The sequence below is a fragment of the Capricornis sumatraensis genome, chromosome 3, assembly GCF_032405125.1.
Source record: "Capricornis sumatraensis isolate serow.1 chromosome 3, serow.2, whole genome shotgun sequence".
NCBI classification, from domain to species: Eukaryota; Metazoa; Chordata; class Mammalia; order Artiodactyla; family Bovidae; genus Capricornis; species Capricornis sumatraensis.
Window position 1 is genome coordinate 103,855,814 of NC_091071.1, and position 72,089 is coordinate 103,927,902.

The following is a 72,089-nucleotide window of genomic DNA, read 5'->3' on the forward strand; positions in this document are numbered from 1 at the left end:
AAAAGCAGTGGCAAATTTAAATTCCACATATATGAAAATACTGCCTCAAGTCAAAGGCAGTATCCAAATAAGGTATCTTTATCAATTTGGTACTTCTTTAACACAAGAGAGCAACACGTTAAGGGAATTTCCAAGTCTAACCTGAGTACTTCTTGGGGGGACAATTGGTTCCTTCCTCCTGGATCTGGCTACGCGACACTGGAGTGGCTATGAGGAGATACCCCATGCCCAAGGGCAAAGGAAAGGCCCAAGCAAGACAGTAGGCGGGGAGAATTCACATTTAGAATCAAACCCGATTCCCGTCAAACAAACCTTGTGCACACCAGAACCCAGCCACCCCACAGAGGCTGAGACAGAACTGTGTTGGAGTGACTCCTGTGTTGGTACGGGTCAGCAGTGGACTGGCACAGAGACAGGGGCTCTGGATGCAGCAGACTTGGGTATGGCATAAACCCTCTTGGAGGAGGTCGCCATTAACCCCACCATGGAGCTGCCAGAACTTACAAAGGACTGGGAAATAGACTCTTGGAGGGCACAAACGGAACCTTGTATGCACCAGGACCCAGGAGAAAGGCACAGTGGCCCCACAAGAGACTGACCCAGACTTGCCTGGGAGTGTCCAGGAATCTCTGGCGGAGGCATACGTCAGTGTTGGCCTGCTGCGGGGTTGGGGGCAGTGAGTGTAGCAGTACACGCATGGGATCATTTGAAGGATGCCATCATCTTCATTACCTCCACCATAGTTTGGCCCCAGGTAAATAGCAGGGAGGGAACATAGCCCCACTCATCAACAGACAATTGCATTAAAGATTTGCATGCAAAGATGGGCTCCATAAAGGACAGAAATGGTATGAACCTAACAGAAGTAGAAGATATTAAGAAAAGGTGTCAAGAATACACAGAAGAACTGTACAAAAAAGATCTTCACAACCCGGATAATCACGATGGTGTGATCACTCATCTAGAGCCAGACATCCTGGAATGTGGAGTCAAGTGGGCCTTAGAAAACATCACTATGAACAAAGCTAGTGGAGGTGATGGAATTCCAGTAGAACTATTTCAAATCCTGAAAGATGATGCTGTGAAAGTGCTACACTCAATATGCCAGCAAATTTGGAAAACTCAGCAGTGGCCACAGGACTGGAAAAGGTCAGAATTCATTCCAATCCCAAAGAAAGGCAATGCCAAAGAATGCTCTGACTACTGCACAATTGCACTCATCTCACATGCTAGTAAAGTAATGCTCAAAATTCTCCAAGCCTGGCTTCAGCAATACGTGAATCGTGAACTTCCTGATGTTCAAGCTGGTTTTAGAAAAGGCAGAGGAACCAGAGATCAAATTGCCAACATCTGCTGGATCATGGAAAAAGCAAGAGAGTTCCAGAAAAACATCTATTTCTGCTTTATTGACTATGCCAAAGCCTTTGACTGTGTGGATCAAAATAAACTATGGAAAATTCTGAGAGAGATGGGAACACCAGACCACCTGACCTGCCTCTTGAGAAATGTGTATGCAGGTCAGGAAGCAACAGTTAGAACTGGATATGGAACAACAGACTGGTTCCAAATAGGAAAAGGAGTACTTCAAGGCTGTATATTGTCACCCTGCTTATTTAACTTCTATGCAGAGTACATCATGAGAAACACTGGACTGGAAGAAACACAAGCTGGAATCAAGATTGCCAGGAGAAATATCAATAACCTCAGATATGCAGATGATATCATCCTTATGGCAGAAAGTGAAGAGGAGCTAAAAAGCCTCTTGATGAAAGTGAAAGAGGAGAGTGAAAAAGTTGGCTTAAAGCTCAACATTCAGAAAACAAAGATCATGGCATCCGGTCCCAATACTTCATGGGAAATAGATGGGGAAACAGTGTCAAACTTTATTTTGGGGGGCTCCAAAATCACTGCAGATGATGACTGCAGCCATGAAATTAAAAGATGCTTACTCGTTGAAAGAAAAGTTATGGCCAACCTAGATAGCATATTGAAAAGCAGAGACATTACTTTGCCAACAAAGGTCCATCTAGTCAAGGCTATGGTTTTTCCAGTGGTCATGTATGGATGTGAAAGTTGGACTGTGAAGAAAGCTGAGCGCCAAAGAATTGATGCTTTTGAACTGTGGTTTTGGAGAAGACTCTTGGGAGTCCCTTGGACTTCAAGGAGATCCAACCAGTCCATTCTGAAGGAGATCAGCCCTGGGATTTCTTTGGAAGGACTGAAGCTAGGGTTAAACTGCAGTACTTTGGCCACCTCATGCGAAGAGTTGACTCATTGGAAAAGTCTTTGATGCCGGGAGGCATTGGGGGCAGGAGGAGAAGGGGACGACAGAGGACGCGATGGCAGGATGGCATCACGGACTTGATGGACGTGAATCTGAGTGAACTTTGGGAGTTGGTGATGGACAGGGAGGCCTGGAGTGCTGTGATTCATGAGATCGCAAAGAGTTGGACACGACTGAGCAACTGAACTGAACTGAACTGAACTGAGCATGGTCTGCCCATCATAATAAGACCCAGTTTCCTGCTCAGTCAGTCACTCCCATAGGAAGCTTCCATAAGCCTCTTATCCTTCTCAATCAGAGGGCAGACAGATGGAAAACCACAATCACAGAAAATAACCAATCTGATCACCTGGACCATAGCCTTGTCTAACTCAATGAAACTATGAGGCATGCCTAAAAGGACTCCCAAGAGGGATGGTTCATGGTATGGTGGAGAGTTCTGATAAAATGTGGTCCACCAGAGAAGGGAATAGCAAACCACTTCAATATTCTTGCCATGAGAACCCCATGAACAATATGAAAAAACAAAATGGTAGGACACTGAAAATTGAACTGTTCAAGACGATAGGTGCCCAATATGCTACTGGAGATCAGTGGAAAATAATTCCAGAAAGAATGAAGTGACAGAGCCAAGGCAAAAACAGCACCCAGTTGTGGATGTGACTGGTGAGAGAAGCAAAGTCTGATGCTGTAAACACCAATATTGCATAGGAATCTAGAATGTTAGGTCCATGAATCAAGGCAAATTCAGTTCAGTTCAGTCGCTCAGTCATGTCTGACTCTTTGTGACCTCATGAACCGCAACATGCCAGTCCTCCCTGTCCATCACCAACTCCCAGAGTTTACCGAAACTCATGTCCATTGAGTCGGTGATGCCATCCAACCATCTCATCCTCTGTTGCCCTTTTCCTTCTGCCCTCAATCTTTCCCAGCATCAAGATCTTTTCAAATGAGTCACCTCTTCGCATGAGGTGGCCAAAGTATTGGAGTTTCAGCTTCCATATCAATCCTTCCAATGAACCCCCATGACTGATCTCCTTTATGATGGACTGGTTGGATCTCCTTGCTGTCCAAGGGACTCTCAAGAATTTTCTCCAGCACAACAGTTCAAAAGCATCAATTTTCAGCACTCACCTTTCTTTACAGTCCAACTCTCACATCCATACATGACTGCTGGTAAAATCATAGCCTTGACTAGACGAAACTTTGTTGACAAAGTAATGTCTCTACTTGGAAGTGGTCAAACAGGAGATGGAAAGATATTTTAGGAATCAACGAACTAAAATGGGCTGGAATGGATGAATTTAACTCAGATGACCATTACATCTGCTACCGTGGGCAGGAATCCATTAGAAGAAATGGAGTAGCCATCATAGTAAACAAGAGTCCAAAATGCAGTATTTAGATGCAATCTCAAAAATGACAGAATGATCTCTGTTTGTTTCCAAGGCAAACCATTCAATATCATGGTAATCCAAGTCTATCCTCTGACCAGTAATGCTGAAGAAGCTGAAGTTGAACAGTTCTATGAAGACCTAGAAGACCTTATAGAATTAACACCCCCAAAAGATGTCCTTTTCATTATAGGGGACTGGAATGCAAAAGTAGGAAGTCAAGAAACACCTGGAGTAACAGGCAAATTTGGCCTTGGAGTATAGAATGAAGCAGGGCAAAGGCCAAGAGAAAGCACTGGTCATAGAAAACACCCTCTTCCAACAACACAGAAGAAGACTCTTGTGTCTTCTCTTGGATATCATGGACATCATAGACGTTCAACACCAAAATCAGATTGATTATATTCTTTGCAGCCAAAGATGGAGATGCTCTATACAGCCAGCAAAAACAAGACCTGGAGCTGACTGTGGCTCAGATCATGAACTCCTTATTGCCAAATTCAGACTTAAATTGAAGAAAGTAGGGAAAACCCCTAGACCATTCAGTTATGGCATAAATCAAATCCCTTATGATTATACACTGGACATGAGAAATAGATTCAAGGGACTAGATCTGATAGACTGCCTGATGAACTATGGTGGAGGTTCATGACATTATATACAGGAGAGAGGGATCAAGATCATCCCCAAGAAAAAGAAATGCACAAAAGAAAAATGGCTGTCTGAGGAGGCCGTAGAAATAGTTGTGAAAAGAAGAGAAGTGAAAAGCAAAGGAGAAAAGGAAAGATATACCCATTTGAATGCAGTCTTCCAAAGAATAGCAAAGAGAGATAAGAAAGTTTTCCTCAGTGATCAGTGCAAAGAAATAGAGGAAAACAATAGAATGGGAAAGACTAGAGACTTCTTCAAGAAAATTAGAGATACCAAGGGAACATTTCATGCAGAGATAGGCTCAATAAAGGACAGAAAAGGTATGGACCTAACAGAAGCAGAAGATATTAAGAAGACGTGGCAAGAATACACAGAAGAACTGTACAAAAAAGATCTTCACGACCAAGATAATCACGATGGTGTGATCACTCACCTAGAGCCAGACATCCTGAAATGTGAAGTCAAGTGGGCCTTAAGAAGCCCCTTTAGAGGTGATGAAATTCCACCGTTAATAAAGATGGTACTGTTAAAGTGCTGGACTCAATATGCCAACAAATTTGGAAAACTTTGCAGTGGCCACAGGACTGGAAAAGCTCAATTTTCATTCCAATGCTAAAGAATGCTCAAACTACTGCACAATTGCACTCATCTCACACACTAGTAAAGTAATGCTCAAAATTCTCCAAGCCAGTATTTGAACCAAGAACTTCCAGATGTTCAAGATGGTTTTAGAAATGGCAGAGGAACCAGAGATCAAATTCTCAACATCCATTGGATCATCCAAAAACAAGAGAGTTCCAGAAAAACCTCCTTTTTGCTTTACTGACTATCTAAAAGCCTTTGACAATTTGGATCACAATAAACTGTAGAAAATTCTGAAAGAGATAGGAATACCAGATTACTTGACCTGCCTCTTGAGAAACCTGTATGCAGTTCAGGAAGCAACAGTTAGAACTGGACATGGAACAAGAAACTGGTTCCAAATAGGAAAAGGAGTACGTCAAGGCTGTGTATTGTCACCCTGTTTATTTAACTTATATGTAGAGTACATCATGAGAAATGCTGGGATGGATGAAGCACAAGCTGGAATCAAGATTGCTGGGAGAAATATCAATAAGCTCAGATATGCAGATGACACCACCCTTATGGCAGAAAGTGAAGAAGAACTAAAGAGCCTCTTGGTGAAAGTGAAAGTGGAGAGTGAAAAAGTTGGCTTAAAGCTCAACATTCAGAAAACTAATATCATGGCATCCTGTCCCATCACTTCATGGAAAACAGATGGAGAAACAGGGGAAACAGTGGCTGACTTTATTTTTGGGGGCTGTAAAATCACTGCAGATGGTGACTGCAGCCATGAAATTGAAAGAGGCTTGCTCCTTGAAAGAAAGGTTATGACCAACTTAGATAGTATATTAAAAAGCAGAGACATTACTTTGCCAACAAAAGTCCATTTAGTCATGGCTGTGGTTTTCCCAGTAGTCATGTATGGATGTGAGAGTTGGACTATAAAGAAAGCTGAGCGCCAAAGAATTGATGCTTTTGAACTGTGGTGTTGGTGAAGACTCTTGAGAGTCCCTTGGACTGCAAGGAGATCCAATCAGTCCATTCTAACGGAAATCAGTCCTGGGTGTTCATTGGCAGGACTAATGCTGAAGCTGAAACTCCAATACTTTGGCCACCTGATGTGAAGAGCTGACTCATTTGAAAAGACCCTGATGTTGGGAAAGATTGAAGGCTGGAGGAGAAGGGGATGACAGAGGATGAGATGGTTGGATGGCATCACCTACTCAACGGACATGAGTTTGAGTAAACTAAAGGAGTTGGTGATGGACATGGAGGCCTAGCATACTGTAGTTCATGAGGTCGCAAAGAGTCGGACACGACTGAGCGACTGAACTGAACTTCTGCATCCTTCTCCAGTCACATCAGGATATCAGGAAAGCTGCAGCTCCATTTTGGTATATAACTATACAATTAATAACAATTAAGATTCTAGCTTCTTATTAGGGGTAAAACGTGGGCCATTTGACTTGGATACAATCTGGTAGGGAATTATTGGGCACTGGTTCAGTGCAAAAATAGTTTTCATAATTCCCTAATAACAGGCCAATTAGCTAAGAGCAGTGGGCCAGCAAGTTATTTGAATTACCCTGTTAATTGATTGAATTTAACAGCCTGTTTTGCTAAAATAAGTAACCTGGAAATATCAAATTAATCAAGTGGGATCGCATCTAGTATGTTAGAAACTACTAGCAATGTCTACGGCCTACCTGGATGGATTGTTATAGCATTTTCTAGATTTGATGAGACAACCAGTGAGAGAGGAAATGGAGTGATTTTATCATTAATCTTGCTCTTGTATCCTCCTTCCCATCTCCAGAGTGATTTCAGAAGCCCGCACTAAGTCCAGAGAGACTACTATAAGCTGTGAATGTCAGGTAGTTTTGTTTTGCCAAGTTTTAATTTTATTTCATGGACTAAATTCCTGGAGGGTGTGGAAGGGTACAGGGTTGCAGCATCAGACTGCCTTCGGGTCTTAGGTGGAAAAAGCGTTTTGATGCAAGATTTCTAGGGAAGAGAAAGGAAAGCATCGTGGATGCTTATGTGGGTGATAAGAACAGATGTAGAATGCAAAAAACTCAATGACCTGGGGTGACTGGGCAACACCCAAGTCACCCCCAAAATTGAAACCACTGGACTGGTTGGGAGAGATGAGAGGACCTGCATGGGCTAGGGTGGCAAAGTGAAGTACCTATTTAATAATCAGATCAGTAGCTGCCTGTGCACTGTGATAAGGAAATGCAAATGTGACGGGGTTAAGGGGGTGGATAATGCACCATGTCTTCAGCTGACAAGTTCTAATTGTCCTGTAGGGCTGGGAGAGGATCAGGCTTCTAAGGCTTACACTTCTAAAAATACCAGGCAGAAACCTTGGGCCTTTCAGGCTGCTTAGAAATCTGCATGCCCTTTCAGTATCTCTCATTTAAAAAAGAACTCTGCTTCTAGTGTTCAGCTGGTGTGGAAGGGACCAAGGAGGAGGAGCTGAACAAATGGGCTTATCCTAAGGCTGAATATCTAGGTCAAAATTTTGGAGTCCAGAGTTAAACCTTTTTGTTGGTTTGTTTCTTAAAGCAATATTGGTGACAGTTCAGAAGAAAGTTCTGGAGTCATATAGATTCACCTTCTAATTCTGCCACCTGTTCCATGACCTTGAGTCATTTACTTTTCTCCCTTGGTTTACTCATCCTGTAATATGAGGGGACTAATGCTGTTGGGAGGATAAAAGGGGTGGTGGGTATGGAGGCTTTCGATGAGCCTGTCATAGAAGAATTGATCAACAAATGTTTGCTGTGATTTATCTTGGAGCCCACATCCTCTATGTGTCTGGGCTAAAAGAAAGCCTTTAGAATTCTATGCTTTCTCTTGACAATGAGAGTGTGCATGGTGCCATGGTCCCTTTCTGTTTGCCTGCTTAGGGGGAGCCCAGGCTCCCACACAGACAGGATTAGGGGATTATTGCTGTTTTTGTTGTCTCTTCTTTTCATATTTAAAGGAAGCAACAAAGCTTCTTAAAGTCCATTCTTGGCATTTTCATCACATGCTTTTAGCTCTTCCCAGGTTTCACACTGGGGTAGCTTGGAAATGCTATTTCCAAAACTCTGCTGGAAAATAGCTTTTTGAAGGAGAGAGGCCAAGCACCTTATTGAGGCATTGTGAGGGGTCAGAACCTTTTGCTCAGTTAATGAAGTAACAGTCTTTCACCTACGACTTACATCACCTTGTCAGTTCAATTTCCTTTCTTGCCCATTTTCCCTTCAGAATGCAGGCTGTAGGATCTGAACTTCATTTCTTTTTGTGGAGGCATCTTTTTATATTCATTTAGTTACTGTGTGGCGTTTTTATGTCAGGAAAACCACCTTTGCTGTCATGAAATGACCCTAAGGTAATAAACCATGAATTATCTTTAAAACCTGGCAAAGGATTTCGAAGTTATAAACAAATAATAAAAGCATTTGCAGACACTGTTATTTCCCCATCAGATTTACCTAAAGAGTCTATTTTGTGGCAAGATCAATTTATTACACAAATCATTGTAAAGCTGGTGAATGGCTATTCTGATTTTCATTTACTTTACTTTCACTTTGGGAGAGAGCTATGGGTGGAAGGTGTGGAGCAAAGTTCCATTATCAAGTTCACTGACAAATTAGAATTTTAGACTGAGCACTTTCAAGCACTTTCAAGATCTCACATCATGTTTAATCTAAGTATAAGAAATGCGGAGATTTGCTTTTAATCTGGTATGGAATAAAATTGTAAACATTCATGTTCATGCATGCACATTGACATTTTATGCCAACAAGTGGTATGCCACACTATGAAAATTACTAGGATTTAAGATGTACCAACAGGACTTCTATTTTATTATTTTTTTTTAATAAAATTTGTTCTTATCCTTTTATAACAAAAGCTCTGTCCAAAAAACACTGACCAAGTATAAATACACATTAAGTGTGTGTGTGTGTGTGTGTGTGTGTGTGTGTGTGGGTGGGTGGGTGTGTAGCCAGTTCAGTAACAGTGTTAGTCATAGTGTTTGCCTGCTAAATTGCCTCCTATTTTTATTTTCCAAAATTGCAGTACCTCAGTATGAAAGTATGAGAGAGAATGAATCAAAAATTAACTGATTTTTCAGAGTTGTAATATATATTTTAAAATTCATAAAATGGAAAAATAGATTAAAGAAGAAAGAAGAAATGAAGGTTAAGATAAGAGAAAAAAGCAAAGGAGAATGGTAGAACAAGAAGGAAAGTAATGGGATGCTGAAGAAAAAGAATTGGAAATTAGGGAAAGGAAGTACAAAAGAATGAGGAGACAAGTCTCTCAATTATCTACAAGTAAGAGGCTTAGAAATAGTTCCCTGAGGGAAGGATGTCTTTGTTAAAGAATGGGAAGCAAAGACAAGAAGGAAATGACTCCTGCCTCTCTCATGATTGAAGAGATAATGGGAAAAGGAAGTCTTGCCAACCCATCAAGTAAAAGGACAGAAAGCAGGCTTGAAAATAGCTTTGAAAGATCATCTTCTATTTCACCTCCTCAAATATACATAATTTGCTTCCTTTTTATTTATTTTCCCTGAGCCCTGTAACTATTAGGCGTTGAATTTGCCTGTCTGACTTTGGATTTACAGTCCACTCACACGGGAGAATTCTGAAGGCAGGTACTTGCAGGCATTGGTGCTGCTACTAACAGGTATCCATGTCCAGGTTTCTGCAGCTCTCTTGGCTTTTCATTAATGATTTTAATGACTGTTCCAGTGTCAGTTCTCGTCATAGCACCAGGAAGGAGGAAAGGCAGTGGCGAAGGGTAAAAAGGAATGAATCTGCTGGGACTATTCTCTTTAAAGAAGCTTTTAAGGAAGATAGGTTAATTAGTTGTACTTAGATCTAGTTGGTCAGAATTGCATCACTTGGCCTTCACTGTTTAAGAGGGGGGACAAGCTAATGCAGGGGCATTTGTTTGTTTGTTTAAGCTTGACCTGTTGTTGCTGCCCTTAAATTGGGATATCAGTAAGAAAGGAAGAAATGAATACTAGGTAGAGAGCTCTTTTAGAATTACAGAAATTAGATATACTGATATCAAAATAATAAACGGGACTGGCCCTACCATGTTGTTGGTTTTTGGTTTTTTCTGATGATGTAAAAATATTGCATTTGTCAGTGATTACTTATGTCTTAGAAAAAATAGTTGGTTGTGGTCCATGTGTGGGTTGGAAAAGAATTTCCAGACATGAGGCAAAATGAGAAAAGAATAAAGTTTATTAGAGTGGAAGAGGCTGTCAGAACAGCAGGCCGAATCAAGGTAGAGCTGACCACTTTCACAGAATTGCAGCCAATTTTTATAGCCTCAAGACAGAGAAAATTCCTACTGGAATGGTGGCATTAGGATGTTATAGGGTGTATAGTAGGGTGGGTATTTTACATAATCTGGGGTCAGGGGGTCTGGTGTAGATCAGGAGGCTCATGGCAAAAGTTGCTATGGGGCTTGGTCAGTTCCAGTGATTTTTGTCCTGTGACCTTGGTACAGGGCTCCACACCTGTAACCTTAGTAGGGGGGCTAATTGAGAGCTAAATGTTTACTAGTGCCCGCCTTTTCTTTCCTTTTAAGTATACTCCAAATAATCACTGGGTAAAAGCTGAAAAATGCACTTAAATAAAAGTGAAGAAATAAACTGTCTACATGAATGAAATCAACAGGAATAAAAACTATAAAAGTTCCTGTGTCTGATATGGACATCCACAAATCTCTGCAAACACTTGGCAATTGTTTGTAAGCAAGATTCCTTATTTTAAATCACAATCACATTTGACAGTTTCTAGTGGGGTTTCATGATAAAATAAGTTGGGATTAGCTTGGCTGCATGAAAGAACACCAAAATAACAAGGAGATAAAAGCACATAGAAGGTAGCTAGTCCAGCCTCATGTGGTGATTTGGTGAATGGCTCAGTCATCTAGTTCCTTCAGTTTTCTATTCAAATACCTTTGGGGTTTTATTTTCAAATGTGCTTCTTGGAGACAGAGGACTTCTGGGGTTAAGCCATTTTATCTCCAGTGCAGACAATACACAAGCAGAAGAAAGGACAGAGAGGCCAAGGAACTGAGTCAGCTCTTGAGTAGCTTTCCTGGACGTCCCATACCACACACCGGTATACATCTTACGTGCTGTAATGTAGTCGCTCACACATACCTTGTTGAAAACAAGGCTGGAAAAAGTAGAAGGTCAATTACACTGTCAGTCTAAATAAAAATTGAGTTCTGTTTTTATGGAAGAAGTAAGGAATGGATATTGTGTGGCAACTAGCGGCATCTCTACTTCTAGGAGCTAGCAGGGTTCTTGATACGCTGTGTACATCAATAAATAGGTCAGCGGCCACCCAGCCCAATTCAAGCTTTAGAGATAGCAACCTCAGGGCATATATAATGCAACAACCAAGTAAAAAGTTTTGGGTTGATGATTGTAACATGTGTACCTTTGCAGCCTCTGCCCTGTCTTACGCTCATGTTCAGGTTGGGCCTAGCTTTTGATCACCAAACCCTCAAATCCCAAATATTCAACCTTGGAAGATTTGCTAGCTAATAACTTATATGCAGAGTACATCATGAGAAACGCTGGGCTGGAAGAAGCACAAGCTGGAATCAAGATTGCCAGGAGAAATATCAATAACCTCAGATATGCAGATGACACCACCCTTATGGCAGAAAGTGAAGAGAAACTAAAAAGCCTCTTGATGAAAGTGAAAGAAGAGAGTGAAAAAGTTGGCTTAAAGCTCAACAGTCAGAAAATGAAGATCATGGCATCTGGTCCCATCACTTCATGGGAAATAGATGGGGAAACAGTGGAAACAGTGTCAGACTGTATTTTGGGGGGCTCCAAAATCACTGCAGATGGTGACTGCAGCCATGAAATTAAAAGACGCTTACTCCTTGGAAGGAAAGTTATGACCAACCTAGATAGCATATTGAAAAGCAGAGACATTACTTTGCCAACAAAGGTCCATCTAGTTAAGGCTATGGTTTTTCCTGTGGTCATGTATGGATGTGAGAGTTGGACTGTGAAGAAAGCTGAGCACCAAAGAATTGATACTTTTGAACTGTGGTGTTGGAGAAGACTCTTGAGAGTCCCTTGGACTAAAAGGAGATCCAACCAGTCCATTCTGAAGGAGATCAACCCTGGGATTTCTTTGGACAGAATGATGCTGAAGCTGAAACTCCAGTACTTTGGCCACCTCATGGGAAGAGTTGACTGATTGGAAAAGACTCTGATACTGGAAGGGATTGGGGGCAGGAGGAGAAGGGGACGACAGAGGATGAGATGGCTGGATGGCATCACTGACTTGATGGACTTGAGTTTGAGTGAACTCTGGGAGTTGGTGATGGACAGGGAGGCCTGGCGTGCTGCGATTCATGGAGTTGCAAAGAGTCGGACAAGACTGAGCGACTGAACTGAACTGAACTGAACTGAATGATGTCAAGGAAGATTCATGTGGATAAAGAGGATGATCGCATCATTCAGGGAATATCCCCGGATGCTATTTTAAACCACTTGCTCTTCCTTCACAGGTGTTTGCCTCTGGTAACCACATCGCCCCTCTCTTCCAATACTTTCTGCTTTGCAAGCTTCTCTTACCTTCTCTTTGGGTCATACTCTTACTTAGAATCCCAAAGCCTGCATATCTCATCATGGGAACACCAACAAAAAGCCCCAAATTCCTTAGTGATAAAGAGCCCGCCTGCCAATGCAGGAGATATAAGAGACTCAGGTTTGATACCTGGATCAGGAAGATCTCCTAGAGGAGGGGATGGCGACTCACTTCAGTATTCTTGCCTGCAGAATCCCATGGACAGAAGAGCTTGGTGGGCTACAGTCCATGGGTCACAAAGAGCCGGACACAACTGAAGCAGCTTAACACACATCCCTTATTTAATCTCATTACTTGTTGAACAGGGCTTCCCAACTGGTGCTAGAGGTAAAGAGCTTGCATGCCAGTGGAGGAGATCCAGAAGACCCAGGTTTGATCCCTGGATTGGGAGGATCCCCTGGAGAAGGGAATGGCAACCCACTCCAATATTCTTGCCTGGGAAATCTCATGGGCAGAGGAGCCTGGGGGGCTATAGCCCATGGGGTCTCAAAGAGTCGAACATGACTGGCAACCCACTCTAGTATTCCTGCCTGGGAAATCTCATGAACAGAGGAGCCCGGCAGGCTATAGTCCATGGGGCTGCAAAGAGTCAAACATGATTGAGCAACTAACACACACACACACACACACATACACATTTAGTGAACAATTATTTGCTAATAGATATTACAAGGTTCTGGATTCTTAGCAGAATACAAATGCATATAAATGTACAAATGTAGTCATGGGGCCCCAGAAGTTTGAACTTCAGTGTTTTCCATGAGGACAAAGACTTGTTCTTTGTGGTTCCCAGAGAGTGCTGTGAACATCAGTGAGAAAAATCATGAACAAGCCTTACCTTTATTTCTAATGGGACCCAACAGAGCTTTCTGCAGCTAAGTCTTCTGTCTTTGGGGCTTCGTTCAACAAATGTTGTTCTGGAGTCTTTTGCTCACATTTTTCTGGTTGCTTTTGTAATTAACATTAAGGAAGAGAAATTTGATTTTTTTTTTTTTTTTTTGCGATAGTAGCAGAAGGTGTGTTCCCCACAAGGTTAATAAACATAGCTACATTTATTACGACTTTTATGTATGCCAAGCACCATGCTAGGTGTCTTAAAGGTATCATTTCATTTCACTCTCTAAATAGTACTTTGAGCTAAGTATTTTAAGCAGAGCATAACTAAAATATTTGAGGGAGACAGGGGTCTTTGACTGAAATTTTGTGATATTTTCACCAATATAGAAAAAAAAAAAACCACCTAAATTATGTTTCATTATTTATATGAATGTTTTTCTACTTCTGGCAGTTTTATTATAGCCTTGATGATTAAGATATTTCCTACCCAGAAGTCCAGGTCTGCATTTTAGAGGTTGAGAACACAACCTCTGTTGTGAGAACACCTGCCTCTGTTCTCTGTACCTGGACCACATAAACTTATCTAAGATAATTAACATATCTGTGAAGTATAGGTGAAGAAGCTGAAGCTTAGAGACGTTGAATAACTTCCACAAGGTTATGTAACTAATAGCAGGACAGGGATTGAAAACAAGAACTGATTAACCAGAAAGTTCATTCTCTCTCTTGTTAAAAAATAACTTTTACTGGAGTATAGTTTAGGCTTCCCCAGAGACACGAGTTCAATCCCTGGTTTAGGAAGATCCCCTGAAGGAGGGCATGGCAACCCACTCCAGTATTCTTGCCTGGAGAATCCCATGGACAGAGGAGCCGGGTGGACTTCTGTCCATGGTGTCACAGTTTGGACATGACTGAGTGACCTAAACTTCCACTTTCATGTTGTAAAAGCAATACCGTAAAAGCCAGATCTGACAGATCAGGTATCAGTGTGAGACTTCTGAATGAATGAGTGGAGGGTTTGGGTGAGAGAAAAAGTAGAGAAAGGAGCCTGAACCAAGCAGAGAGGCAGGGATGATGAAGGGAGGGGCATATTAATGCTTCAGGTAGAGTAGGGAACCTACCTGTGCTGGAGAGAAGCACCCTTGCATAAACAAGCTTGGACAAGTACCATTGGGGAAATTGAGCACAGTCTATCTAGAATTCCAAGAAATAGGGGTTTCTTCTGCTAAGAATATGGAGAATCTTTTTATGTCATGGAAAGTGATATAACTAATCTGAGAGTCTGAGAGTAGGTGGAGATGGATTCAAGGATGCGAATCAGAGCATGCGTTTTCAGGGTCTCTTCTTTGGTGCCAAGCTGCCAGGGTTTATATCTGGCTTACCATTTTATAGTTTGTTACTAACTGGGAAGACACTCTATCCCTCTGGGTCTCATGGTTAATAAAAGCATTGTGAAGATTAAATGAATTGCTGATTATGAAGTGTTAAGGCAATGCCCAGCAGAGAGGAAACATTCAAAACAAACTTAGCTGTTATTATCAGTGTTCAAATAAGGGAAGTGAGAAGCAGGAACATTATTTAAGAGGTTGCTATAAATTGCAGGTATAAATTGTTCAGTGAAAGGCATTTGATGGCTATAGAAAGAGGAGGAAAGTGTAGAAGTGAAGACTGAGTAGTTTTTTTTTTTTTTCACTTTTTACAAAAACATTGTTAATAAGAAAAACAACCTACCCCGAAAAACATAAGGACTTGTAAATGAGGAATCTTACAATCATGGGAAGGTGAGTTCAACCTGAGATGCAACAAGTCGAATTTGGGAGAAAATATAATGTGCTAACAGCAGTTGAAGATGTAGGGTAAGAAGTAGATTGCACTTTAAATATGACCTGTTTACTGAACTGGGAATGATGTGCAGCACCTTGTGCTCAGTGCTTTAGAGAAAAACCAAATATATGAAATGCCATCTCTGCCCTTCATCAAATGATATGCAAATGAGACAAGGAAACTCATGGCCATTCCACCAGGATGGCCTTAAACAATGGTGGCCACAAGTGCTCTGGGTGTTCACAGGGGAGAAAAAGTTGGAGATGGAAGAGTGTGGGGACTATGTCTTCCTATGAAATGTGCAACAATGTGGTGCAGTTTGGTGGGAAAGGTACATGGAGAATATACATACAGGTGTATTTGGGATCAAGAAGCAGGTTGGTTTGACTGGAAGGTTGAGTTTCTTTGGGTGAAAACATTGTTGAATTAAAAAAGATTGATTCAGGGCATATTAGAGAAGGTCTTCCTGTCAGGATGAGGATTTTTTCCATATACACAGTGAAGAGTTTGCACTGTACATTTTGGCAATGCAGTCATATATTGAATCTCTACTTTCGAAATGAGGCCATTTGTATATGAGACTGAGTAGCTGGATGAGGCAAGTACATGAGGTACAACCAGCATGATTTTGTACTGAGTGAAGGTACGTAAAGGAGGAGCTGAGACATGACTTTAAGAAAAGCAGCAAAATTATGCAAAGCAGCTGGTGCCCAGGAAAACATCTGTAATTCAGAAAAGAGAATGGGATTTAAATTACAGATTTAATAATCACCTAGAAATGACTGTTGAAAGCAGAAAGTAAATGAGATTTTCAAAAGAGCATCCTCGGGCAGAGAGGAGGGGGAAAGAGCTTCTGTGTTAGAGCCTTGAGTGATACCCACATGGAAATAATGGGAAGAAGAGGAGAATTTAGTGAAAAGGACAGAGAAAAGGGTTGTTGAGGTGGAGGAAAAGCTGAGATAGGGCCCTGTTATGGAAAACAAAGATGCCAGAGTGCTGGGAAGCAGAAGGTCAAATTTATGCTTGAGAACGAGTTCTTGGGGGCACGTTCACACTTTCTTCCAAGAAAAGAGGCTCTGTGGGAAAAGGATGAGAGACCCCTGGGCTCAGCCAACACTGGAGAAGGCCTTGCGCTGTAGGGTACAGAATGGTTACAGCCAGAAAGAATTCAAAAGTCCATAGTATTTCAGATGATAACTAAAAATGCAGTTGGATTTATTGGAAATATATTTATGTGATATATGCCTATATAAATTAACTTCTTTAGATTTTGTAAAGGTGCTTACTTATAATAGAAGTGTCTGGTTCTAGGTAGGCATATCTTAATAATGAAACCCATAGTGCTAAGGAAAGAAGTCTGAAATTCAAGATTTACCAACGTTGGCACTATTGACATTTTGGACTGGATATTTTTTTGTGTATGACTGTCCTGTGTCTTTGGGTTGTTTGGCAGTATCCCCAGTCTCTGCATCCCTCAAAAGCTGTGACAACCCCAAATTTCTTCAGTCATCAAAAGTATCCTTCAGAGGGCAAGATTGTCCTCATGCCCTTCATCAAGAAGTACTTCTAGAGTTTAACAGCAGCCAAGGAAGGTTTTTTTTTTCTTTCCTTTCCTCTGCAAGGGGAAAGAAAACATACCTAACCAATAAAGACCATGGAGTAATAAACTTATAATTACCGTATTTGTGAAATAAAGGTGTTTATGTATATGATCTATACATATATAGAAACATATACATATATTTGCAAAGAGAAAGTTCAGCTTTCAACTATGGGAGAGAAGCTGAAGTTATAAAACCACAAAATAAATTAACCATTATATCTAAACAGATATGCCAGAGGGTAGTATTTTCATTTAGTGGCAAATACAATTAAACAGACATTCAGTTTGAAGCAAATAAAATCCTCCATATATCTGGTGGCATCTTTATACTGATATAGATTGCAGTGAGAAGCAATTTGTATAAATCACTATTATTCCAGGGAGAGATATATAGACCAAACAAATCTAATGTGACAGATGTTATAAATGTCATCATTATGGTTTTTCATTTCAATTCAAACAGTTCATAGACTTCTGATTATATTAAATAGAGGATTGGAGCTTCTATTGATACTTTCAGTAAAGACAGTAGCCTTGTCACAGAGAAAATTTGTTCAGGTTGATTTTTTTTTATCTTCTTATGGATAAAATGGGCTCTCTTATATGTTTATTATATATTTAATCTATTATATATTTAAAATAAATATCTTCCATCAGGAATAGGCTGAGAGTCTATCTGAAATAACAAATTAAGACAAAGCAAGAAAGAAAATAATTCTACTCAGTATGTAAATAATTTTTGGTGTCTGTATAAAACAATAATGGATTTTATATTTTTCATATTGATAAATATTAAAATGTACAATACATGGCCATATCAACAGTTCACAAAAGTCTCAATTCTCATATGCAAAGAACATAAAAGCTGTCTTGTGTCTATTTCTTTTTAATCCCTCAAGTGCACTGGATGATGTAGAGCAGAATTTATGTGTCTGTAAATGTAAAGTCTATTTCAAGAGAAACATTAATGCCCCCTAAGATCTTTCCTAAAATAGATTAAACTACTATCTATTGGCTAGAGAGTCTACCTTCCATATCTGTGGGTTTCTCATCTGCAGATTCAAACAAAGACAGATCTAAATGTGGTTAACTGAATTTGTGAATGCAAACCCAGGGGATACAGAGGGCTGAAGGTCAAGTGTATTCCTTGCATTAACCCATCTTATGTAAGGGATTTAAGGATTTGGAGATTTTGGTATCTAGAGGGACTCCTGGAACCCATCCTTTATGAATACTGAGAGAGGACTATATATATATATACACATATATATATATATATTTTGGTGGGGATGTGAGGAGTTTATTTTAGGTAAAAGCAAATTGGGGCTTCCCCGGTGACTCAGATGGTAAAGAATCTACCTGCAATGCAGGAGGCCAGGTTGAATCCTTGAGTCAGGAAGATCCCCTGGAGAAGAGACTGGCTACCCACTCCAGTATTCTTGCCTGGAGAATCCCATGGACAGAGCAGCCTGCCAGGCTACAGTCCATGGGGTTGCAAAAAGTTGGACACGACTGAGTGACTAACACACCCAATTTAAAATATGTGACAACATAATTTACTGTTCTTTCTTTTAATGAAGTATATTTGACTTACAATATTATATTAGTTTTAGATGTATCACTTTGTGATTTGATATTTCTATACATTACAAAATAATCACTAGTGATTTAGTTACTTTGAGTCTAGGCACCATTTACCAGCAAAGTTATTACATTATTATTGACTACGTGCGCTTATGCTGTACATTATATCAGGATGGCTTATTTATTTTGTAACTGGAGGTTTGTACTTCTTAATCTCCTTGACCTATTTCACTTATCCCTCTGTCCCTCTTCCCTTTGGCAGCCACTAGTTTGTTCTCTGTATTTACAAGCCTGTTTGTTTTATTATGTTTGTTCAATTGTTTCATAGATTCCACATATAAGTGGTATATGTCATATGGTATTTGTCTTACTCTGTCTTATTTCACTTGACGTAATGCCCTCTAAGTTCATTCATCCCTTATTGGACATATCATTTACAAATGTCTTTTCCCAGTTTGTAGATGGCCTTTTCATTTTGTTTATGGTTTCCTTTACTGTGTAAAACTTTTGTTTTTGGTTTAGTCACTCAGTCATGTCTGACTCTTTGCAACCCCATGGATTGCAGAATGTCAGGCTTCCCCATCCTTCATTATCTCCCAAAGTTTGCTCAAACCCATGTCCGCTGAGTTGATGATGGCATCCAACCATCTCATCCTCTGTTGCCCTCTTCTCCTCCTGTCCTCAATCTTTCACAGCATCAGGGTCTTTTCCAGTGAGTTGGCTCTTTATATCAGGTGGCCAAAGTGTTGAAGTTTCAGCTTCAGCATCAGTCCTTCCAGTGAATATTCAGGGTTGATTTCCTTTAGGATTGACTGGTTTGATCTCCTTGGGACTCTACAAGGGACTCTCAAGAGTCTTTTCCAGCACCACAGCTTTACAGCATCAATTCTTCGGCATTCAGCCTTCTTTATGGTCCAACTCTCACATCCATAATGACTACTGGAAAAACCATAGCTTTTACTATATGGACCTTTGTTGACAAAGTGATGTCTCTGCTTTTAAATATGCTATTTAGGTTCATCATAGCTTTTCTTCCAAGAAGCCAGCATCTTTTAATTTCATGGCTGCTGTCACCATCTGCAGTGATTTTGGAGCCCAAGAAAATAGTCTGTTACTGTCTCTGTTTTCCCCCTATTTGCCTTGAAGTGATGAGACCAGATGCCATGATTTTAGTTTTCTGAACATTGAGTTTTAAGCCAGCTTTTTCACTCTCCTCTTCACCTTCATAAAACTTTTAGTTTAATGTAGTTCTGTTTGTCTATTTTTGCTTTTGTCACCCCTGTCTGAGGAGACAGATCCAGAAATTATTGCGAAGAATGATATCAGAGAACATACTGCCTATGTTTCCTTTAGGAATTTTATGGTTTCAGATCTTCTGTTTGAGTCTTTAATCCATTTAAGTTTATTTTTGCATACAGTATAGAAAAACTGTTTCTTTTTTTTACATGTAGCTGTCCAGTTTTCCCAAAGTTGTTTATTAAAGGGACTGTCTTTTCCTCATGGTATATTCTTGCCTACTTTTCCATCAAGAATTGACTGTATAAGCCTGGGTTTCTTTCTGGGCTCTCTGTTCTCTTTCATTGATCTATGTCTCTTTTTCTGCCAGTACCATAAAGCTTTGATTACTATATCTTGGTAGTATAGTTTGAAATACTGTTCTTCTTTCTCAAGATTGTATTAACTTTTCAGTCTTTTGTAGGTCAACATAAATTTTAAGACTATCTGGTTTTCATTCTGTGAAAGATAGCATATACTTTGATAGAAGTTGCATTGAAACAGTGCATTGCTTCAGCTAGTATGGCCATTTCATCTAATCCATGAGCACATTATATCTTTCTATTTATCTGTGTAACCTTTAATATCTTTAATATCTTATAATTTTCAAAGTTCACATCTTTCACCTACCTGGTTATATTCATTCTTATGTATTTCATTCTTTTTCATGCAATTGTAAATGGGATAGATTTTTTAATTTATCATTCTGATAGTTCATTTTTAGTGTATAGAAATACAACAAATTCCTTCATATTTATTTTGTATCCTGCAACCTCACTGAATTCATTTATTCTTATAGTTTTGGGGTTTTCTATATATATAGTATCATGTCATTTGAAAATTGTTGACACTTTTACTTCTTCCCCTTCAATTTAAATGCCTTTTATTTCTTTTTCTTGTTTGATTGCTATTACTGGACTTCTAATACTATGATGAATAAAAGTGATAAGTGGGCAGTCTTGTTTTGTTCCTGATATTAGAGGTAAAACTTTCAATTTTTACCTCTGAATATGATGTTAACTGTTGTTTGCCATATATAGCCTTTATTATTTTGAAGTATGTTGCCTCTATGACCACTTTGTTTTGAGAGGCTTTGTTTGTTTGTTTGTTTTATCATAAATGAGTGTTGAATTTTGTTATGTTTATCCTTCATTTTGTTGATGTGGTATATCATGTTGATTTCTGGATATTGAATCATCCTTATATACCTGGATTCAGTTTGCTAATATTTTGTTGAGAATTATTGCATCCATGTTTATCTGAGATATTAGACTAAGTTTTCTTATTTTATAGTGTCCTTGTTTGGTTCTGGTACTACATTAAGACTTATCTTGTAGAATACATTCAGAAGCTCCCGTTCCTCTTCAATTTTTTGAAATAATTTGAGGAAAATAGGTATTAACTTTTCTTCAAATATTTGGTAGAATTCACCAGTGAAGCTTTCTGATCATGGCTTATTTGTTGGGAGTTTCCTGGTCACTGAATCAATTTTATTATTGATGATTAGTCTATTTAGATTTTCTATTTCTTCTCAGTTCAGTCTTAGAAGAGCGTATGTTTCCAGGAATTTACCAATTTCTTCTAGAAGGGCTATCCAATTTTTTTATTATAATTGAATGAATGTTTGTATTTTTGTGATGTTGATTGTAAATTCTTTTATTTCTGATTTCATTTATTTAAACTCTGTCTTTTTTCTTGAGTCTGATTAAAGATTTGTCTATTTTGTCTCTACAAAGAACAAGCTCTTAGTTTCACTGATCTTTTCTACTATTTTTTAGACTTGATTTCATTTTTTTCTGTTCTGATCATTTTTCTTTCTTTTCTATTTTAAGCTTTGTTTTTTCTTCTTTTTTTAGTACCTTTAGATTAAAAGTTTGGTTATTTATTTGAGATTTATCTTGTTTCTTGAGATAGGCCTGTGTTACTATAAACTTCCCTGTTAGAACTGCTGTCCCTGCATCTCATTGATTTTGGAATGTTGGGTTTTCGTTTTCACTTGTTTCCAGCTATTTTTTGAGTTTTCTCTTTATTTATTGACACATTGGTTTTCAATGTATGTTGTTTAATCTCCACATATTTATATTTTTTCAGTTAATTTTTCCTATAATTCACTTCTGGCATACTGCTGTAGTCAGAAAAGATGACTAGTATAACTTCAGTAGTCGTCTTAAAATTTACTAAGATTTGTTTTGTGGACTAGCACATGATCATTCCTGCAGAATGTTCTATGTGCACTTGATGAAAATGTGTATTCTGCCATTTTGGGGTAGAATGTTTTATAGATATCTAATAGGTAATCTAGTTTAATGGTGTAATTTAAGCCCAGTATTTCCTTATTGATCTTCTCTCTGGATTACTTATCCATGTATTAAAGCCCCCAACTACTCTTGCATTGGTGTCTATTCTTCTCTTTAGGTGTGTTAATATTTGCCTTATATATGTAGGTGCTCCTATGTTGGATATATTATGTATATATACATATAAACACACACTTACAAATATGTTTTCTTCTTGGATTGGCTCTTTTATCATATGTAATGCTCTTTGTTCTAGTCTTTGTTTTAAAGTCTAATTTGTCTGATAAAAGTATTGCTATCCCAGTTTTATCTTTGTTTCTATTTGCATTAAATATCTTTTTCCGTCCTTTCATTTTTAATCTTGGTGTGGTCTTAGAACTGAAGTGAGTCCCTTCTAAGAGACCTATACATGAGTCTCATTTTTAAAATACATTCAGCCACAATGTGTGTGTGTGTGTGTGTATACAGTTGATTTACAATGTGTTAATTTCTGCAGGCCTTCCCTGATAGCTCAGTTGGTAAAGAATCCACCTGCAGTACAGGAGACCTCAGTTTGATTCCTGGATCAAAAAAGATCTGCTGGAGAAGGGATAGACTACCCACTCCAGTATTCTTCGGCTTCCCTTGTGGCTCAGCTGGTAAAGAATCCACCTGCAATGTGAGAGACCTGGGTTTGATCCCAGGGTTGGGAAGATGCCCTGGAGAAAGGAAAGGCTACCCACTCCAGTCTTCTGACCTGGAGAATATACATGGACTATATGGTCCTTGAGGTTGCAGAGTGGGACACGACTGAGCAACTTAATTTCACTTTCAATTTCTGCCATACAACAAAGTGATTCAGTTATATGTATATTCTTTCTATGTTCTCTCCATTACAGTTTATCTCAGGATATTGAAAATAGTTCCTTGTTCTATAAAGTAGGATCTTATTGTTTATCTGTTCTCTATATAATAGTTTGCATCTACTAACCCCTAACTCTCAGTTAGCCACTCCCCACCCCCACCACTTGGCAACCACAAGTCTGGGCTCTGTGTCTGGAAGTCTCTTTCTATTTCATAGATAGGCTCATTTGTTCATATTTTAGATTCCGCATATAAGTGACACCATATGGTATTTGTCTTTCTCTTTCAGGCTGATCTTACTTAGTATGATCTCTAGTTGCATCCATGTTGCAACTACTGCATATGGTATTATTTCATTCTTTTTTGTGGCTGTGAGTAGTATTCCATATGTACCATGTCTTCTTTATCCTTTCATCTGTTGATGGATATTTAGGTTGTTTCCATGCAATGGATAGTGTGAATGGTGTTGCTATGAATACTATGGTGTGCATATTTTTTTGAATTTTAGTTTAGTTCAGATATCTGCCCAGGAACTGCCGTACTGTCTTCCACAGTGACTGCACCAACTTGCATTCCCACCAAACAATGTAGGAGGGTTCTCTTTTCTCCACACCCTCTCCAGCATTTGTTCTTTGTAGGCCTTTTAATGATGGCCATTCTAACTGGTGTGAGATGGTACTTCATTGTAATTTCTTTTAACTTTTTACTTTGCTTTGGGGTATAGACGATTAACAATGTGCTAGTTTCAGGTGAGCAGCAAAGGGACTCAGCCATACATCTACATATATACATTCTCCCCCAAACTTCCCTCCCATCTGGGCTGTTACATAATATTGAGCAGAGTTCCATGTGCCGTACAGGAGGTCCTTCTTGGTTACCCATTTTCAGTGTAGCAGTGTGTACTTGTCCATCCCAAACTCCCCAACTTTCCCTTTCCCCCATCCTTCCCATGGCCAAGCTTGAGTTTGTTCTATAAGTCTGTGAGTCTGTTTCTGTTTTGTGCTGTGCTTAGTCGCTCAGTCATGTCCAACTCTTTGGGATCCCATGAACTGGACAGCAGCCTGCCAGGCTCCTCTCTCCATGGAGTCTCTCCAGGCTCAAGAATACTGGAATGGGTTGCCATGCCCTCCTTCAAGGGATCTTCCCGACCCAGGGATCCAACCCAGGTCTCCTGCATTGCAGTCGGATTCTTTACTGTTTGAGCCACCACAAAAGCCCAAGAATACTAGAATCTATTCCTTCTCCAGGGATCTTCCCAACCCAGGAATCGAACCAGAGTCTCCACATTGCAGGTGGATTATTTACTAGCTGAGCTACTAGGAAACCTGTTTCTGTTCTGTAAGTAAAATCATTTGTATGTCATCCCTTATATGTGGCATCTAAAAAGAAATGATACTAATGAACCACATTGTAGTTTTGATTTACATTTCTACAATAATTAGAGATGTTGGGCATCTTTTCATGTGCCTATTGACCATCTCTATTTCTTCTCTGAAGAAATGTCTAGTTAGGTCTTCTGCTCATTTTTGAGTTGTATTGTTTTTTTTTTCCAGTTGTTTCTGTACCAGGACTTGGAGTGAGTTTAACGGGCTCTTTAAGAGAAGACTCCAATATAGAACAGCTCTCTGGCTCTCCTAGACTGCAGTTTCATTGTATTTCAAAGCCAGTTACGGGGACTTATCTTCCTGGTGCCTATCCTCAGACCTCGAGCATTTGATGTGAGGGCTCAAACTCCTTGCTTCTTAGGGAAGACCCCCATAGTTATGATATCCCTTCCTGTTTGTAGGTAACCACACTGGGGTTTGATCCTGACAGGATGTTGTCTCTGCTTTCCCTGTCTATCTCAATGTACTTTTTCGCCTTTGTATCCTTAATTGTAGAAGAGATGTCCTGCTACTCTTTTGGTTGTTCTCGGAGTGCATTGCTCTATATATTGCTGTGATTTTTGTGTTTATGGGAGGAGGTGATCTTAGGATCTTCCTACTTCACCATCTTTAAAAAAATATTGTATATTGGAGTATAGTTGATTTACAATATTGTTATTAGTTTCAAGTGTACAGAAAACTGGTTAGTTATACATGGTGGTGATGATGGTTTGGTCACTAAATTGTGTCCTACTCTTGCAACCTCATGGACTGTAGCCCACCAGGTTCCACCCAGGTATCAAACCTGCATCCCCTGCATTGCAGGCAGGTTCCTTATTGCTGAGCCACCAGGGAAGCCCCTCAGTTTTTCAGATACATGTATCAATTCCTTTTCAGATTCTTTTCCCATATATATTATTATAGAATATTGAGTAGAGTTCCCTGTGCTACACAGTAGGTCATTGTTGATTATTTTATATACAGCAGTGTGTATATGTTAACCCCAAACTCCTGCTAATTTATCTTTCCCCGACAACACCTTTCCTCTTTGGTAACCATAAGTTTGTTGGGATAACCATAAGTTTGTTTTTGAAGTCTGTGAGTATGTTTCTGTTTTATAAATAAGTTCATTTGTATCATTTTTTAAAGTCCCACATATAAGGGATATCATATGATATTAGTCTTTCTCTGACTTCACTTAGTATGATAATTTCTAGGTCCATCCATGTTGATGCAAATGGTGTTATTTGTTTTGGTGGCTAAGTAATATTCCATTTATATGTGTACTACATCTTCTTTATCCAGTCCTCTGTTGATTGACATTTAAGCTGCTTCCATGTCTTAGGTATTATAAATAGTGCTTCAGTGAATACTGGAGTGCATGTTTCTTTCAAATTTTTCTCTGGATATATGCCCAGGAGTGGGATTGTTGGGTCACTTTGGTAGCTCTATTTTTAGCTTGTTAAGTAATCTCCATCCTATTCTCCATAGTAGTTGTGCTAGTTTACACAAACTGTTGATTGTCCCACCAACAGTGTAGGAGGATTCCTTTTTCTCCATATCCTCTTCAGTATTTATTGTTTATAGACTTTTTGATGATGACCATTCTGACCATTCTAGTCACTGTAGTTTTGATTTGCGTTTCTCTAATAATTAGTGCTGTTGAGCATCTTTTCATGCTATCTCATCATCTTGATCCCATCTCTTGACCATGTAATCTTAACAGCAAAATGCAAACTTTAAGATTCTTTTCTGAAAGTGAAAGAGAAGAGTGAAAAAGTTGGCTTAAAGCTTAACATTCAGGAAACTAAGATCATGGCATCTGGTCCCATCACTTCATGGGAAATAGATGGAGAAACAGTGGAAACAGTGTCAGACTTTGTTTTTGGGCTCCAAAATCACTGCAGATGGTGACTGCAGCCATGAAATTAAAAGATACTTACTCCTTGGAAGGAAAGTTAAGACCAACCTAGACAGCATATTGAAAAGCAGAGACATTACTTTGCCAACAAAGGTCCATCTAGTCAAGGCTATGGTTTTTCCAGTGGTTATGTATAGATGTGAGAGTTGGACTGTGAAGAAAGCTGAGCACCAAACAATTTGTGCTTTTGAACTGTGATGTTGGAGAAGACTCTTGAGAATCCCTTGGACTGCAAGGAGATCAGTCCTGGGTGTTCTTTGGAAGGAATGATGCTAAAGCTGAAACTCCAGTATTTTGGCCACCTCATGCAAAGAGTTGACTTATTGGAAAAAACTCTGCTGCTGGGAGGGATTGGGGGTAGGAGGAGAAGGAGACAACAGAGGATGAGATGGCTGGATGGCATCACGGACTCGATGGACATGAGTTTGAGTGAACTCCGGGAGTTGGTGATGGACAGGGAGGACTGGCGTGCTGCAGTTCATGGGGTCACAAAGAGTCGGACACGACTGAGCAACTGAACTGAATAGTCTTTGTATGATTTATTTCATGCATGACAAAATATAGCACCATTAAAGATTATTCCTTTGACAGGGCAGATACCTGTGATATCCAAGAATCATGAAATTTATTAGATTTTATAGGCTGGATTGTGTCCCTCCTAAATTCATGTTTAGAAGAATCCCTAGCTGCTCACTGTGACTATATCTGGAAATTGGGCCTATATGGAATTAAGATGAAATGCTGTCTTGATATCTTAAGACATCTTAATTCAATATGATTAGTATCCATATAAGAGGAAGGGACATCAGGGATGCACATCATCAGAGAAATGGTCATGTGAACACACAGTGAGAAGCTGGCCATCTGGAAGCCAGGAGAGAGGGCTCAGGAGAAACCTAATCTTTTCACACCTTGGTCTTGGACTTCCAGAATCCAGAAATATGAGAAAAGTAAATTTGTGTTGTTTCAAATACTCAGTCTGTGACTCAGATATTTTGTTATGGCAATTCTGGCAGACAAATAACCAAAGAAGGTCACCCTTACCTGAATTTCCCTCAAGTTCTATGCTCACTGCTACCATCTGTTAGACTTATAGGAACACATAGACATGGAAAGATTCTTCCTCTTCAAATATTTCCAAAATTCCCTAGGAATGCATATGTTTATTTCCACAGTTGAGAATTTATTAAGATTTTCTATTTTTTTTTTCCCAGTTGAATAGCATGTGTGTCTGTCCAGAGAGGAGTTTACAAACCTTTGATTTAACGATGAGTTGCCCAGGAAAATTTGGGTTACTACCATCTTTTTCATTGCTCCACAAGGATAATCACAAAATCTGGCATAGCTACTACTGTTCTTTAAGGACTAGCCTGGAAACTTCACTGCTGCCACGGTATTCTAGATGTTATTTCACAGCAGTGAATGGGGCTCCTGTCACTGCCTCTGTGGTAGTTGCTGAGCACAGAGCTAAAAGTAGCAGGGGCAAAGCCCCTCATCACATGAAGTCTGTAATATTGTGAGAGAAGCAGCAAACAAATAAGTCATCTTGTAATTAAAATGAGAGCATTTTCACATAACGGAAGTACCTAACCTAACCTTAGAATTCGGAAAATTTTCTCCAAAGAAGCACCTTTAAGGCTGAGGGCAGAATGATGAATAGGGGTTTGCTATTTGAAGAGTTAACCAATGAAGAGAATTAATGAAGACTTAAGAAAACACAGAGCTGAAGGAACCCACACAATAGAATATTTGCATGTTAGACCATAGTGAGTGTGCTCAGTGGGGCTGGGTTGGCAGTGGGAAATATGCTTGCAAACCACTTTTTCTGTCTGGCAAAAAGTGAAACCTACTTTGTAATGCTTCCAAGTGATTAATTTTTACTATGCCAAGTAATTATAAGACAAATTACCTTGAAGTGATGATTTAACATGTGTATTGGCGGTAATTGAGTGGTCAAGTGAAATTAATTCAATTGATTTCACTATGTGAGAGTATTTCTTTGGAGCTGGTGCAAGACTACCTGTGTTGGATCAGTTGCTTGAAATATATGCCGGTGGGAAACATTTAAGGTGTTGGAGATAGAATTAGAGTGTGTGTTCAAAATATGTAAAAACTATGAGTTTTGATAAGAGTCTCTGCTTGCCCAGAAAAGAGCAAAGCTGTCTCTCAGTTTATGACAGCCTCAGAGGTCAGATGCATGAAGTACTGCTGCTTCTAAGACTAATTCTTTGTGAAACCAGAGAGTTGGCCAGAGTTTGAGAATTAGGAGTGGTAGGAACAGAACTCCACCTTTCTGTCATATACTGTCCCTTCTGCAGGAAGGCAAAAGTATGTGGTTCTTTCTGCTGTGTTAAATACCTCACACAGTCAAATACCTCACAATAGTCAAAGCTAAGGATTTTCCAGTAATCATGTACAGATGTGAGAGTTGGACCATAAAGAAGGCTGAGGGCCTAAAAATGGATGCTTTCGAACTGTGGTGCTAGAGAAAACTTTTGAGAGTCCCTTGGATAGCAAGATCAAACCAGTCAATCTTAAAGGAAATCAACCCTGAATATTCATTGGAAAGACTGATCCTGAAGCTGAAGCTCCAATATTTTGGCCATCTGATGCAAAGAGCCGACTCATTGGAAAAGACCCTGAGGCTAGGAAAGTTGAAGGCAGGAGGAGAAGGGGATGACCGAGGATGAGATTGTTGGATGACATCACCGATTCAAAGGACACTGAATCTGAGCAAACTCAGGAAGATAGTGAAGTACAGAGAAGCCTGGCTTCCTGCAGTCCATGGGGTCGCAAAGAGTTGGACTTGAGTGAGCAACTGAACAACAACAAAAGTCTTAGATACAAGAACTTTATCTTTGATAATAGGTTAACAGAGCTAGTAAGTTTATCCTCAGTTCACATTGTTAGTAGTAAAAGATTCCTGTTATGTTAGAAATCATTTCTAAGTCAAAATAGCTTTTGAAAGTCTTAAGCAGCAGGTGCCTCAGCCACAATCTGTTATAACCCAGCCTGATAATTTCAGTAAATGAGTCTTAAATGCAAATGGCTCGACAATGCCTTTAGCCTATAATTTATTTCTAAGACACTTATTATTGTCTACCCCAGAGCTGTTGAAATTGTTTAAGCTAGAAAAATAGGAATGCCTTTAAAAAGGAAAATTAAGTAATTAGGGATGGCCCTCAAGATATACCCTAGGTAATCAGTGGATCCATAAAGCAAAGATAATTGGTGAAATGAGACTTTGTTTTAAGTGTGTGCCATTGTGGAGCTAGGTGGTAGTCTCTACAGTAAAGACTGGGGCATTTTAGGTTAAAAAGTCTTGGTCTGCCCAAATTTTATTCTCACTCAACTATGCACTGAGTTTTTTAAAAAATCAGCTTCTCCTGGATCACATGCTTATTACTGAACACTGACTGTATATCAGACATGTACAAGGGGCTGCCTGGTTACGATGGGGATTATAACAATAAATAAGAGCAACACTTTTTTCCCCCCTCAGGAGAAGAAAACTTAATGGATGACAGAGAAAGATACATAATAAATATAATGCTTTGAACTGGGAGGTACTAAAAATGAAGAATAAAAAGTACCATCAGACGAGGGCTTTGGCACCAACTCATCGTGAAATAAGGAAAAAAAGGAAAATGTAGAGAAATTTTTCATAAAGTTAAATATTTAACTGAAAGGACTTGAAGTAATTCTAAGGTAAAGATCTTTCCTAATTCTTTTGAGGTGAGCATAATCATGGTGATACAGATAGTAACATGAGAACATCTGGAGTAGAATCAATCTCTTTCTTTTAATGGACAAAACAGCTAAATATCTGAGATCCACTGTTTTAAGAGTCTAAGAGAAGCCATTCTGCGCCTATATTTTTAAGGATGTGTTCCTTTTAAGGAGGTAGCTTTGAGGTGGGTCTACCTTGAGTGCACTGCTCAGCATTCTATCTGATTTTCTTCACTGCTGCCCACAGTTCAAAACTAAAATGATGATAGCAGAACAGATGTTGAATGGATCAATCCAGTCACCTTAACATTCTGAGAATATTGAAACTCTTCTTTACAATCAAGAGATGTAACCTTTGTACATACTGTATTACTAAAGTCTGTTTTGTTGAAAGAAAAATCAAGGAGAAATGTAAACAGTGAATATAAGAACCCCTAAGTTTTCCCTAAAACTTGAAGTCAGCAAATAGCTACAGCTGAGCCTCAACAACAACAATAACAATAACAACAAAGCTAAGCATAACCATAACCTCAACTTCTAGGTTCACTTGTTCCAATTCAACTTATTAACAGAGACTAACCGGATCTCTCAGTATTAACTCCATATTCCCAGGAGATCATCTGCAAAGTCAGCATGAAATAGATATCATCCCTGGTCAGATTCATTCCATTCTAGGAAGAAGAAGGGGAAAAAGATCATGGATTTATATAAAATAATAATCATATGTCAGATACTCTCTTAAAAAGTGATACTTGTATTACTATTACTTAGTTACATTGGAGAAAGTATTATGTTTATTATTTAATCCACTCAGCAATTCAATAAGAAAGTATTATAATTATCATCTTCAATTTGGAAAAAGGAAACTAAGACTCACTAAGATTAAGATCTGTGTTCAAGATCATACAACACTTAAATAGAACTTGTATGGGAACTTGGCCATGGAACCAAAGTTTATGTGGCATGACTCCTGGGTCCTTATGCCTGTGGATCAGAGGGCCGTTCCCTTCAAAAAGGGATCGTTGTGAGCTGGAGAGTAAATATATGAAAGGCATTCTAACTGTAATCACCAAAGGATTCAATCATCCAAGTGTCAGGGAGAGTTTTATTTTTTCAAAGCAACTACAAATGGAACTTGAATTTTTAGAATGTGCAATTAGGATATGAACACAGATAGAGCATAGTATTAATCTTGTTCTAATTTTGATCCAGTTATATAAATATGTTCTACCTGACAGAGAAAAAATAAATTACTCAGTATTAAAATAGGAGTAGGATAATTGTCATGCTGAATTCTTTCCTGTTGAAACTACAATATTTTATAATCTTAAAATTAAGAAAGAATAAAAATTTACAGGGATTTTAGTATCCACACTTAAATGAATAATGCTTCTTTGGGCATTGAAATGTATCTTATATACCAGTTATAAATATCAAGTCATTTTAAATACCATAAGATAATACAGAGTTATTGCTGTGATGAAAGCATTCAAGATGAGCTAGGAAAATACATGTTATTTAAAAAGATAAATTTGGATAAATGTATATATTGGTGGCAAGTTATCTTGATCCAAGAAAATAATATAAGAAAGTAAGATTTGCTATGGAAAAATCTATGATGTATCTCAATCTCTTAAATGAATATCCAAGAAAAAGTAATAAATAAAGATGGAAGAGGCCAATTATTTTCTTCTATATAAATATAAAGTAGGTTGAAAAGTAGATTAAATGCACATAAGACCATATAAAGCAGTAATATTTGCCAAAGAGGGAGAAGAATAAGAATATTCAGAAGGAAAATAAAATAAAGGTTAGAAAAAAGTAGAATCCTCTCTATATATTTATTAACTATTCAAATAAGCATCTTGAGTCTTTCAGATGAGAGGTAGCAGAACTAAAATTACAGTTTCACTGGAATTAGTAGATAAATGTTTTAGTTATAAAAATGAAACTCATTTGGTCATGAAAATAATATTTTTATAAATATATTAAAAGACTTGGGTAAACTTAAAAAGCATGAAAATTGCACTTATTTTTGGTTACTCTAAAAGAGCATAGAGAGACTTTAATCCAGTGAAATTTGGAAATAGAAAACAACCCTATTTTTTTACCCTAAAAAGATGGTAGATTTCCCTTTTCCAGGGATGCAGGTCTAAAGATCTTGGCCTGCTGATCCTCCGGGTGTCTCACATCAGATGTGTCCCCCACTCATCTTTTTCCTCAAACAAGACCCACATAACTTTTAGGGTCCTCTCCTTTCTGTTTCTGTAGCAATTTCCTCCTTGCCTCTATTACACTGCCACTATTCCTTGTTACTAAAATCAAACCTGAGTCATGTTCTGCTAAAGAATATCGAATGGCTCTCCAGACCTTTGGATAATTTGCACACTGCTTTTATGCTATGGATAACTGTCTACAATTCAACTCTTCTCTACTTCTCAAGAAGTCCATTCCATAGTCCCATTTAAAGCTATGCTTCTGTAACTCTGGTCTAATTGCAGTTTCTGAATATTTCAGGTATCATATACCTCTATATTATCTTGCCTCTGTTTCATCTACCTAGAATGTCATTCCTCAATCTGTCTCAAAACAGTTTTAAATCCTTTGAGGAGATATCTGCTAATCATTCCAGGCAAACTTAACATCTTTGAGCCTCTAAGATATTCTGAACATGCTTTTATTATACTAAACACTTTATTGCCAAATGTTTTATTGTACCATACAATTTATGAGTCTTTCTTTTCCATAATAAACTCTGAGTTTCTTGAGGAAAACACAGATATTTATTTCATCTTTCTGTCCCCAACACCAAATGTTGAGTAGATGCCATTATTACATTTATGGCATCTACAGTTGTGGCTGCCCCATGTCCTAGATAAACTAGAAAAGACAGAGACATTCCAGATTATAATGACCTGTGAAGTTTTACTGTCTTCCTGAAGTTATGACTCTATTTTAACAAGCAGTAAATGAACTCCTATAGCTATCTCAAAGGTATATATTTTGACATAAGTTTTGTCAGGAAAAATCTCTCTTCTCTTTTTAATTATAGTTTGCTTTTGGATATTGGCCTTTACATATTGACAATCCTGTCATTTTGAATAATGATAATTTTTTCCCATTATTTGTCTTGTCTTGCTACTTGGGATATGACCTTTAAAATAATATTGAATAGTAGCAGTCATACTGTGCATCCTTGATGTACTGCTGATTTTCAGAAGAGTATTTCTGACATCTCCGTTAGCAGTGTGCAGATGATTCAGACTAAGGGGGTTCCCATTTATTAGTTATCTAGCAGTTGTTATCATTAATGAGCATTGAAGTTAATCAAATGCTTTTCATACATTTTGAGCTAATAGATTGTTTATCTTTCTTTAATATCTAAATATAAAAAGTTACATCTATAAATTTGTTTATGAATGTTTAGCATCATTGTATTCTTTGGAAAATCTGATAGAGTTATGACATATTTTTTAAAGTAAATGTTTGAGTTTGGTATGCTAATATTTTTAAAATGTCTGTGGTTAAAGTTGGCCTATAAATTTCCTTTTTTCTAATTTTTGGTCTTCTTTCCTTTAAGTCTTTAATGTTTTCATTTTCTATTGTTCATCTTAAGTTTACACATCTGTTTATTCACTGTAACAAAAACAAATAAATTTGGTTATATTATTAAGGTTTCATAAAAAATGTAAATATGTCTAATCTTGTTCTCATCTTTCCTCATGTATCAGTCCTTCTTCCTATTCTAAAAATGTAGGCCCTATTCAAAATGTCTCCATGACTTCACAATAACGCATAAAATTGTATATGAATATAAAATACATAATTATATACATTCATGTATATAGAAGTTTGGATGATTTTGTAAAAATTTAATCCTGGGAAGCTGCCCCTTCTTGGGGGTCATGACGGGCAGCAAGATGGTGTCTGCCAGGAGGGTCATTCAGGTAGTCAAGCCACATACTTCATTAATAAGGTTCCCTGACAGAAGAGACGATCCTAAGCCAAATGTATCAGAAGTTCTGAGATCAACAGGACTACCATCTCATACTTCTTCAATTTCACAGCATTCTAAGGAAAGTAAATCGTCAGACTGGCTGATGAATCAGGGTCCACCAGACACTGCAGAGATAATAAAAACATTACCTCAGATATACAGAAGGAAACTTGTGTCTCAAGAAGAAATTGAATTTATCCAACATGGAGGTCCAGAATAATTACTGACAATGTGGCTGCTGTTTGTCATCAGACAAAGAAGAGTCTTTCTAAAAAAGGACTTCCAGAATGACAAATGAAAAATTGTATATTAAATGATGTTAATAAATATTCTCTAAAAGGAAAAAAAAGATGGAGAATAGAAATTTTAGATGGATACATATCCTAGTTTATGTATCTTGGTCAGCTTCTGTATAAGCTTACCTGATTATTTGTATACTTTTCCTTAATTAAAGTATAGATTTTAAAATGTTAGCCTATTAATTTACTCTTGGTTATCAAACATAACAGTGTTGAACTATTGAAAGCACACAATGTCTAGTGAACCGTCAAAGGCTTCCAGTAAGTTCACTTTTCTTTCAGTTTCTGTTTAAACATAGAATATACTTGGCAGAATTGCAGCTTTCTGGAAGTAATTTTCCTGAATTTGAATGAGGATCTGTGAAATAACAACTCCATTATTTGTTCTTACTTCTCAATGTTTTTGCATTCACAAAGTTACTGAAGTATAACTGGCTTATTAACAAGCATATCCTACTCTAAATGATTAAAATATACCCATGGTAGAACAGGTGACTTTGTAGTATTAAGACTAGGGAGTTAACACATAATATTATATGTAACCTGTATTCAGAAAAGAAATGCCAGAGTATAAAATGGAAATGAGCTCAAAATGAATATAGCCTAGGAATAACACTTGAACAGAATTTGTAATTTATTATGTTTTCAGGGGGGTTAAGAAAGTCTTGTTCTTTGGTTTATCTCGTTGTTTTGATTGTGATCATGTATACAAATCCTGATAATCATAAACTTTCTCAAACTTGATTGTCAAAAAAAATTTAATCCTCTAAAACCTTTTCTTGCTTTATAGCACTTTGCTTTATTCACTTGCTATCTCACAGAAATACTTCCAAGTTAAGTGATAACTCTAATTCTTTAATAATTGTATAATATTCCATTATGTGCACATATCATTACTCATATCAAAATTCCTTATTGAAAGGCTTTTACCTCTCTTTTTTTCTATTAAAAATGCTGCAGTTAACATTATTATATATGTTGTTGGGCTTCCCTGGTGGCTCAGTGGTAAAGAACCCACCTGCCAATGCAGGAGATGTGCATTTGATTCATGGGTTGGGAAGACCCCCTGGAGAAGGTAATGGCAACCACTCCAGTATTCTTGCCTGGGAAATCTCATGGAGAGAGGAGCCTGGCAGGCTACAGTCCATGGGTTTGCAAAAGTGTTGGATACAACTTAGAGACTAAACAACAATAACATATATGTCGTTATGCACTTGTGATTTAATTTCTATTATATGATTTTATGGGAAATAGATTCCTGGAAACTTGTAAGGTATATTTGTTTTTTTCCAGTAAACTTTTAATAATACACACACACACACACACTCTTACTGATGATACACAGATAGTGAGTACCACATAGTTTAAAATACAGAAGATTAACAGTACTTTATAGCTGGACATTACATAGACTCAGATGTAAAAATATTTGCATCCTTCTCATTGTGTGATAACTTGATTGTATTTTCACACTTTATCCAATCCATAGTCAAAAATTTGAGCTGTTTCCAGTTTAGGGTTATTACCAATGGTACAGTTACACATTCTTCTACATATCTTTTGGTGAACATAGGTCCACACCTACATATAAATGGAATCAGTGGGTCATAGGATGTGCATTTATTCCACTTAACAGTAAACATCTACAAAGTTTATCTAAAGTTGTACTAATTTACAATCCCAGCTGTAGTATATGAAGGTTTCTATTGTGCTGCATTCTTGCCATTACCTAATCTTATATTTTATTTTTATCTTAGCCATTTGGCAAATGTGTACTGATATCTATGTGATTTAATTGCAATGTGCTGAGGACTGATGAAATTTAGCACTTTTTCATTTATCGGCCATTTGAGTATTCTCTTTTGCCACTTGCTTTCTTCAGGTCTTTTATTTTCCTGATGTGTTGTCTTTCTTTTATTGACTCATAATAATTTTTAATATATTCTAGTACATATATATCTTCTACTTCTTGCTTTATGTTTTGGTATCTTGTAATGGTATCTCTGTAATGGTATCTTTTGATGAGTAGATACTTTAAATTTTAATGTAGTTCATCTATCAGTCTTTCATTTCATGGTTATGTTTTTATGTCCAGTATAAGAAGTCTTTGCCAATTACAAGCTTATTAAAGTATTCTAACATATCTTCTTTCAGAAGTTTTATTGCTTTATCTATTACATTTAAATTTATAGTCCTTCTGGAATTGATTTTTGCATATGGTGTGAGGTACGTGTCAAGATTAAATATTTTTCTAAATGGATATCCAGTTGACTCAGCTTCAGTTATTGAAAAGATGATTCTTCCCACACTGTATTACAGAGTCAATTTTGTTGTAAATCAAATGACCATACATATAGAAAGAGTCTTTTTGTTTGTGTTCTCTATTTTATTCCTTTGATTTATTGGTCTGTCTTGCACCAACACCACATGGTCTTAATTGGGGTAACTTAGTTTTGATATCTGATAATAAAATTCCTCCAACTTTTTCTTCTATAGATTTATCTTGTTTATTCTTGGTCCATTGCTTTCTTATATATGTTTAAGAACCAGCTTGTGCTACAAACACACACACACACACACACATACTGAAATTTCATTTAATTTATAGATCAATTTGGAGATAATTGGTATCTTTACATTTCTCAGAATTGTGATTAATAAAGCTCCATTTACGTAGGCAGGCCACTTTTAATTTATCTCAAAAATGTTTTGTAATTTTTCTGTGTGTATGTCTTAGCTTCAGTTTTACTCTGTGATATCTGATCATTCTTGACACTAATGAAAATGATGTCATTTTTAAGGAAACATGGGTTTATAATTTTATCTGTTACTACATAGAAATACATATTTATTTATGTATTGTTGTATCTAGAGACCTTGTTAAGTTCTTTTTTCAGTTCTTTTAAAATAATATTTTGAATTCTCTACATATATAATGTCATACTTGAATTATGACCAATTTCTTATTTTTTCTAAACCTTATGGATTTTCTTATTTTTCCCCCTTGCATATGGTAGAAGAGAGGACTTTCTGCAATGCTAAAATGTTTGGTAGAGGCAGAGATAGTGGACATCTTCATTTAGGTTTTCATTTCATGAGGATATCTCAATAGTTAACTGTTAAGTAGAATGTTTGTTATATACACATTTAAATATATTTTAATTGAGATAGAGCCTATATACAATGAAGTGCATAAATATTACGTTTTCAGACTAATTAAGGTTTGCATATATTTATATATACTTTTGGAATCAATCAACTGAAAGAGAACACTGCAATATCTCAGAAAGCTCAGGTGTGCCCCTCTCCTCTTCCTCACCAGTGCCTCCAGCCTAGTGACAACCCAACTGGTGTTAAATGGGTAAGGAAGCTCCTCGATGAAATTATTAATCTCTTTTTTTTGGGGGGGGCATAGAGCATAGTGCAGAAAGGTGAAGGTTAAATCTGGGACATCAGGTAAACATGCATCCTTTCTCTTTGTTAGAGTTACCTTTCCTCTTCTGTCCCCATTCAAAGTCCCAGTAGATATCAATTCAGTCATACATCTTTCTGGAATCTGAAACACTGCTCTTTGCTCTTTTTTGTGTGTGATTATCTATGACTAAACTGAAAAACAATAAAACATGTATGTTGAAATTTTTCAATCATATGTTGAAAAACAATAAAACATAACAATAAAAAATGTATGTTGAAATTTTGATGTTAGTTAAGTTATGGATAGTCACAAAGCGGCAATTGACCACTCTGTAACATTAAGAAAGAAAAGATAAACTTTAAAAATAAACACTTTAAAAAGTCATCAAAGAGGTATGGGCACAAAGAAGTTTAAATAAAATAATTTTAGAAAGATAGTAGGCCGTCAGCAATGAGCAAAGACCAGCAGCATTCTTTACGTCTCAACGCAATGATTGGATGGGAAAATAAGACCATTACTGGCAAAAAATGTAAAGGAGAAAGGAGATTCACTGAGATTTTCCTACTGCAAATCAACTGACTGCTTACCAATTCTCCACATAAAGAATTTCTAGGTGTCCTAGAAAATTGAAGGCTGGTTAGAAAATAAAAAAAGTTGCTTAATTCATGTTTGATTAATTTTCAAAGCACCTTTGGAAGGCAGGGCTTGATCTTACTGTGGAGAACAAGAACACAAATTACCTAAACTAACTAATTAAAGTTCCTAGCTGCATAACAAAGGAACAAAACAAGTCCTTTATGGAAGGATTTTTGTCTGCTTGAATCTCTACTGCTATTTTATACCTAAAGTACAGTGCATACACAAGCATCTAAAAGATGTGCAAAGTAGCAGAATACTGTAACTTAAAAAGTAAAAAGGGAAAAAGAAGCAAAACCATAGATGACACAGCTATAGGAATTAACAAAAAATAAATATTATTAGCAAAAATTTAGAGGAAAAGAGATGAAATGGTATAAAGGTGAAGAATTTAAGCATAGAAAGAAAACTAAAAAATGTAAATTCAGGAATTAAATGAGTATTCATTTGACTGGCTTAAAAGTAGACTGGACACGCACACAAAAGGGTTATTAAAAGACGGTCATTTGGAATTATCTAAAAGTGAATCATAGAAAATGAAATAATAATTGCAATAGGCAATCAGAGCCCTTTAAGAGATTGTAAAATGTTCTTATTTATGTTTAGTAATAAATAGTTAAAAAATAAAATTGTAAAATAATACAATTGCAACCCTCCAAAACATGATATAATGGCTTCCCTGGTGGCTGCTGCTGCTGCTAAGTCGCTTCAGTCGTGGCCGATTCTGTGCGTCCCCATAGACGGCAGCCCACCAGGCTTCCCTGTTCCTGGGATTCTCCAGGCAGGAACACTGGAGTGGGGTGCCATTTCCTTCTCCTCCCTGGTGGCTAGTGGTAAAAAAATGTGCCTGCAATGCTGGAGATGTGGGTTCAATCCCTGGGTTGGGAAGATTCCCTGGAGAAGGACGTGGCAATCCACTCTAGTATTCTTGCCTAGGAAATCTCATGGACAGAGGAGCTTAGCGGGCTATAGGCCATGGAGTCACAAAGAGTGGACATGACTGAGCAAATAAACAACAACAACATAGACCTAATAATTTTAAAGAACTATGTGTAAGGCCTATGCATTGAAAATTGAAATAAATTGAAGGTCTAAATATTATTTATAAACAGATAAATAGATATAAATATATATTATATATTTATAAACAGATAAACTATGTCATAAATTACAAGTCTGAATATTAAGATGCCATTTCTCCTGAAGTTGATCTATCAGTTAAACTCAGTTCAGTCACTCAGTTGTTTCTGACTCTTGGCTACCCCATGAGTCACGGCAGGCAGCACGCCAGGCTTCCCTGTCCATCACCAACTCCTGAAGCTTGCTCAAACTCATGTCCATCAAGCTGGTGATGCCATCCAACCATCCTATTCTCTGTCCTCCCCTTCTCCTCCCGCATCAGGGTCTTTTCCAATGAGCCAGTTCTTCACATGGAGTGGCCAAACTATTAGAGCTTCAGTGTCAGTCCTTCCAGTCAATATTCAGGACTGATTTCCTTTAGGATTAACTAGTTGGATCTCCTTGCAGTCCAAGGGACTCTAAAGAGTCTTCTCCAACACCACAATTCAAAAGCATCAATTCTTTGGCACTCAGTTTTCTTTATGGTCCAACTGTCACATCCATAATGTTGAAGCGTAGCTTGGAGAATTTTGAACATTGCTAGCATGTGAAATGAGTGCAGTTGTGTGGTAGTTTGAACATTCTTCAGCATTGCCTTTCTTTGGGATTGGAATGAAAACTGACCTTTTCCAGTCCTGTGGCCACTGCTGAGTTGTCCAAATTTGCTGGCATATTGAGTGCAGCACTTTCACAGCATCATCTTTCAGGATTTGAAATATCTCAGCTGGAATTCTGTCACCTCCACTAGATTTGTTTGTAGTGATGCTTCCTAAGACCCACTTGACTTCACATTCCAGGATGTCTGGCTCTAGGTGAGTGATCACACCATTGTGATTATCTGAGTCATTAAGTTTCTTTTTTTTTTTTTCGTATAGTTTTTCTGTGTATTCTTGCCATGTCTTCTTAATATCTTCTGCTTCTGTTAGATCCTTACTGTTTCTGTCCTTTACTGTGCCCATCTTTGCATAAAATGTCCCCTTGTTATCTCTAATTTTCTTGAAGAGATCTCTAATCTTTCCCATTCTATTGTTTTCCTCTATTTCTTTGCATTGATCACTTAGGAAGGCTTTCTTATCTCTCCTTGCTATTCTTTGGAACTCTGCATTCAGATGGATATATCTTTCCTTTTCTCCTTTGCCTTTGACTTCTCTTCTTTTCTTAGCTATGTGTAAGGCCTCCTCAGACAACCATTTTGCCTTTTTGCATTTCTTTTCTTTGGGATGGTTTTGATCACCATCTCCTGTATAATGTTATGAACCTCTGTCCATAGTTCTTCAGGCACTCTGTGGATCAGATCTAATCCCTTGAATCTATTTGTCTATCAAGTCTAATCCCTTGAATCTATTACTTCCACTGTTTAATTGTAAGGGATTTGATTTATGTCATACCTGAACGATCTAGTGATATTTCTTCTTTCGATTTAACTCTGAATTTAGTAATAAGGAAGTTAATCTATAGATTTCCATTTATTCCATCCCAATTTAAATTCTGTTGTATAACTGGAGAGTTTATTTTTAACAAGAATTTTAATATGTAACTATACACTATGCACTAATATACAATTAGTTCAATAACTATAATATATAATATGTTATACATTATATAATTGTAGAACATAATACATATTTAAGAATATAACTTATATGCATAAATCTGGGGAAAGAAAAGCCAAGGCTCTCTTGAAAAAATAAAAATTAAAATGATTGACTGATGTACCATATTTCAGGACTTAAAGCAAAGCTATTAACTGAGCCAATTGGAAATTAGTATAGAGATACAGAACAGATCAACAAAACCAAAAAGAAAGCCTATAGATGAACCCCTGTATATGATTACTTGAATTTAACAAGGGCATCAGTAAACAATTCAATAGCATAAGGGAGGATTATTTCATTTAAAAATTATTAGGGTCCTCCAGAGAAGTAGAATCAGTAGGTGAGATGACAGATAAAGAAGAAAGAATTATAAAAGGAATTGGTTCACACAGTTATGGAGACTAAGTCCCACAGTCTGCTCCATCTGAAAGTTGGAAAACCAGGAAAGCCAGTGGTATAATTCAGTTTGAGTTCAGGGGCTGGGGTTGGGGGTGATGTGTTAGATCTAGGGTCCAAAAGTCCCAGAACCAGAAGTTCCAAGGTCTGAGGACTGGAAAGGATGAATGTCCTAGCTTCAGAAAAGAGAGAAGGAACCCACTGTTCCTCACTCTTCTGTTCTATTCTGGCCCTCAGTGGATTGGGCGATGCCCACTTTGGTGAGAGTTGATGTCCTTAACTCAGCTTACTGAAGCAAATGCTAATCTCTTCTAGAAACATCCTTATAGATTCACCCAGAAATGCTGTTATACCAGCTACCTGGGTCTCTCTAAACCTATTCAAATTGGCACATTAGGTTAATCATCACAACAAATACTGCTGGAGAAACCAAATATCCAAATTCAAGAGTGCTTACAAAATCAGTTACTGTTGACTCCCTCATTCTTACCCCTTATACAAAAATTAATTTAAAAAATGAATCACAATCCTAAATGTAAAAGCCAATGTTTTAAAGCTTCTAGAAGGAAATATAGACAAATCTCTTGGTGTAGGCAAATATTTCTTAATTAGAACAGAAAAGGCACTATTCTTAAATATTTTGAAAAAATGGACTTTTAAAAATAAAATCTTCTAAATACCAAAGATAAAGATAAGGAAGAGACAAACCACAGACTTGGAAAGTATATTCATAAAAGTATATCTGGTAAATGATTCATATACAGAAAAATAAAGAAATCCTACAAATCAATAATAAAATGACAAGTAACTCTTTCTTCAAATGAGCAAAAAACTTTGGATGAACACTGCAGAAAATGAGATCTATGACCACAAAGTATATGAAAAGGTTCTCAGTGCATTGGCTAATGCAAATCACACTCACAATGAAATTTTAGAAAGAAAAACAAGAAAAACAAAAACTGCAACTATCAGATCAGCTAATATTAGGAAGACTGCAGACATCAAGTATTTGTGAGGATATAGAGACTCTGAATCATGAGAAATGCTGGGCTGGAAGAAACACAAGCTGGAATCAAGATTGCCCGGAGAAATATCAATAACCTCAGATATGCAGATGACACCACCCTTATTGCAGAAAGTGAAGAGGAACTAAAAAGCCTCTTGATGAAAGTGAAAGAGGAGAGTGAAAAAGTTGCTTAAAGCTCAACATTCAGAAAACGAAGATCATGGCATCTGGTCCCATTACTTCATGGGAAATAGATGGGGAAACAGTGGAAACAATGTCAGACTTTATTTTTTGAGGCTCCAAAATCACTGCAGATGGTGACTGCAGCCATGAAATTAAAAGACGCTTACTCCTTGGAAGGAAAGTTATGACCAACCTAGATAGCATATTAAAAAGCAGAGACATTACTTTGCCAACAAAGGTCCGTCTAGTCAAGGCTATGATTTTTCCAATGGTCATGTATGGATGTGAGAGTTGGACTGTGAAGAAAGCTGAGCGCCAAAGAATTGATGCCTTTGAACTGTGGTGTTGGAGAAGACTCTTGAGAGTCCCTTGGACTGCAAGGAGATCGAACCAGTCCATTAAAGGAAATCAGCCCTGGGATTTCTTTGGAAGGAATGATGCTAAAGCTGAAACTGCAGTACTTTGGCCACCTCATGCGAAGAATTGACTCATTGGAAAAGCCTTTGATGCTGGGAGGGATTGAGAGCAGGAGGAAAAAGGGACGCCAGAGGATGAGATGGCTGGATGGTATCATCGACTTGATGGAAGTGAGTTTGAGTGAACTCCAGGAGTTGGTGATGGACAGGGAGGCCTGGCGTGCTGCGATTCATGGGGTTGCAAAGAGTCGGACATGACTGAGCAACTGAACTGAACTGAGAGCCTCTGAGACTCTTGTATTGGGAGTCTAACATAGTACAATCACTTTGGAAAACCATCTACTGCTGTTTCATAAAGATTACTATTATTTGAGCATGTGAACTAGCAATTCTGTTATATAAGACCTTCTTGTATAAGGGTGTTCATTAAAATCCAACTTACAAAAGCTCATAATTAGAAACAAATCAAATTTTAAGCAATAGTAAATTTGGTAAATACATTGAGGGTTCCAAGACCTCAAAACACATCAATTTCCCAGATGCTATAAATAAGGGGGCAAAATTTCTTTGTGGATGATTTATTGAAATCCTAATAAGAATCACTCCTGCCCTGCAGTGGACTGAATATTTGTGCCCCACCCCAATGTTGAAGCTTAATCTGTAATGAGATGGTTTTGGGAGGTGATTAGGTCATAAGAGTGGAACCTTTGTGAATGGGATTAGTGCTCTTATAAGAGACACCCCAGGGGACTCCCTATTCCCATCATGTTGAGGTAAAAGCAAAAAGACTTATCTCTAGGAAGTGAATTCTCATCATATACTGACTCTGCTAGTCCCTTCTTCTTGAGATTCCTAAAACTGTAAGAACAATAAATTTCTGTTGTTTTTGAGCTATGCAGTCTATGATATTATGTTATCATAATATCACATTTATATAGATATGATATTATGATAACCTGCATAATATGCATATTTATATAGAATATACTCTGCCAAGATATTCATCAACTTCATTCTCAGACTCATTGTCAACTTTGTCCAAGTCCCTGACTTATCAGTCAACAGGAAACAGTAGAATGGGAAAGAGTAGAGATCTGTTCAAGAAAATTAGAGATAAAAGGGCACATTTTATGCAAAGATGGGCACAATAAAGAACAGAAATGGTATGAACCTAACAGAAGCAGAAGATATCAAGAAGAGCTGGCAAGAATACACAGAAGAACTATACAAAAAATAATCTTAATGACCCAGATAACCATGATGATGTGATCACTCACTTAGAGTCAGACATCCTGGAGTCCAAAGTGAAGTGGGCCTTAGGAAGCATCACTATGAACATAGCTAATATAAGTGATGGAATTCCAGCTGACTCAAGTCCTGAAAGATGATGCTGTTAAAGTGCTACACTCAATATGCCAGCAAATTTGAAAAACTCAGCAGTGGTCACAGTTTTCATTCCAATTGCAAAGAAGGTCAATGCCAAAGAGCACTCAAACTGCTGCACAACTAACTGCCCTCATTGCACATGATAGCAAAGTAATGCTCAAAATTCTCCAAGCTAGACTTCAATAGTACATGAACTGAGAACTTCCAGATGTTCAAGCTGGATTTAGAAAAGGCAGAAGAGCCAGAGACCAAATTGCCAACATCTCTGGATCACAGAAAAAACAAGATAATTCCAGAAAAACATCTACTTCTCCTTTATTGACTATGCCAAAGACTTTGACTGGATCACAACAAACTGTGGAAAATTCTTCAAGAGATGGGAATACCAGACCACCTTACCTGCCTCCCAATAAATCTGTTTGCAGGTCAAGAAGCAACAGTTAGTTGCTTTAGAAATTTAGTTAGGAACAACAAGCTGGTTCCAAATTGAAAAAGAGTACATTAAGGCTGTACTGCCTGCTTATTTAAACTATATGCAGCAGATATCATGCTAAATGCCAGCCTGGATGAAGCACAAGCTGGAATCAAGATTGCCAGCAGAAATATCAACAACCTCAGATATGCCTATGACACCACCCTTATGGCAGAAAGTGACAAAGAACTGAAGAACCTCGTGATGAATGTGAAAGAGGAGAGTGAAAAAGCCAGATTAAAACTCAGCAGTCAAAAAACTAAGATCATGGCATCCAGTCCCATCACTTCATGGGAAATAGATGGGGAAACAGTGACAAACTTTATTTTCTTGGGCTCCAAAATCACTGTGGCTGGTGACTGCATCCATGAAATTAAAAGACGCTTGCTCCTTGGAAGACAGTTTATGACCAACCTAGACAGCATTTTAAAAAGCAGAGACATTACTTTGCCAACAAAAGTCCATGTAGTCAAAGCTATGGTTTCTCCAGTGGTCATGTATGGATGTAAGAGTTGGACTGTATAGAAAGCTGAGCACTGAAGAAGTGATGTTTTTGAACAGTGATGTTGGAGAAGACTCTTGAGAGTCCCTTGGACTGCAAGGAGATCCAACCAGTCAATCCTAAAGGAAATCAGTCCTGAATATTCCTTGGAAGGACTGATGCTGAAGCTGAAGCTCCAATAGTTTGACCACCTGATGTGAAGAACTGTTTATTTGGAGAAGACCCTGATGCTGGTAAAGATTGAAGGCAGGAGGAAAAGGGGATGACAGAGGATGAGATGGTTGGATGACATCATTAAGTTGATGGACTTGAGTCTGGGTAAACTCCAAGGGTTGGTGATGGGCAGGGTAGCCTGGCATGCTGCAGTCCACGGGGGTTTCAAAGACCTGGACAAGAATGAGCGACTGAACTGAACTGATGCAGTATCACATATGAATTGGTGTCAGTCTTCACTATGAGCCATCTCCATCTTATGTAAAGTAGAAAACCAACCCACTAGGAAGATATCTCATTACCACTGTCTCTCTCTTTTCACTATTTCCACCTTGGACTGAACACCATAGATTCATCATGAATGCAGATCTTTTCTTTTCCCTTTTCCATCAATAGGTCTTTCCATGAGGCTGTAAACTGGGTGAGGAAGAGTCAGTGAAGCAAGAATAGGCACTGAAATCTGAACTTCTTGGTGCTTTTTATCCACGTACTCTGGACTTACTAGTGTTGGAATGTGTGTAATTTCCACTTTTGTCCACATAGTATATAGTGCAATGACTGCTGAAAATGTTCCAATTTTATGATTGATAAATTGTATAATACCAAGTACATAATAAGTGATTTAGATTGCCTGCTTGGCACCCCATAGTCAAGTATTCAGTTTCTCCTTGTGCCCAGTCAGCAAAAGCAAGGGCTGCATTTCAAATGGAGTGTAATTGTCAGAGAGAGAAGGCCAGCAGGACATAACTCAACTCCAAAGTCCTTAGGGTCTGCACTGTGCTTCTCATATGGGAGTTTGTCAGATGTTTCATTCAGCATTTCTCTGGCACAGACGTTTCCAAAACAGTGTGTCTACAAGTCCTGGGTCCCAAGTGACAGGGCAGCATGAACTGTATCCCATTCTTGCTGCAGAGACATTTTGCTTTAAAGCCTCACTCAAAATCAGAAAGCTTCCAGCTAACACACTATGCATCTTGAAACAGTGAGCCAGAATAAGTGATAGTTACCCCTAAATTTAGAGGACCACTATCATTGGGTCTGTTTTCATTGGTGAGTCAGCAAAGTATAGTCAGCTGTCCTACCTGTGGCCTCTGCATCCACAGAATCCTCTTATACAGAGAGCCAGCTGCATTATAGCTTTTTATATAAGGGACTTGAGCATCCACAGGTCTAGGTATCCAAGGGGTACTGGAACCAATCCCCCGCTGATACCAGTGGATGGCTGTGTGGCAGGGTTTTGTGACGGTGGTTGGTTGGTTTTTTGTTGTTGTTTTGTGGTGTTGTTTTTTGAAGATATAGAAGATATCCCAATGTGTTCAGTGGGTCCAGGAACTTCAGTGTGGTGGGGCACTAAATGATAATGGATATTTGGTGCCCACCTCTGGCACACATATGTTCCTTCCTACTTATTAAGTACAAAGAGGAAAATGTTATCAATATAAGGAGACAGCATAGTTTTTTGGAGGGATATCAGGAAAATCAAACTCTCTTTGAAATTTATAATGGATGGAGATTAGGAAGGTTAGTATAACTCAGTGACAAGATAGTAATAGTATACTGTTGTCCCAAATACATGAAGACAAACAGCTTCCAATTAACTTTGCACATAATGATAAGGGCAGAAATCGTCGTTACTATCTGTATAATAGGTGCCAAGGAATGTGTTATTTTGTTCCAGAAAAATGCCACATTCACAAAAATCACTGAAATTGACATCACTGAATCATTAAGTTTGTGCTGATGTATACTAGAATACATCCAGCATGGTGCTGGAGTGGTGAGTGGCCGAGAGGAGATACCAAACGTCCAAGTCAGAGAACTAAAATAGACTGGAATGGGTGAATTTAACTTAGTTGGCCATTATATCTACCACTGTGGGCAAGAATCCATTAGAAAAAATGGAGTAGCAATCATAGTCAACAAGAGAGTCTGAAATGCAGTACTTCGATACAATCTCAAAAATGACAGAATGATCTCTGTTTGTTTCCAAGGCAAACCATTCAATATCATGGTAATCCAAGTCTATTCCATGACCAGTAATGCTGAAGAAGCTGAAGTTGAACAGTTCTATGAAGACCTTCAAGACCTTTTAGAACTAACACCTCCCAAAATATGTCCTTTTCATTATAGGGGACTGGAATGCAAAAGTAGGAAGTCAAGAAACACCTGAGTAGCAGGCAAATTTGGCCTTGGAATTCAGAATGAAGCAGGAAAGGAAAGGAGAGTGAAATCACTCAGGCATGTCTGACTCTTTGCGACCCTCTGGACGTAGCCTGCCAGGTTCCTCTGTCCTAGGGATTTTCAAGGCAAGAATACTACAGTGGGTTTGCATTTCCTTCTCCTGGAGATCTTCCTGACCCAGGGATTGAACCTGGGTCTCCCACATTGTAGGCAGATGCTTTACTGTCTGAGCCACCAGAGAAGTCAATGAGGCAGGGCAAAGGCTAATAGAGTTTTGCCAAAAGAATGCACTGATCATAATAAACACCCTCTTCCAACAACACAAGAGAAGACTCTGCATATGGACATCACCAGATGGTCAACACTGAAATCAAATTGATTATATTCTTTGCAGCCAAAGATGGAAAAGCTCTATACAGTCAGCAAAAACAAGATGGGGATCTGACTGTGGCTCAGATCACGAACTCCTTATTGCCAAATTCAGACTTAAATTGAAGAAAGTAGGGAAAACCAATAGTCCATTCTGGTATGACCTAAATCAAATCCCTAATGATTATACATAGGAAGTGAGAAATAGATTTAAGGGACTAGATCTGATAGAGAGCCTGATGAACTATAGACAGAAGTTTGTGACATTGTACAGGAGACAGGGATCAAGACCATCCCCAAGAAAAAGAAATGCAAAAAAGCAAAATGGTTGTCTGAGGAGGCCTTACAAATAACTGTGAAAAGAAGAGAAGCAAAAAGCAAAGGAGGAAAGGAAAGATATATCTATTTGGAATGCAGAGTTCCAAAGAATAGCAAGGAGAGATAAGAAAGACTTCCTCAGTGATCAGTGCAAAGAAATAGAGGAAAACAATAGAATGGGAAAGACTAGAGATCTCTTCAAGAAAATTAGAGATACCAAGGGAACATTTCATACAAAGATATGCACAATAAAGGACAGAAATGGTATGGATCTAACAGAGCAGAAGATATTAAGAAGAGGTGGCAAGAATACACAGAACTATACAAAAAAGATCTTCATGACCCAGATAATCACAATGGTGTGATCATTCACCTAGAGCCAGCCATCCTGGAATGTGATGTCAAGTAGGCTTTAGGAAGCATCACTATCAGCAAAGCTAGTGAAGGTGATGAAATTCCAGTTGAGCTATTTCAAATCCTCAAAGATGCTGTGACAGTGCTGCACTCAATATGTCAGCAAATTTGCAAAACTCAGCAGTGGCTGGAATTCCCTGGTGGCTCAGAAGTTAAAGCGTCTGCCTGCAATGTGGGAGACCTGGGTTCAATCTCTGGGTCAGGAAGATTTCCCTGGAGAAGGAAATGGCAACCCACTCCAGTATTCTTGCCTGGAGAATCCCATGGATGGAAGAGCCTGGTGGGCTACAGTCCATGGAGTCGCAAAGAGTCAGACACGACTGAGCGACTTCACTTTCACTTTCAGCAGTGGCCACAGGAGTGCAAAAGTTCAGTTTTCATTCCAATCCCAAAGAATGCTCAAACTACTGCACAATTGCACTCATCTCACACATTAGTAAAGTAATGCTCAAAATTCTCCAAGCCAGGTTTCAACACTATGTGAACTGTGAACTTCCTGATGTTCCAGCTAGTTTTAGAAAAGGCAAAGGAACCAGAGATCAAATTGCCAACATCTGCTGGATCATCAAAAAAGCAAGGAGTTCCAGAAAAACCTCTTTTTCTGCTTTATTGACTATGCCAAAGCCTTTGATTATGTGGATCGCAATAAACTGTGGAAAATTCTGAAAGAGATGGGAATACCAGACCACCTGACCTGCCTCTTGAGAAACCTGTATGTAGGTCAGGAAGCAGCAGTTAGAACTGGACATGGAACAGCAGACCGGTTCCAAATAGGAAAAGGAGTATGTCAAGGCTGTACATTGTCACCATGCTTATTTAACTTATATGCAGAGTACATCATGAGAAACGCTGGACTGGATGAAGCACAACTGGAATCAAGATTGCCGGGAGAAATATCAATAACCTCATATGCAGATGACACCACCCTTATGGCAGAAAGTGAAGAAGAACTAAAAAGCCTCTTGATGAAAGTGAAAGAGGAAAGTGAACAAGTTGGCTTAAAGCTCAACATTCAGAAAACAAAGATCATGGCATCTGATTCCATCACTTCATGGGAAATAGATGGGGAAATAGTGCAAACAGTGTCACACTTTAATTTTTTGGGCTTCAAAATCACTGTAGATGGTGATTGCCACCATGAAATTAAATGACACTTACTCCTTGGAAGGAAAGTTATGACCAACCTAGACAGCATAATAAAAGCAGAGACATTACTTTGCCAGCTAGGTCCATCTAGGCAAGGCTATGGTTTTTCCAGTAGTCATGTATGGATGTGAGAGTTGGACTATAAAAAAAGCTGATTACTGAAGAATTGAACTGTGGTGTTGGAGAAGACTCTTGAGAGTCCCTTGGACTGAGAAGAGATCCACCCATTCTATCCTAAAGGAAATCAGTCCTGAATATTCATTGGAAGGACTGATGTTGAAGCTGAAACTCCAATTCTTTGGCCACCTGATGTGAAGAGCTGACTCATTTGAAAAGACCCTGATGCTGGGAAGATTGAAGGCTGGAGGAGAAGGGGACAACAGAGGATGAGATGGTTGGATGACATCACTGACTCAATGGACATGAGTTTGAGTAAACTCTAGGAATTGGTGATGTACACGGAGGCCTGGCATGTTGTAGTCCGTGGGGTCACAAAGAGTGGGACAAAACTGAGCAGCTGAACTGAACTGACACTAGAAGAATGTGATGGCTTTTGCACTCTTCAGACAAAAGGGAATAAGAGATTTTCATTACATGGGTTGGAAAATCATTTTTTGAGGATTTAGAACACTGATCACTTACCTGGTCCGAAGAACAAAGTCTATTATAGTAGTTACGGTTCTCACAATATGATGCCCAGGCTAGAAGCATTGTTATCACTTAGGAAATTTAACGTGCAGATCGATGGGCTCCATCAAAGACTTACTGAGGAAGATAAGTTGGAGGTGGTATCCAGCAATCTGTGTTTTTTCCATCCTCTAGGTGACTGTAGTGTTTAATAATTTTTGAAAACTACTGTTCTCTACTTGTTATTTCTATGTATGTATGCACTCAATTGTGTCCAACACTTTGCAGTCTCAAGGGCTATAGCTCACCAGGCTCCTCTGTCCAAGAATTTTCTAGGCAGTAATACTTAAGTGGGTCACCATTTCCTGTTCCAGGGGATCTTCCCGACCTAGGGATCCAACCCACTGCTGTATTGCAGGAAGAGTCTTTACCACTAGCACCACGTGGGAAGCTCCAAAAATTAAAACTTGGTTATATCTATAACAACCTGGTGGCTCAGATGGTAAAACATCTGCCTGCCATGTGGGAGACCTGAGTTTGATCCCTGAGTTGGGAAGATTCCCTGGAGAAGGAAATGGAAATTCATTCCAGTACTCTTGCCTGGAAAATGCCAGGAGGGATTGGAGGGATGGAGGAGCCTGGTAGGCTACAGTCCATGGGGTCACAAAGCATCGGACATGACTGAGCGACTTCATTTTCACTTTCACTATAGATGTGAAAGTAGCCTACCAGGCTCCTCTGTCCATGGGATTTTCCAGGCAATAGTACTGGACTAGATTGCCATTTCCTTCTCCAGAGGATCTTTCTGACACAGGGATGAAACCCAGGTCTCCCACATTGTAGACAGATGCTTTACCGTCTGAGCCAACAGGAAAGTCCATCAGTTCAGTTCAGTTCAGTCGCTCAGTCATGTCCGACTCTTTGCAACCCCATGAATCACACCATGCCAGGCCTCCCTGTTCATCACCATCTCCCGGATTCACTCAGACTCATGTCCATCAAGTCCGTGATGCCATCCAGCCATCTCATCCTTGGTCGTTCCCTTCTCCTCCAGCCCCCAATCCCTACCAGCATCAAAGTCTTTTCCAATGAGTCAACACTTCGCATGAGGTGGGCAAAGTACTGGAGTTTCAGCTTTAGCATCATTCCTTCCAAAGAAATCCCAGGGCTGATCTCCTTCAGAATGGACTGGTTGGATCTCCTTGCAGTCCAAGGGACTCTCAAGAGTCTTCTCCAACACCATAGTTCAAAAGCATCAATTCTTCAGCGCTCAGCCTTCTTCACAGTCCAACTCTCACATCCATACATGACCACAGGAAAAATCATAGCCTTGACTAGACAGACCTTAGTCGGCAAAGTAATATCTCTGCTTTTGAATATGCTATCTAGGTTGGTCATAACTTTCCTTCCAAGGAGTAAGCGTCTTTTAATTTCATGGCTGCAGTCACCATCTGCAGTGATTTTGGAGCCCCCCAAAATAAAGTCTGACACTGTTTCCACTGTTTCCCCATCTATTTCCCATGACGTGATGGGACCAGATGCCATGATCTTCGTTTTCTGAATGTTGAGCTTTAAGCCAACTTTTTCACTCTCCTCTTTCACTTTCATCAAGAGGCTCTTTAGTTCTTCTTCACTTTCTGCCATAAGGGTGGTGTCATCTGCATATCTGAGCTTATTGATATTTCTCCCGGCAATCTTGATTCCAGCTTGTGTTTCTTCCAGTCCAGCGTTTCTCATGATGTACTCTGCATATAAGTTAAATAAGCAGAGTGACAATATACAGCCTTCACAGGATGTATTTGAGTTTTCACTGGTTTTATTGTGAGATAGATTGGAGTCAGAAGTTTATCTATCTTCGACCTCTATAAGTCCCCTCTGTGACTTATGAAACATATTAATGTTTTCAGTACCTCAGGATTAGCACCAGTATTAAATACCAGCCAATATATAATCATACCGAGAAGGTCTGTGCATTGCTATTTTTGTAGTTCACAAAGATATTGGGAAATGATCATAGGTATCTCTGGAGAAAGTTTAATCTATGATTTCTAGTATACTGCTGCTGGAGAAGGCTCTTGCGAGTCCTTGGACTGCAAGGAGATCCAAACAGTCCATCCTAAAGGACACCAGTCCTGGGTGTTCATTGGAAGGACTGATACTGAGGCTGAAACTCCAATACTTCGGCCACCTCATGCGAAGAGTTGACTCATCGGAAAAGATCCTGATGCTTGAAGGGGTTGGGGGCAGGAGGAGAAGCGGAAAACAGAGGATGAGATGGCTGGATGGCATCACCGACTCCATGCACATGAATTTGAGTGAACTCCGGGAGTTGGTGATGGACACGGAGGCCTGCCAAGTTGCGATTCATGGGGTCGCAATGAGTCAGACATGACTGAGCAACTGAACTGACGCTGCTTACATTGTAAGATCTCCTTTTCTACTGAGAGACTCAAATTCTCTTAAATTAGTTTAATCTGGGACTTCCCCAAGTGCTGCTAGTGGTAAAGAACCTGCCTGCCAATGCAGGAGACAAAAGAGACAAGGGCTTGATCCTTGGGTTGGGAAGATCCCTTGGAGAAGGAAATGGCAACCCACGCCAGTATTCTTGCCGGGAGAATCCCATGGACAGAGGAGCCTGGTGGGCTATAGTCATAGGGTCGCAAAGAGTCGGACATGACTGAAACAACTTAGCACACATTGGATAAGAAGCTACAATTTTCTACTGTAGTTATATCTGTGTCACTAGACATATAATTTTTCTCCCTGTATATATAAAGCAGTGCATTAGTAAATTTTCAGTCTTTTTTATTGAGATATAGCTGATTTAAAATATGTGTTAGTTTCAGGTGTACAGCATTCAGTGTTTTTGCAGATTATACTCTATTATAGGTTATTACAAGATGTTGGGCATAATTCCCTGTGCTATACAATAAATTCTTGTTGTTTATTTAAATATTTTATGTATAGTAGTTGTATCTATTAATCCTATAGCCCTAATTTGTACCTCTTCTCCTCCCTCTCCGATCATGAGTTTGTTTTCTAGGTCTGTGAATCTGTTTGTTTTATATAAACACATTCATTTGTGTTGTTTTTTAGAATCTACACATGTGATATCATATAGTATTTGCCTTTCTCTGACAATTCAATGAGTACAGTATTCTCTAGATACATACACATTGCTGCAATTGTTAGTATTTTCTTTAATGGCTGAGAAAATTGCATTTATACACGTGTGTGTTTGTGTGCAGATGTGTGTGTATCCACATCTTAAGACAGTATTATGTTGATGGACACTTGCATTGCTTGCATGTCTTGGCTACTATAAATAGTGCTACTATGAACATTAAGGTGCATGTATCTTTTTAATTTAGTGTTTTCATTTTTCTAGGATATATATGTGGGAGTGGAATTGCTGGATCATATGGTAGCTCTATTTTTAGTTTTTTTTTGAGAAACCTTTATACTGTTTTCTCTAGTGGCTGCTCCAATTTATATTCCCATCAACAGTGTATGAGGGTTCCCTTTTTCCCACATCCTCTGTAACACTGTTATTTGTAGACTTTTTTTTAAAAAAAATCTGACAGGTGCTAGGTGATATCTCATTGTGGTTTTGATTTGCATTTCTCCATTAATTTGTGATGTTGAGCATCTAGTCACATGCCTGTTAGCCATGTGTATATCTTCTTCAGAGAAATGTCAAAAAATCAGATTTTTTGTTTTATATTGAGTTGTATGAGCTATTTGTGTATGTTGGTTGCATCATATGCAAGTATTTTCTCCCACTCTATAGGTTGTCTTTTCATTTTGTTGGTTTCCTTGCTGTGCAAAAGCTTTTAAATTTAATTAGGTCTCATTTCTCTATTTTGGTTTCATTTCTTTTGCCGCAGGGGACTGATCCAAGAAAATACTACTATGATTTGTGTCAAAGAGTGTTCTTCCTATGTTCTCTTCTAGGAGTTTCATGGTTTCCTGTCTTATATTTAAGTCTTTAATCCATTTTGTGCTTGTTTTTACATATAGTGTGAGAGAATGTTTTATTTTCATTGCTTTACACATGGCTGTCCAGCTTTCCCAGAGCCACTTATTGTTAAAGAGTTTGTCTTTTATCCATTGTATATTCTTGCCTCTTTTGTCATAAAATTAATTGACTTTAGATGCATAGGTATATTTCTTGGCTTTCTTTCCCATTTCACTGGTCTATATATGTTTTTGGCCAATAACATGATATTTGATTACTGTAGTGTAGTCTGAAATCTGGGAGGGTTATATTTCCAACTTTGTTCTTTTTCTCAGGATTACTTTCTCAGGCCTTTGTGGGTCCATATAAATTTTATAACTATTTGTTCTAGTTCTTTGAGAAATATCCTGGGTGTTTTGATAGGGCTGGCATTAAATCTGTAGATTGCTTTGGGTGATATGACCATTTTAATTATAGTGATTCTTCCAATCCAAGACAATAGGATATCTTTCCATTTATTTGAATTATCTTCAGTTTCCTTCATCAGTATTTCATAGTTTTCGGAGCATAGGTCTTTAACCTCCTTGGTTCATTTTATTCATAGTTTTTTTTTTTTTTTTTAAATTCTTCTTGATGCAATTTTAAACAAGGTTTTTAAAATTTTCTCTTTCTGATAGTTCATTATTAGCATATAGAAAGACAACAGATTTCTGTATGATAATTTTGTATACTGCAACTTTGAATTCATTTATTCTAATAGTTTTTGGGTGACAACTTTAGGGTTCTCTATACACAGTACCGTGTCATCTTCAAATAATGATGGTTTTCCCTTTTCTTTTCCAATTTGGATACCTTTTATTTCTTGTCTGATTGCTGTGGCTAGGACTTCCAATACTATATCAAACAGAAAATGTCATGAATGGGCAACCTTGTTCATGAATGCTCCATCCTTTGGAGAAGCTAAAGCCTGTGCATGGGATGAGGTGAGACTTTCTCTCTGCTCCATGTCTTTTGCCACCCTGTCAGGGGCAGGTTCTTCTCCCCAGGTGCTGGAGCAGAAGCCCTGAAGGTCATGCTTGAGTAGGCTCTGTTCTTTTTGAGTGCATGTTTTGCCCCAAATGAGGACAGTGCTGAAGTAAGTGAGGATCATGCACTCACTGAGTTTCAATGTGCTGCCTGTGCAGATATTCACTGCTCTGCTTTGAAGCCCAAGGTGTGTCCCATCCCCTGTTGTGGTTATCCCAGATCTAGCACAAGACTGTGGCATAGGATAGGTGGGGCTGGAACACTTGCTACGCTGGAGCTGGGGTTCAGGGCATTGTGGCTGGAGGACCAGAACAGCTGCACTACTATCAGAAGTCTGGTTTGCTTCTGTGATGCTGATTGAGCAAGTACCAACACTGGCTGCTACTGCCCTTCCTGGACCACATCCCAGACCCCTGAGCACCCCCTGTATTCCTAGATCAAGTCTTCTCCCAGGACCTGTCTGCCCCAGATCCCTCACCAAGTCCTGGTGTGGAGTGAGCAGAGCCAAAGTGTTCATGCAGCTTGGGCAGGGGAACAGTGAGGTAGCAGCCACCGGTGCAGAGCTGTTTCTGCCCTGTCTATTTGCAAGATGGTATCCACATACTCCTTGCAAATGCAGTCCAGACTTCTCTATCCCTCTTATCTATCCTAGTGGTTTTCCCAGGGGCTTGTCTTCTCTGCAGGAGACCCCAGGACAGGGACTCACAGACTGTGACTTGATCCGCTGGCTCCTCAGGGTGAGGGTCTGCCCTTGCAGACCTTTTCCTTTCATACCCCTCACTGGGTCACAGGTCCCAATCTGATGCCTTTTTTTCCATTTTACCTGGTAATGTGGACATCTTTCTTGTGACCTTAGTTGTACAGGAATTCTGCCAGTTTTCAGTTAGTTTTCTGTGAGAATTATCCTACATGTAGATGCATTCTTGATGAGTTTGTGGGAGAAGGTGGGCTCCATGTTCTCCTACTCTACTGCCTTGACCCAGCTTCTCAATCTATTTTTTCCCACAGGGGAACTTGTGATCAGTTAGCATTCACCACAGATCCCTATGGGTGAGAATATTCTGATTACTACCATGGGCCTGTGAACTTTGGGGAAAAATGTGTTGAATTCATGTTGCTGAGTTTTTCAGTATAGCAACCTGATCCTTCCCAAGTAGAGTCTTATTATTCTCTTTGAAAATAGGGATCCCAATTCCATTGAGCATCCTTCACCATAATCTCTGACCTGCCAAAGTTCCACACAGAACTTGTATGGAAGCTGGTGCTCTTTGGTCAATGTATTTCTTTGTTAATTTTTCTTTCAGTTTTACTGAGTTATATTGGCATAAAACACTGTACAAGGTTAAGTTGTATAGTATAATGACTTGGCTTATGCATGTATTATGAAATGATTACCATAATAAGTCTGGTTAATGCCTAGCTTGCTGGGTGTTGAAAGAAACTTGCTCCTTGGAAGAAAAGCTATGACAAACCTAGACAGCATATAAAAAAGCAGAGACATCACTTTGCCAACAAAGATCCTATAGTCAAAACTACTGTTTTCTACTATTCATATATGGATATGAGAGTTGGACCATGAAGAAGGCTGAGAACAACAAAATTGATGATTCTGAAACAGTCAATCTTAAAGGAAATCAACCCTGAATATTCATTGGAAGGACTGATGCTAAAGCTCCAATACTTTGGCCACCTGATGCGAAGAGCTGACTCGTTAGAAGCCTCTGGTGCTGGGAAAGATTGTGGGTAGGAGGAGAAGAGGATGACAGAAGATGAGATGATTGGATGGCATCACTGATTCAATGGACATGAGTTTGAGCAAACTCCTTGAGACTGTGAATGACAGGGAAGCCTGGCGTGCTGCTGTCCATAGGGTTGCAAAAGAGTCAGACATGACTGAGCAACTGAACAACGACAATGACACTTAGCTGGGGGAACCATATATCCACCTTGGGTTCTCTTTATCCCACTGGAGGAACTAGTTGTTGGCCCAGAAGAGCCCTCTAGGTTTGGTACTGTGCCAGCCTGGGGGATCAACAATATAGCCAATATGTAGCCACTCTTCTTATCCTTCTGATGGAATCCACCTCTGTCTCTGCAGTACATGGGGTGCTTCAGCCATAATCCCCATGTATTAGGATTTTCAGTGTGTGCATAAATAGTTCTTAGTTGTCCTTGGAAGGGAACTGAAGTCAGGAATAACCTGTCTCACCAAGATGATGACATCACTCTCCCAACTTGCCTGTGCATTTCTGAGCCTCTGGGAAAAGTTAGTGGGTGGCTGAGCATTTCCAAAGTAGTTCCATTCAGATACCTCTGTCTTCTTGAGCTTTTGGCCTCTTCTTCTAGGATATATTTAACCCACCATTGAATACAGGCTTAAATTGGCCAACCTAGCTGTGTATTAATATGACTTCTAGATGCTAAAGGCAACACATTAAATCATGAATTCTAGGTGACATTATAAATTCAGGTTAATAAAGTCTTATATTGTTTTTTTTTCATTTTGGGTCTAACCTGTCTAGAATCCCCTCACATGAATGCTCTTCAGATTCTTGCCTAAACAAATCTGGTGAATATTTTCATTTTTCTCACCAGGTCCTTGCTTAATATTATAATCCATTTTTCCTGTGAGCCTCTAGGAAGTAAATAGTGATTGTAATTGGTCCTGAGGAAACTTGGCACTTTAGGTGATAACAACTTTCAGATGTTTCTATGCAGGAAGAAAACTTGTTTCATTAAAAAGTAGGGACAGGAGGTGTCTGAAAGGAGTCTCAGAAGCATTTGGTTTAACCTTCATCAGATTATAAATGGTCTGTCCTTGTATTTCAGAGTCCCACTTCTTCCAGACCAGTGACCTTATTTCAGTGTAAAGTATCTACTTTATCTTGCTTATAACCAAGACTTGGGGCTGATATTTCAATCATAATTGGGGGTTTCCCTGGTGGCTCAGACAGTAAAAAATCTGTCTGCAGTGTGGGAGACCTGGGTTCAATCCCTGGGTTGGAAAATCCCATAGAAAAGGGAATGGCTACCCACTTCAGCATTCTTGCCTGGAGAATTCCATGAACAGAGAGAGAAGCCTGGCGGGCTACAGTCCATGGAGTCTCAGAGTCGGACGACAGTGATTAACACTTTCGCTTTCACTTAGTCACAATCATCTTGATTCACCACCTGGCATATTGGTGTTCTAGCTTTTCATCTAAATTCTAAATTGGCATTCAGGGCTATTTACTTCTTTCTTTTCCATGTTTGCACTCTCCTGCATCTTCGTAATTACTATCGTCATCCAAGGATCATAGATGATCTTTCACTGTCTTGCATTTTATTTGCATTCCATAGCATTTTACCACAAATGTTAATCTGGGTATTTATGAATCCATTCCATGTCATAGTTACTAAAGCAAGAAAGTAATTTGTGTTCTCCTTAAACATATGAGCAATATAATACTATTAATGGAGTCCCATTTCCTGGAGTCACTTGTACACATTGCTCTATCATTCAGAATCTAAGCAAGAAAGAAGTACCTTACTCAGTTGATGAATTTGAGTTTAATAAAAATATTTGAAAATAAGTGAGGAGGATTAAGGGAACCAACCGGCAGTCATGTCTGAAGGAGCAAAGGGCAGGAGACAGAGTGAGTGGGAACCAGAACCAGGAGGAAGAATCTCTAACTTACGAGACAGTCACTTGACAGAAGCTGTGACCTTCACTGGAGGGATGTAATCAATCCATATAGATTCAAGGGATTAGTTCTGATAGACAGAGTACCTGAAAAAATATGGATGGAAGTTCATGACATTGTACAGGAGGCAGTGATCAAGACCATCCCCAAGAAAAAGAAATGCAAAAGGCAAAACGGTTGTCTGAGGAGGCCTTAAAATAGCTGAGAAAAGAAGAGAAGCAAAAGGCAAAGGGGAAGAGGAAAGATATACCCATTTGAACGCACAGTTCCAAAGAATAGCAAGGAGAGATAAAAAAAAAGCCTTCCTCAGTGATCAGTGCAAAGAAATAGAGGAAAACAATAGAATGGGAAAGACTAGAGATCTCTTCAAGAAAATTAGAGATACCAAGGGAACATTTCATGCAAAGATGGGCTCGATAAAGGACAGAAATGGTATGGACCTAACAGAAGCAGAAGATATTAAGAAGAGGTGGCAACAATACACAAAGAACTATACAAAAAATAATAATAATAATAATGGCCCAGATAACCACAGTGGTGTGATATCTCACCTAGAGCCAGACATCCTGGAGTCTGACGTGAAGTGGCCATCACTATGAACACAGCTAGTGGAGGTGATGAAATTCCAGTTGAGCTATTTCAAATTCTAACAGATGATACTGTGAAAGTGTTGCACTCAATATGCCAACAAATTTGGAAAACTCTGCAGTGGCCACAAGACTGGAAAAGGTCAGTGTTCATTCCAATCCCAAAGAAGAGCAATACCAAAGAATGTTCAATCTACCACACAGTTGCACTCATCTCACACACTAGCAAAGTAATGCTCAAAATTATCCAAACCAGGCTTCAACAGTACATGAACCATGAACTTTCAGATGTCCAAGATGGATGTAGAAAAGGCAGAGGAGCCAGAGATCAAATTGCCAATATCCGTTGGATCATTGAAAAAGCAAGAGTTCCAGAAAAACATCTACATCTCTTTTATTGACTAAAGCCTTTGACTGTGTGAATCACAACAGACTGTGGAAAATTCTTCAAAAGACAGGAATACCAGACGACCTTACCTGCCTCCTGAAAAATCTGTATACCGGTCAAGAAGCAACGGTTAGAACTGGACATGGAACAACAGACTGGTTCCAAATAGGAAAAGGAGTATGTCAAGGCTGTATACTGTCACCCTCCTTATTTAACTTATATGCAGAGTACATCATGTGAAATGTTGGGCTGGATGAAGCACGAGCTGGAATCAGATTGCTGAGAGAAATATCAGTAACCTCAGATATGCAGATAACATCACACTTATGGCAGAAAGCAAAGAAGAAATGAAGAGCCTCTTGAAGAAAGTGAGAGAGGAGAGTAAAAAAGCTGGCTTAAAACTCAACATTCAAAAAAGTAAGATCATGGCAACCAGTCTCATCACTTTATGGCAAATAGATGGGGAAACAGTAGAAGCAGTGACAGACTTTCTTTTCTTGGGCTCCAAAATCACTGCAGATGTTCACTGCAGCCATGAAATTAAAAGACGCTTGCTGCTTGGAAGAAAAGCTATGACCAACCTAGACAGCATATTAAAAAGCAGAGACATTACTTTTCAGGCAATGGTCCATCTAGTGAAAGCTGTGGTTCTTTCAGTAGTCATGTATTGGACTATAAAGAAAGCTGAGGGCTGAAGAATTGATGCTTTTGATCTGTGGTGCTGGAGAAGACTCTTGAGAGTCCCTTGGACTACAAGGAGATCCAACCAGTCCATCCTAAAGGATATCAGCCCGGAATATTCACTGGAAGGACTGATGTTGAGGCTGAAACTCCAATACTTTGGACAGCTGATGCGAAGAAGACCCTGATGGCTGGGAAAGATTGAAGGCAGGAGGAGAAGGGGACAACAGATAATGAGATGGTTGGGTGGCATCACTGACTCAATAGACATGAGTTTGAACAAGCTCCAGGAGTTGGTGATGGACAGGGAAGCTTGGTGTGCTGCAGTCCATGATGTCGCCAAGAGTCAGACAGGACTGAGCAAATGAACTGAACTGAATCAATCCATTGCAACCCAGAAGGAAATGGCTGGATGAACAAATACTCTCTTCTGCTCTCTGTTCTCCTGCCAGTACCTCTTATTGGCTGAAGTCTAACAGAATCCAGAGTACAAGGAAGCCTGTAATATAGTCCATATTCAGTTTTCTAGAATTGGAAAAGAATTGAGAGTAGGTCTGGAGAAAAATTGGAAAATATCTAAGATATACTCCCATTTATTTAAATTTTCTTTATTGCTTCTTAATAAATGGGTAGCCTATAGAAAGTACTTACATAGCCTCTGTTTAATTTATTCCTAGTCAAATATGGGGGTTTCTATTTAAATGGAATTTTAAAAATTGCATTTCTAACTGCTGCACTCAATATGCCAGCAAATTTGGAAAATTTTGCAGTGGCCACAGGACTGGAAAAGGTCAGTTTTCATTCCAATCCCAAAGAAAGGCAATACCAAAGAATGCTCAAACTACCACACAATTGCACTCATCTCACATGCTAGTAAAGTAATGCTCAAAATTCTCCAAGACAGGCTTCAGCAGTACGTGAACCATTTAATTCCACATGTTCAAGCTGGTTTTAGAAAAGGCAGAGGAACCAGAGATCAAATTGGCAACATCTGCTGGATCATTGAAAAAGCAAGAGAGTTCCAGAAAAACATCTATTTCTGCTGTATTGACTATGCCAAAGCCTTTGACTGTGTGGATCACAAGAAACTGTGGACAATTCTTCAAGAGATGGGAATACCAGACCTCCTGACCTGCCTCTTGAGAAACCTGTATGCAGCTCAAGAAGCAACAGTTAGAACTGGACATGGAAAAACAGACTGGTTCCAAATAGGAAAAGGAGCATGTCAAGGCTATATATTGTCACCCTGCTTATTTAACTTATATGCAGAGTACATCATGAGAAACACTGGGCTGGAAGAAGCACAAGCTGGAATCAAGATTGCCGGGAGAAATATAAATTACCTCAGATATGCAGATGACACCACCCTTATGGCAGAAAGTGAAGAGGGACTAAAAAGCCTCGGTGAAAGTGAAAGACGAGAGTGAAAAAGTTGGCTTAAAGCTCAACATTCAGAAAATGAAGATCATAGCATCTGGTCCCATCACTTCATGGGAAATAGATGGGGAAACAGTGGAAACAGTGTCAGACTTTACTTTTGGGGCTCCAAAATCACTGCAGATGGTGACTGCAGCCATGAAATTAAAAGATGTTTACTCCTTGGAAGGAAAGTTATGACCAACCTAGATAGCATATTGAAAAGCAGAGACATTACTTTGCCGACTAAGGTCTGTCTAGTCAAGGCTGTGGTTTTTCCAGTGGTCATGTATGGATGTGAGTGTTGGACTGTGAAGAAAGCTGAGTGTCGAAGAATTGATGCTTTTGAACTGTGGTGTAGAGAAGACTCTTGAGAGTCCCTTGAACTGCAAGGAGATTCAACTAGTCCATTCTAAAGGAGATCAGTCCTGGGTGTACTTTGAAAGGAATGATGCTGAGACTGAAACTCCTGTACTTTGGCCACCTATGCGAAGAGTTGACTCATTGGAAAAGACTCTGATGCTGGGAGGCATTGGGGGCAGGAGGAAAAGGGGACTCCAGAGGATGAGATAGCTGGATGGAATCAATGACTCGGACGTGAGTTTGAGTGAACTCCGGGAGATGGTGATAGACAGGGAGGCCTGGCATGCTGCAATTCATGGGGTCACAGAGTCGGACACGACTGAGTGACTGAACTGAACTATATTGTGCTGGTATAAAGAACTTCAGTGGACATCAATATAATTTTTACTGAGGTATAATTGATATATAACAGTATACTGGTTTCAGATTTACAACATAATGATTCAATATTTGTATATATTACAAAATAATCACCACAATAAGTCTAGTTAACATCTGCTATCATACATTTATGATGGGAACATTTAAGATCTACTCTATTAATAACTTTTAAATGTATCATAATATGCTATTAACTATAGTCACCATGCATCACATCCCATGTCTTCTTTACTGGATAACTGTAAGTTTTTACCTTTTAAACTCCTTCACCCATCTTCAGTACAGTTCAGTCGATCAGTCGTGTCCGACTCTTTGTGACCCCATGAATTGCAGCACGCCAGGCCTCACTGACCATCACCAACTCCCAGAGTTCACTCAGACTCATGTCCATCGAGTAGGTGATGCCATCCAGCCATTTCATCCTTTGTCATCCCCTTCTCCTCCTGCCCCCAATCCCTCCCAGCATCAGTGCCTTTTCCAATGAGTAAACTCTTCACATGAGGTAGCCAAAGTACTAGAGTTTCAGCTTTTAGCATCATTCCTTCCAAAAAAATCCCAAGGCTGATCTCCTTTTGAATGGACTGGTTGGATCTCCTTGCAGTCCAAGGGACTCTCAAGAGTCTTCTCCACACCACAGTTCAAAAGCATCAATTCTTCGGTGCTCAGCTTTCTTCACAGTCCAGCTCTCACATCCATACATGACTATTGGAATAAACCATAATCTTGAGTAGACAGACCTCTGTTGACAAAGTAATGTCTCTGCTTTTCAATATGATATCTAGGTTGGTCATAACTTTCCTTCCAAGGAGTGAGCGTCTTTTAATTTCATGGCTGCAATCACCATCTGCAGTGATTTTGGAGCCCCAAAAGTAAAGTCTGACACTGTTTCCACTGTTTCCCCATCTATTTCCCATGAAGTGATGGGACCAGATGCCATGATCTTGGTGTTCTGAATGTTGAGCTTTAAGCCAACTTTTTCACTCTCCTCTTTCACTTTCATCAAGAGGCTTTTTAGTTCCTCTTCACTTTCTGCCATAAGGGTGGTGTCATCTGCATATCTAAGGTTATTGATATTTCTCCCGGCAATCTTGATTCCAGCTTGTGCTTCTTCCAGCCCAGTGTTTCTCATGATGTACTCTGCATGTAAGTTAAATGAGCAGGGTGACAATAAATAGCCTTGACATGCTCCTTTTCCTATTTGGAACCAGTCTGTTTTTCCATGTCCAGTTCTAACTGTTGCTTCTTGAGCTGCATACAGGTTTCTCAAGAGGCAGGTCAGGTGGTCTGGTATTCCCATCTCTTGAAGAATTGTCCACAGTTTCTTGTGATCCACACAGTCAAAGGCTTTGGCATAGTCAATACAGCAGAAATAGATGTTTTTCTGGAACTCTCTTGCTTTTTCAATGATCCAGCAGATGTTGCCAATTTGATCTCTGGTTCCTCTGCCTTTTCTAAAACCAGCTTGAACATGTGGAATTAAATGGTTCACGTACTGCTGAAGCCTGTCTTGGAGAATTTTGAGCATTACTTTACTAGCATGTGAGATGAGTGCAATTGTGTGGTAGTTTGAGCATTCTTTGGCATTGCCTTTCTTTGGGTTTGGAATGAAAACTGACCTTTTCCAGTCCTGTGGCCACTGCAAAATTTTCCAAATTTGCTGGCATATTGAGTGCAGCACTTTCACAGCATCCTCTTCCAGGATTTGAAATAGCTCAACTGGAATTCCATCACCTCCACTAGCTTTGTTCATAGTGATGCTTTCTAAGGTCCACTTGACTTCAGATTCCAGGATGTCTGGTTCTGGGTGAGTGATCACACCATCGTGACTGTTTTGGTCATGAAGCTATTTTTTGTACAGTTCTTCTGTGTATTTTTGCCACCTCTTCTTAATATCTTCTGCTTCTGTTAGGTCCATCGCATTTCTGTCCTATATCGAGTGCATCTTTGCATGAAATGTTCCCTTGGTATCTCTACTTTTCTTGAAGAGATTTCTAGTCTTTCCCATTCTGTTATTTTCCTCTATTTCTTTGCATTGATCCCTGAGGAAGGCTTTCTCATCTCTCCTTGCTATTCTTTGGAACTCTGCATTCAGATGCTTATATCTTTCCTTTTCTCCTTTGCTTTTCACTTCTCTTCTTTTCACACCTATTTGTTAGGCCTCCTCGGACAGCCATTTTGCTTTTTTGCATTTCTTTTCCATGGGTATGGTCTTGATCCCTGTCTCCTGTACAATGTTACGAACCTCATTCCATAGTTCATCAGGCACTCTATCTATCAGATCAAGTCCCTTAAATCTATTTCCCATTTCCACTGTATAATCATAAGGGATTTGATTTAGGTCATACCTGAATGGCCTAGTGTTTTTCCCTACTTTCTTCAATTTAAGTCTGAATTTGGCAATAAGGAGTTCATGATCTGAGCCACAGTCAGCTCCTGGTCTTGTTTTTGCTGACTGTATAGAGCTTCCCCATCTTTGGCTGCAAAGAATATAATCAGTCTGATTTCAGTGTTGACCATCTGGTGATGTCCATGTGTAGTCTTCTCTTGTGTTGTTGGAAGAGGGTGTTTGCTGTGACCAGTGTGTTCTCTTGGCAAAACACTGTTAGCCTTTGCCCTGTCTCATTCCATATTCCAAGGCCAAATTTGCCTGTTACTCCAGGTGTTTCTTGACTTCCTACTTTTGCATTCCAGTCCCCTATATCGTAAAGGACATCTTTTTTGAGTGTTAGTTCTAAAAGTTCTTGGAGGTCTTCATAGAACCGTTCAGCTTCTTCACTGTTACTGGTTGGGATATAGACTTGGATTACTGTGATATTGAATGGTTTGCCTTGGAGACGAACAGAGATCATTCTTTCATTTTTGAGATTGCATCAAAGTACTGCATTTCAAACTCTTTTTGTTGACCATGATGGCTACTCCATTTCTTCTAAGGGATCCCTGCCCACAGTAGTAGATATAATGGTCATCTGAGTTAAATTCACCCATTCCAGTCCATTTTAGTTTGCTGATTCCTAGAATGTCGACGTTCACTCTTGCCATCTCCTGTTTGTTCACTTCCAGTTTGCCTTGATTCATGGATCTAGCATTCCAGGTTCCTATGCAATATTGCTCTTTACAGCATCAGCCCTTGCTTCTATCACCAGTCACATCCACAGCTGGGTATTGTTTTTGCTTTGGTTCCATCCCTTCATTCTTTCTGAAGTTATTTCTCCACTGATCTCCTCTAGCATATCGGGCACCTACTGACCCAGGGTGTTCCTCTTTCAGTGTCCTATCATTTTGTCTTTTCATATCTTATCCACTACTAAAACCCTACCTCTGGAAACCACAAAACTTTTTGGTTCTCAAAATCTATGAGATTATTATTATTATTTTTAAGGTTCTATATATGAGAGAAGTCACTGGTATTTTCCTCTATCTGATTTGTTTCAGTTAGCATAATGCCCTCAAGGTCAACCCGTGTTATCTCAAATAGCAAGTTTTTATTCTTTTTCATGACCAAGTAATATTCCATTAGATAGATTATACCACAAGTTCTTTATCTATTCCCTCAGGGATGGACATCTTGGTTGTTTCCATTTTTTTTGGCTATTACAAATAATGCTACAATGAACATGGTGGTGCAGATATGTTTTCAAGTTAGTTTTCACATTGTCTTTGAATAAATACCCAGTAGTTGGTTGCTGGAATGTGGTAGTTTTATTTTAAATTTTTTGAGGAACCTCCATAGAGTTTTCCCTATTGGCTGTTCCAATTTACATTCCTATCAGTACTGCACAAGTGTTCCACTTTATCCTCATCTTTGAAAACACTGATTATTATTGTTTTTTTTTTTTTTTTAAGTAGTCATTCTCTCAGGTATAAGTTGATTTCTCATGTTGTTTTGATTTTTCATTTCCTGAATGATTAGTGATGTTCAGCATCATTTCACATACCTGTTGGCCATCTGTAGATGGTCTTAAGAAATACAGTGTATTCAGATGATCTGCCTAATTTTTAATTGGGTTGGTTTTTTGTTTGGCTTGTTTTTGTTTGTTATTCAGTTATGTCTGTTCTTTATACATTTTGGCTCATATATATATATATATATTCTTTATATATATTAGCTCATTATCAGTTATATAATTTGCAAATATTTTATCCTATTTGATAAGTTGTCTTTACATTTTCTTGATGGTTTCCTTTGTTGTTCATAAACTTTTTAATTTGATTTGCTTCTGTTTCTTTTACTTTGATAAGAGATTAAAAAATTCATCAGCAAGATCATTGTCAAGGATGTTACCACTGATATTTTCTTCTAGGAGTTTGATGGTTTCAGAGTTTCATGATACATTCAAGTCTTTATTCCATTTTGAGTTGATTTTTATGTAAGGTATAAGTTAGAGATCCAGTTTCATAATTTTGTTTGTGACTGATTTTCCCAACCCACTTATTGAAAAGACTTTGTTTCCCCATTATTTATTCTTGGCTCCTCTGTCATAAATCAATTTGCTGTATATGCATGGGTTTACTTCTGGTCCCATTGATCTATGTGTATATTTTATGCCAATATCATAGTGTTGTGATTACTGTAATTTTGTAATATAGTTTGATTTCAGACAGCATGATGCCTCTAGCTTTGTTCTTCTTTATCAAGACTGCTTTGGGGGTCTTTTTTTGGTTCTATACAAATTTTGAGATTGTTTATTCTGTTTCTGTGAAAAAGGCCACTGGAGTTTTGATACAAATTGCATTGAATCTGTAGATTGCTTTGAATGGTATAGGGAATTTGACAATATTAATTTTTTCCATCCACATGCACAGAATATCTTTTCACTTGTGTCTTCTTCAGTATCTTTCATTAATGTCTTATAGATTTCAGTATACAAGTCCTTTACCTCCTTAATTCAATTTATTCCTAGATATTTTATTCTGTTTGCTGCAACTATAAATGGAATTACTTCCTTAATCTGCCTTTCTGGTTATTTATTTATTTTAATTTTTATTATTTTTTTTTCAGGATGATTTATTTCTTTTTATTTTTAAAACATTTCATCGATCTTTTTTTTATTTTTTGCATCTGTGTTATTGGTTTGAATGGCAATATTTTGTATTGGGTTTTATAAAACCTACTGTTAAGATTACTTCTGCCTATGTCTCTTTATCTTTTTTATTTATTTATTATTTTTTCTTTTTTTTAATTTTTATTTTCACTTTATTTTGCTTTACAATACTGTATTGATTTTGCCATACATTGACATGAATCTGCCACGGATGTACATGAGTTCCCAACCCTGAACCCCCCTCCCACCTCTCACCCCATATCATCTCTCTGGATGATCCCCGTGTACCAGCCCCAAGCCTCCTGTATCCTGTATCGAACATAGACTGGCGATTCATTTCTTACATGATAGTATAATTGTTACAATGCCATTCTTCCAAATCATCCCACCCTCTCCCTCTCCCACAGAGTCCAAATGTCTGTTCTGTACATCTGTGTCTCTTTTGCTGTCTCACATACAGGGCTATCATTACCATCTTTCTAAATTCCATATATATGTGTTGGTGTTTTTCTTTCTGGCTTACTTCATTCTGTACAATAGGCTCCGGTTTCATCCACCTCATTAGAACTGATTCAAATGTATTCTTTTTAATGGCTGAGTAATACTTCATTGTGTATATATACCACAGCTTTCTTATCCATTCATCTGCTGATGGACATCTAGGTTGTTTCCATGTCCTGGCTATTATAAACAGTGCTGCAATGAACATTGGGGTACAGGTGTCTCTTTCAATTCTAGTTTCCTCGGTGTGTATGCCCAGCAGTGGGATTTCTGGGTCATAAGGCAGTATTATGATTCATGGGGTCGCAAAGAGTCGGACACAACTGAGCGACTGAACTGAACTGAACTGAACTAAAGGAATCTCCACACTGTTCTCCATAGTGGCTGTACTAGTTTGCATTCCCATCAACAGTGTAAGAGGGTTCCCTTTTCTCCACACCCTCTCTAGCATTTATTGCTTGTAGACTTTTGGATCGCAGCCATTCTGACTGGTGTGAAATGGTACCTCATTGTGGTCTTGATTTGCATTTCTCTGATAATGAGTGATGTTGAGCATCTTTTCATGAGTTTGTTAGCCATCCGTATGTCTTCTTTGGAGAAATGTCTATTTAGTTCTTTGGCCCATTTTTTGATTGGGTCACTTATTTTTCTGGACTTGAGCTGCATAAGTTGCTTGTATATTTTTGAGATTAGTTGTTTGTCAGTTGCTTCATTTGCTGTTATTTTCTCCCATTCAGAAGGCTGTCTTTTCACCTTGCTTATGGTTTCCTTTGTTGTGCAGAAGTTTTTAATTAGATCCCATTTGTTTATTTTTGCTTTTATTTCCAGTATTCTGGGAGGTGGATCATAGAGGATCCTGCTGTGATTTATGTTGGAGAGTGTTTTGCCTATGTTCTCCTCTAGGAGTTTTATAGTTTCTGGTCTTACATTTAGATCTTTAATCCATTTTGAGTTTATTTTTGTGAATGGTGTTAGAAAGTATTTCTTATTAGTGTATTTAAATTCAACTAATTTTTGTATATTGATTTTGTGTCCTGTAACTTTTCTGAATTATTTTGTTAGTTCCCACAGTTATGTGGGTGGAACCTTTAGGATTTTTTATATACATCATGTCATCTGCAAACAATGGAAGTTTTACTTCTTCTTTCTAATTTGGATGCCTTTTCTTTCTTTTTCTTGTATGTTTTGAATAATGCTTTCAGTATTATGTTGAAAAAAACTGATGAGAATTAGCATCCTTATCTTGTTCCTGATCTTAAAGGAATAGCTTTTGGCTTCTCACTATTGAGTATGAAATAATGTTAGCTGTAGCCTTGTTATATATGGTCTTTATTATGTTTTTTCCTCAGTACCCAGTTTGTTGTGAATTTTTGTTATAAATGAATATTGAATTTTGGCAAATGCTTTTTTTCTCTCTCTATAAAGATGATCATATGATTTTTATTCTTCAATTTGCTAATGTGTATCACACTGATTGCTTTTGTAGATGTTGAATCATTTGTGCATCTCTGGAATAAATCACACTTGATCATAGTGTGAATTTGGGCTCTAATATTTTGTTGAGGATTTTTAATCTATGCTAATCAGTGATATTGGGTGGTATTTTTTTTTTTTTCTTTTGGATCCTTTGTCTGATTTGGTATGAGGGTGATGCTAGCCTTGTAAAATAAGCTAGGCAGTATTCCCTTCTCTTCTAATTTTTTGGAAGACTTGAGAAGGGTTGGCATGTATGCTTTCAATGTTTGGTAGAATGTCTGGCCCCAGACTTTTTTGTAAGGAGGTTTTTGTTTAATGATTTAATCTCCTTACTAGTAATCAGTCTATTCAAGTTTTCTATTGCTTCATGAATTAATCTTGGTGGGTTGTATATGTTTCTTCCAGTTTGTTGAATTTGTTTGTGTATAATTGTTTATAGCAGTCTCTTATCCTTTTTATTTCTGTGGCATCTATTACAACATATGTTTCATTTCTGATTTTCCTTTCTCTTTTCATCTTCATGAGTCTGGACAGAGGTTTGTTGATTTTGTTTATCTTTTCAAAGAATCAGCTCTTAATTTCATTGTCTTTCCTATATTTTTGACTCAATTTTATTTATGCTCTGATCTTTATTATTTTCTTTCTTCTACAAACTTTGAGCTTTGTTTGTTGTTCTTTTTCTATCTCCCTGAGGTGTAATGTTAGGTTGATTATTTGAAGTTTTCCTGTTTCCTGGTGTAGACATGTTTTCCTATGGACTTCCCTCTTTTGCTGCATTCCCTAAGTTTTAGTATATTGTATTTCCATTATCATTTGTCTCATGGTATATATTTTTTTTAATTTCTACATTGATTTCTTCTTTGATCCATTGGTTGTTTAGTAGCATGTTATTTAATCTTCACAGTTTGTGAATTTTTCAGTTTACATCTTGTAATTGATTCATAATTTCATTCCATTGTGGTTGGAACAGTTGTTTTATATAACTTTAATCTTAAATTTATTGACTTGTGTTTTTGGCTTAATATAGGATTTATCCTGGATAATATTCAATATGTACTTGAAAAGAATGTGCATTCTATTGCTTTTGATGGAATGTTCTATACATATCAAGTCTATCTGGTCTAGCTGACCAGTCATTTAAGGTCAATGTATCCTTATTGATTGCTTAGATGATCTGTCCATTGCTGTAAGTCTTCTACTATTATTGTATTGCTTCATGTTTCTCTCTTTAGGTCTATTTAATTTTTTTTTTAAGATATTTAAGTGTTCCCGTGTTGGGTGAATAAATATTGACAAATGTTATACAGTTGACCCTCAAACAATGCAGGGATTAGTGGTGTTGACCTCCCGTGATATAAAAAATTTGTGTATAACCTCATAGTCAACTCCTTGTATATATGGTTCCACATGTGTGGATTCAACCAATCATGGATTCTGTAGTACTATGGTATTTTTTGGGGGAAAAAAAAAATTTAACATGAAAGTGGACCTGTGCAGTTTTCTCTTTCTCTTTCTCTCCCTCTCTCACTCTCCCTCCCTCTCTCCTTTTGGAACTCTTACAATGTGAATGTTAGTCTACTTGGTGTTGTATCATTCATCTCTTAAACTATCTTCACTTTTTAAAAATTATTTTTTCTTCTTTCTCCTTTGATTGGATGTGTTCCAATGGCTTGTATTTAAATTCACTGATTGTTCTGCTTCATCCAGTCTGTTGTTGAATCTCTTTAGTGTAATTTTAGTTGAGTAATTATATTCTTTAGCTCTGTGACTTCTATTTCACTTTCTTATGTTTTCTGTCTTTGTTGAAGCTTTACCGTATTTATCCATTCTCTCCTAAATTTAGTGAGCATCCTTATGACCATCACCTTTAACTTTTTATCAGTTAAATTACTTATCTATATCTTGCTGATTTCTGAGTATTTATCTTGTTATTTTTTTGGACTATTTCCTTGTTTCTTCATTTTACCTGACTCTTCATGTTAGTTTCTATGTATTAGATGAAACAGCCAACTCTCCCAACCTTGAAGAAGTAGCCTTGTGTAGGAGATTAACCTTACTGTTCAACCCTTCCCTAGCTCTTTGTTTTGCAAATCTTT

General features: G+C 38.4%; 1 pseudogene; it reads left to right on the forward strand.

The window, feature by feature from the left end:
* The first annotated feature begins 33,706 nt into the window (after nt 1–33,706).
* LOC138076295 (alpha-ketoglutarate dehydrogenase component 4 pseudogene) lies at nt 33,707–34,018 on the forward strand (annotated as a pseudogene).
* Nucleotides 34,019–72,089: the final 38,071 nt, after the last annotated feature.